At 32.2% G+C, this 60,138-nt stretch overlaps 2 protein-coding genes across 2 annotated transcripts; one reads left to right on the top strand and one right to left on the bottom strand.

The window, feature by feature from the left end:
• Positions 1 to 225: 225 nt before the first annotated feature.
• LOC148301575 (tudor domain-containing protein 7-like) lies at positions 226 to 19,972 on the top strand. Its single transcript, XM_088273050.1, has 19 exons — positions 226 to 311; positions 822 to 917; positions 2,130 to 2,356; positions 2,744 to 2,851; positions 6,947 to 7,156; positions 7,277 to 7,441; positions 8,871 to 9,038; positions 9,993 to 10,213; positions 10,316 to 10,439; positions 11,180 to 11,338; positions 11,436 to 11,687; positions 12,278 to 12,529; positions 13,291 to 13,496; positions 14,336 to 14,480; positions 15,265 to 15,470; positions 16,330 to 16,540; positions 17,321 to 17,466; positions 18,049 to 18,200; positions 18,470 to 19,972. Exons 2-19 carry the CDS (start codon positions 833 to 835, stop codon positions 18,691 to 18,693), a joined length of 3,261 nt encoding a protein of 1,086 aa, XP_088129176.1. The 5' UTR covers positions 226 to 311; positions 822 to 832; the 3' UTR covers positions 18,694 to 19,972.
• Positions 19,973 to 23,989: 4,017 nt separating this feature from the next.
• Positions 23,990 to 38,552, bottom strand: LOC148301574 (pyrethroid hydrolase Ces2a-like). Its single transcript, XM_088273022.1, has 12 exons — positions 38,456 to 38,552; positions 34,298 to 34,488; positions 32,121 to 32,213; positions 31,149 to 31,301; positions 30,054 to 30,292; positions 29,339 to 29,430; positions 29,006 to 29,196; positions 28,764 to 28,926; positions 28,073 to 28,411; positions 27,178 to 27,316; positions 25,805 to 26,019; positions 23,990 to 25,045 (listed from the first exon to the last, which is right to left on the bottom strand). Exons 1-12 carry the CDS (start codon positions 38,508 to 38,510, stop codon positions 24,903 to 24,905), a joined length of 2,013 nt encoding a protein of 670 aa, XP_088129148.1. The 5' UTR covers positions 38,511 to 38,552; the 3' UTR covers positions 23,990 to 24,902.
• Between the last annotated feature and the right edge of the window lie 21,586 nt (positions 38,553 to 60,138).

Raw genomic sequence — 60,138 nt, 5'->3', positions numbered from 1 at the left:
GAAATGTCACTCTCAACCTTTTCATTTTTTTTGCTCGTTATGCGAATTACTCGTTATGGGAGGTTCCACTGTATGTATATGAATCTGAATCAAATTTTCTGAATGCGTAATACATATTTTCCACTTATAAGAAATAAAATAACCGGTAGGTACTTATCGTATACTTTAATTGCCATGCTAAAAATATCTAAATGCCAACTAACAAATCGCCGAATATGCACTAACGTTTACCAGCAGCTGTCAATTCTGAATGCGAAGACAGAAAAACCACGAAAAGTATTACTTCGTCTTCCGATTGTCGTATGATTTCAGTTGAGTAAATTGCTTTTTTTTTTAAATATACTTTGTATACTGCTATTTACACGAGTTAATAATATTTTTTTTTTAAATTTAATATGGGTTGTGTTTTGTGTTGCTAATCTAGAAAGTGTGTCATTGATTGTTCCACTTGTTTTTTGTTGCACTGTATCGGAATTTACTCAAAACAAATAGAAAGATGCAATTATATTTCTTTGAGATACAAAATCTTTTATGTTTTTTTTATTGGGGAAATGTACTCATTACTTACCAAAAATCATTTATAATAATCGAAAGTTACTATTTTTCTTACAATCATTACATAAATATTTCTAACATATAATACATAAGTTGGAATATGTTAATATGTTGGAATACTAAAAGAAAGTGTTATATAGAAGCATTAAAAATAATAATAAACCTTATCATTAATATTGAGATTCCTTCTGAAATATACATATATTATTCTAATAAAAAAAAACTTTTATATTCACTTCTTTAATATGTATTGTTTTTGTTTTCAGTTAATTAAATAATGGCTGACATAAAAAGTGTGATTCCCATACTAAAAGCGACTATCTTATCCACTTCGGGTTTGGTCTCCATTGATCAATGTAATCGTAAGTATTTAAATTTCTTTGAAGTGTTTTTTTTGCAAAGTCGAGTTGATTTTTTTATAAGAATGGCGCTATATAAATTCTTCTTCGTCTTGTTTTAACCCTTATCTATACCCAATGGTACACAGGCCATTGCATCAGATCAAGGCAGTGTGTTATTTTGATAATCAATTACACAAAGGCAAGGTGACCAGTTCTGCGCTTCGGGTACTAGTCAATTTATTTTGACCGCCCTGGTAATTGAACCGGGACTTCCAGTACACTATGGAGGTGGACAAATATACTTCATCCAAATATTATTATTGTTAAATTAATTAAGTGGTTGAAAAATAAGAGATGCCTGTATAAACAAATATGACGCAAGCAAGTCAAAAAACGTAAGTGCTCAGGTTGGCACAATACGACACATGCGCCGTCCATGAACACTGCTCGTTTAAAACCAATGAGTGGTTAATAGTTAACTGACTTTTAGTTTTTAATAAACATTGCAATAACAATGTGATGTATTTTTCACATTTACCTTCCCAATCCTTACTATACTACCTGCAGACAAGCGTCTAAAAATAGAGGCTTTGCGGGTTATTCCTTCTAAAAAAAATTGTTCTATCACCGCATTATATATATATATATATATATATATATATATATATATATATGCACATGCCATATTTTGTTTCGGTTAGTGGTAGATTAACAGTTTGAGCGAAAAGTGTGCAATTAAGCCAAAAAGCTGTCCGTATGATGTTATAATCAAAGGTTGAGAATGATAATGGTTGGCAACGGGAATGTTACCCTCCTAAAAGCTGTCCGTATGATGTTATAATCAAAGGTTGAGAACGATAATGGTTGGCAACGGGAATGTTACCCTCCTAAAAGCTGTCCGTATGATGTTATAATCAAAGGTTGAGAATGATAATGGTTGGCAACGGGAATGTTACCCTCCTAAAAGCTGTCCGTATGATGTTATAATCAAATATTGAGAATGATAATGGTTGGCAACGGGAATGTTACCCTCCTAAAAGCTGTCCGTATGATGTTATAATCAAATATTGAGAATGATAATGGTTGGCAACGGGAATGTTACCCTCCTAAAAGCTGTCCGTATGATGTTATAATCAAAGGTTGAGAATGATAATGGTTGGCAATGGGAATGTTACCCTCCCAAAAGAGTTTTCATAAACCATTTCTGTATTGATGATAGATTTATAATTTCAGGTGATTATAGGGAACTACAAGGCGAACTGATTCCATATAAAAAATTGGGATATAGGTCATTAGAAGATTTATTTGAGAAAATTCCCGATTTTCAGTTGATTAATAAAAATGGAATGTTCTTTGTGGATGCAAGCGCTCCGCGAGAAGTTGCCCACATTACTGAAATGATCTCTCGTCAGAAATCCACTCGTATCAGAAGAACCACTAAAAAATATATTCAACGACCCGTAAGTATTCTATATTTCATTATTCAAACTGCGTGCTCATTTTGTGCCAGTAAATTTACTTATTATAATTATGCTACATTCATTTTGCTTTTTAAAAAAAGTCTATTCAGCTTTATTTTTCTATTCATATCATTTCATGAATGTCAAGTACATACCTGACCCAAATATAAATATTGCATAGTTCTAGCATTATTTATTCAGCAATAACTGTCTATGTAGCATTAGTTTTTCAAATATTTTATTATTTTAAAAATAAATTACACATTATTAAGAAGTTCAATGGGACCATTTTTTATTATAAACTTTGACTTTGTAGTTAATTTCTTTTTGTGGTGTAAGGATTTCTTTGGATCAACATAATTTTATTAATGGTTTATTTTCTTCCAGCCGAGACAATTAAATAACAACACTTCTTGGAAACCCACTCCTGCCTGGAGACCCTATAAATCTCCCTCAAAAGCACCATATGCCTATGACAAACCAAAAGTTAAATTTGTAAGTGTCTATGTATTTAGAATTTTTTCATTCACATACTAAAAATATTAAATCTCCGTAGTGTAGCAGCTAGAGCTGGAGGGTTGGATCCCCAGGAGGGTTGAAGTAAATATAAGCAATTTTTCACTTTTTGTTAATTAAATATCACCCTGGATTGGTACCTGGAGCGCAGGACGGATCACCTTACTTTCATGTAATTGAAGATCAATATAACACTGCGCCGATGCAATGCAGTGCTCTATGGACCATTAGGATAAGGGTCAGAAGAAAAATATAAAAAAGCATTACATATTTCGTGTAGGAATCTCTTCAAAATGAACATTGACATGATAGCTTCCATCTGGGCCCTGACTTGAACCCGTCACCCTATTTCTCTGCTCTTGAATAAAGGTTTTCGTCTTAATCTACTCAGCATATTTTACATCATCTGATATTATTTAACCAGTAAATAGTTACTTAAAAAAGATTATTTTATTACATGGTACATTCTTCTTTTTTAGTTGATTACTATTATGTAATAATATTGTGAGCATATTGATATTCTGTGACATACAAAAACCGACCAAGGAAAATATTAATTATACATATTGCAATTGATATTTAACTCTTACCGTTCTGTAAGCCCGACATTCTGGCCTGTATGATTCTAGTAGGCAGCTCCATGGGCCACAATGTCTGGCCCGGCGCAGGTATAAGTTTAATCATTGATTTCTCTATCACCCAAGTATATTCTACCAAAAAATATTTGAGATAAATGCGGTTAATCATCGCAATATATTGAATTAACCAACATTTCTTCAATAAAACTTTCCATTACTTATATATAATCTAGGAAAAATAGATTATCATTTTGGGTGATAGAATATTTGTCATACGCTAAGATTTTTTGGGACAGTCAGTCGTTATCCTTCATTTATGACGGTTCTCCAAGGACACTCCCACTTTTTGTGACCATATTTTTTCGTTTTGTTGAGCTATTATATTTCAAAATTTTGTGATATTAGTGTTAGTAGTTAAAATAACAGAAATTGCATTTTATGTGTTTATAATAAATATTTTATAGTTAATCCGCCATGGAAAATGATGAAAGTTACACTTTCAAGTTCAGTTATAAAAACGAATGGTCATACGAATTGCCAGACAAAGGCATAAAATTAGGGAACCAAAATATTTATTTTAATGGTAGAAAAACGTCACATTTTTTTGATTAGAGTAGCTGATCAGTTATGAGAAAAAATAGTCTGAGTGGAAAAGGTTAATTAATATGTATAATAATATCAACAAATCGGTTAATATTATTCAACGTTTTAAAAATCCTTAATCTATGATGTCAATATTGTTTTAAACCTTAACCCTTTGAGGTATATTTAATTTTCACTTTTGGTTGCAGCCAGCTCTGAATTATTTTTTTGCAAAAAGAGTACAATAGGAAATAGAATTACAAAAAAATACACAAAATATTCATTTGCCAACGTATTTATTTGAAATAAAAAGCATTTTCTTTCTACTATTATATATTTTTGAAAACTTGCTCCGTATGGTATTTTTTAAAACATAGTCCTGGATGCAGACCAGGTTTTCGTGAACAGGTTTCGCAAAACCACACCGTTTCTTTTCTACCTCCTCTTTTATTTCTGTCACTGCACACTGCACAGTCTTTGGAGCCACTTTTTTCTCTCTTGGCTAAGAAGTCTGGTTTGCCATCTAAGCGTTCTTCCATATCCAGAGTACAAGGTCTTCCTCTTTTCCTTGAATTTCGGCCTTCCCTGATGTCCCCCGTCAGCTGCAAAATTACTGCCTTCCTGTATTGTTTATGTTGAACTGTAGGCAGACCCCTTTCCTTTCTATTTATGTTGAACAGATGGTAACTGTTTACCATTCCTACTTCTAATAACCAGAAAAATAATTTTCTCCACCATTTGAGGGTTTTTTTTGAAAATGGGTAACTGCTAACGAAGTGGTCTGCTCTATCCACAGCTCCCATTTTACTTGTGTAATCAATAATTGCAATAGGCTTTTGAACTGTTTCGCTTACATATGACGTTCCTTTCTTAGTGTACCTCTGTACTGGTTGAGTTTTTGGATTATGGAATGTGCTTAGCATGTGAACAATCCTCTTATCCTTCCACGCCAAAGCCATCATCTTTCTTTCCTTTTGATACGCCAGAGTCTCCAAATACTGTATTTTTATGATTTTCTTTGTCAGGTTTTTTGGGATGTTTTTCCTATTAGACATAATTGTCCCAGTAATATGGACCTTTTTAGCATAAAGTTCTGTTGCCAATTCAACTCCTGTATAAAACCTGTCTGTAAACACATGGTAACCATTTCCATCAGCTACTTCAAGAACCTTTGAAATTAAATGGATTACAATTCGTGATGTGAATGGGAGGTCTGGTCGGATTAAGTTATCAGTTGTTTCCTTTCCATAGTACGGCTCAAATGAAACCACATACCCTGTTGCACTGTCAGCTAAAACATACAATCGGATGCCCCATTTCGTGGGCTTTTGTGGATTGTACATTTTGAATATAACTTTACCTTTGAAGCCTACGGTTGATTCGTCTACAGCTATGTCTTGATTTGGAATAAATAGCTGCTGACATTTGCTATCAAGATAAGCCATAATGTTCTGGACCTTCTGGCCCCGCGTTTTTGGAGCTATTGCTGGGGCAGGAGGATTTACATGCAATGCCCAAAAGATTTGGAAAAATCTATTTCTACTCATCACATCTATAAAATATGCTGATGAGTCCAGCCAATTTGCAGAAAAGTATTCTTTTTCAGTTTTGTTTGCTTGCATACCCATGTTTAGAATAATTGCTAAAAATGTTTTGAATTCGGCCAAAGTTACATCTTTCCATGTTTGCCAAATGGAATGCTTTTGAAGTGGTCGTTTTTTATTTAGTTTTTCCAATGCATATCTATTAGTTTCCGTAACTATTTCTCCTAATAAAACATCCGTAAAAAAAATTGAAAAAACCTAGTTGTTTAGAGGGCCTTTGATCCATAGGTATTCTAAACCCCATATTTGTCACAGTGAATGGAAATCTAGGCAAATCTTCATCCTCAACTGAATACGTCATCCAATTATTACCTCCGAAACTTCCGGATAAACTTGGTTCTGGGATAGATTGCTCATCATTTTCATCACTGGAAGACTCTTCACTACCACTGTCTAAAAATTCATCATCGGAATCGCTGAAACTTTCGAGAAAATCAAAAAGATTACGCGCCGGGTCCGCCATTTTTCAAACATTGAATGACAGTTGTAAAAATTTTATTTATTTTGTTCCGTAATTTCAAATAGAAATCTGTTTTATCGGCTATTTTTTTTTTGTAGGCAAGTTTTATTAATTTTACAGCAGATGGTAGTATAAGTATTGTTTTTTATGAAGAAATAATAAAGTTATCGCGTTTTTCACATGACAGTTAGTTCGGGCGGGTGACACCCGCCATTGGACCTCTAGCGTATTTTTGTTTCGGGCGGGTGGCTCCCGCCAAAGGACCTCAAAGGGTTAAGCTAGAATGTCAGAGCAGTATTAAATTAGAGTTTTCAAACATTCTAATAAGTTTATTCCAAAATGAATGACTTGACCAGTTTTTCCACTTTGCTCATCGAGCTCTCGGAATCAACAGTCAACATCAAGTTTATTTGCTGTTTGTTGCACACAGCACACAGGAAAAATCACCATATATGTGCTAGAAAGAGACCGAAACATGTTAAAAAGTGAAAGAGATCCTGATGCCAACTGTCATCTGCATACACTCTTTGTATTCTCAATTTTGCTTCACTTTTTGTTGAAATTGGTGTATGTGCTACATTTTGTAGCACAATCAAACTCGTTGTTTACAATATATTTCTTCTGATTGTGGATTTTTCCCGGAGATTTTAGGCCATTTATTGTTTATGTAATATCACTTGTATTATCAGCTTGTAAAATTGGGAATGTTTAAAGATGATTCCCAATTTTTAACCTGCCAAGAAGGGTACTGAAATCAGATTAAATATGTATGTAAATAAAATTTATTCCAACAGCTATAACATTGTCAATTCTGTATATATATGAACTTATACTTTGTATTATTTTATAGACTCCTCCTGTTAAACCTTCGGCGGTACAAGCACCGGAAATGAAAAAGGCTCAAGACAGGCTCATTATAGACAAACCAACCTTAAAAGTTGCAAAACCCCTACCTTCTGTAATAAAACCTGCTCAGGAGGTAAAGAAAGCCGCACCGATTTCAAAGTTAAGTGGACTGCGACCGGGGGACATTCTTGCTAGATCTCTGTCATCACCAACCGTGAGTGCTTAGTAAAATATAGTCAGGTTTTCCGTTATGAAAATTTAAACAATATCAGTGGACAGTATGTCTTCAATTGTCTTCTTGTTTATATTAATTTTGGCTGTAATATGATTTCAGACAAGTCAGAATGGGTTAAGCGGTAATCAGCAGGCAGCACCACTTGTTACCACACCGGTTCCCATCTCGACTCCGACTCCGACTCCGACTCCTGTAGCATTGCGCCTAACAGCGGCTGACCGTATGAGCGCATTACAAAACACTTTACACAAATCCGAACCTATGGTATGTTAATTAAAAAAAATTACACTGGGGAAAATATAATGGAATTAACAGTATAATACATACGTAGTTTAATATAGTCCTAGTAGAATATGACATATTTGTAAATGGCTGCAAGTTTAATAGGAATAAGCAAACGACAGTCTGTAGCCTCAATTTGTTCCAAGTTCAAGTCTTGCCTCTAATAATTTTACTGATGAAGATAGCTCTGTACATGTCTAGATACTGTAATATCCTCGGTATAAAGGTGATAATTTTCATGTGCATAACGATAGTCCAGATCTTTAAATTCCAGTGTTATTTTTTTTTAAATAATTGAGAAGAATCAGATTACATATTGAATTTTATTTTAAAAATGAATTCATTATTCTCGTATACAGATAATGTATGCCCCGCACTGCCACAATGACCTTGAATGGGTGCATTCCATTTTTGAACCTCAAATTCTCGATGTTTTATAATTGATTATTCGATTCTCTAAAAAAAATCCTCGGGGTTTATTTCTAAAATCTGTAACAAAAACCTTGTAAATGGAAAAAAAAGTTATAATGTTGAATTGGTAAAATGAGATGTAGGCCATCATGATGAAATTCATCATACATGATGAGTTTTACCTTAGAACCAACGGTATGTAGGAATAAGCTTTTTTCTGTAGTTTTTTTAACATAAGTATTCATTAAATAATTCGGGTTGTGGTCCCGTGGTTAGTGTCGCAGACTCTTAAGTCAAAAGTTTTTCGGTTCAAACCCACTCTACCACAATTTAATACCTATTTCTAATAATGAGCTGTTTACACTCACAGAAATAATATGAAATAGAAATATTTGTGTAAATAATAAAAACATAAATACAGTCGATCTAGGTTATTACGAGCACGGCTATAGCGAGATCTCGGATATAATGAGGAAACATTCGTTGAAATTTTGGTTTCTGGTTTTCTCCATACAGTCGGTCCCTTCATCCTCGTTATAACCGAGTTCAACTGTATTTCTCTTTTTGAAAAAAATAAAATGATTGTTGCCTAACATCTCTAGCTAAAATTTATGTTAATAAATTATAAATTTATATTTTACTTAATGACAAGGTTCCATTGCACCAAACTTGTTATAAAGTGTAAAAAAAAACTCATTTACAACCTCATCTTGATATTATCAATAACGTTGTACGGCTCTTCACTTATATAATTTAGTGTCTCATTCATTCATCAGATTTAACACAGTGTTTTGGTATGTGTATAATAACAGTTGCATTTTCGGCCATTAAGTGAGGGCTGCCTATATATGTATTGTTTAAAGTCATTTGGATGCTATGTATCTTGTATCTTAACTCTTTTTTGATGAATGAGAGAGTTAAAATAAAAATTTGTATATTATAAGCATTGGTATCTTTGTGGCATGGTATAAAATAAGGATGATTATTTTTGCTTTTACAGATACATTACGAATCACCAAAAAAGCAGGAGAAATTAGAATTGAAGGATAACAAATCTAGGTTACTAAGATGTTGTCAGGAAATGGGTTTGCCTGTGCCAGTATACAAAACCCATGAAACTAAGGAAAAAGGGGGGCGTGGGCGATCGCAGCATGATTGCACTGTTAAGGTAAAGTACACTGACTTTTGTTGTAACAAAAAGTATGTAAGTCAAAGCTCGTTCATTTGAACACGATAATTTCATTAATATTACAAAATTATGGTCCCCCTTACACTGTTTTCATACATAATTTCTAATTCAAAATACATAATATGTTGCCAGAAATTCTACTGTTTAAATATAATTTATACTATTTATAAATTAAATTCTAACTTAAGCTGTTAGCATCTGATAATCCTTTCGTTTCAGGTACCCACAGTCGGATATATACCTAACAAATGATTTGATTTTTTCAAAATTACTTCCACGTTTTTAATGCATGTTATCCAAAATTATTTTCTTACTTCCGCCCATACATGCTGTGGATATTTCTATTATCCGCCCAGTTGTTGATATATGCAACCTACGTATGGAGAGTTTGCTAATCACTCGGGTAGATGCTATCATTAGAATCGAATCTGAGCCTTATACAAATGTGACTTTTCCTGTGCATTCGCTTTAAGTGTTACAGTGATATCTTGCGACCCGATGCAGTTTTTGAAATGAATCCACATTTCAAAAATGACCCTAACAAATTATTTATGGCCTATAGGTTTATTAGTAAATATTAAGACAGCCTGCCTTAACACTACTATTGACTTGAATGTGCACTTTGTTTTGTGTCATTTGTACCTTTCAAGTGAAAAACCCACATTCAAAGTTTTCATACATATATTTTTCATAAATCAAAACTTAAAAACATAAAAATTCTTAAGACAGATAAATTCAAATGATCACTTCAGTAGCACTACAAAATAGGTCATTTTATTTTCTGATATTAATCCAATTTATTTGTCTAACATTTTAGCAACATATAATTTTTTTGCGTAATTAATAAAAATTTCCACTGTCCTAATTCCTGGGAGATAATATTAGTACGCAAATTTCCTCATGGCAAATTGACATACTTTGAAATATTTTCAGATCGGGAATACTCATTCCTTTACATCATATCCCGATTCGCAATGTTCCATGGACCAGGCTGTTGAGATTGCAGCGGGGAAGGCTCTTTCTCATCTCCAGAAAGTGATCCAGGAGGATACACAGCCGTGTACCGATCCAAAAATTGCCATCAATAGAATATCAACTGTTGTGTCATTGCATCCCAATGGATTATTCGCCTATACAATACCAGCTATGTACAAGTAAGTTTTTTTAACACAAAATTGTCACTTGTCAGAACAAAAGTTTAAAAAAAAATTCCTTGAACAAATATGGCATTTAACTCTCTCATCATTCTATTTCAGAGAACAATACAAAGAAAAATTACCAAAGGATTGGCTAAATTTAGTGGATTGTTGTTCTTTAATATCCAAAGAAGATGGAGCTAACGGAGTAATGATTTTGTTGCCCGGTGATCCAAATAATATGGTAAAGATTTCTTTTGTTCAATTAAATCTTTCACTATTGTTGGCATGCAGGGATGCAAAATGGAATAAGGCCCATACGTGTTGCCGTCTTCTTATATCTCAGCTGTTTGATTTGATTTTTGGTTCAAAATGACTTGATTTTATCAAAGTTCCCTGCAAACATTGATAAAATATATAATCTTCGATCGACTAGGATTCACAAAATACTTTTTCATTGACAATTGTTATTTTGATGGATTTATGCGTCAAAAATACTGAATGACTTGGTGTCTTTAATGTAACAATTTTATACTAACGATGAAATAATAAATGGTTAGATGGTAATTTAAACTATTGAAATGTTTATATAATAGTAAAAGTAAGGACCTTAAATTCCCACAAGGCGAGTTTCAAGTGCCACAATAGACGCACTGACTGGTATATTGATGATGCAATATGGCGCAGACTGAACTATTGCATAACTTGTATTGTCTAACATTATTTATTAATTTTGATTTGAGTATGAAAAAATAGTTTTGCCAGAATTTCCCAATTTATTAAAAACATCCTTGCATAGAGGTACTGCATGATTATAACAAAAGAAAAGTTTTAAGGTTGTACCTATATTTTATGGCTTTTTTAACAAAAAGAAAAAGTTGGAAGCCTCAGATTTTTTGATACATACTAGATTCTATTTTCCATTTGCAAAATAAATCCCCGCTGTTTGTCAGCATAAATAGTGTAATTGCGTGAACGTTTCAGACTGCCGAGACATCGTCTACCTGTTCAAGTACGAGTGTCGAGCGTGCTGCGAGTCCTGGCCCCCTCCAGTTCCCCGAGGACCACTTGTGGAACGTATTTGTCATGTCAGCCCACTCGACCGTTGAAATTTGGCTGCGAATAATCGGCGATAATCATAGTGTAAGTTAGCCATTTACTATTTTATTTTTGTTACTATTATTAATATTTTATGTTTGACTGGTTTGATTTGAAAGACATCTTAATGTGGAACCTTTAGGAGCTGTTCGAGGCTCTGACAACGGACATGGAGCATTACTTCGCAAGTGATGTACGGGAAAGCAGCAATATAGTGGAGGGTGGCTGGTACGGCGTGAACAGTGAAGATTGCTGGGTGCGCGCTAGAGTGCTGAAGTTGGACCCCATAGCTCGCACGGCTATCTGCTTCTTTGTGGACAGTGGGGACGAGGAGGAGCACCCCTTCGAAGCCTTTTATGATCTACCGCAGGAGTTCCTCATCTTGCCACCGCAGGTGAAATTGCCTATTCTATATTTTGCACAGTACAAGTTGCTCGGTTTCTGGGAGCATCAATCTCGTTTATTATCGAAAGAATCATCTCAAGGGCTCTGAGAATGCTATGATACTAATTTCTCAAAAGTCATATTAAACTATTGTTCCAAGTATTTTTGCTTTGTACATATTAATGAATATTATAAGATTCTCAATATTATTGATATTTAAAGCATTTACTTTGTGGTTAGTCATTTTTACTCATTTATTTTTTTACAAAAATGTTAATAATATTAGTATATAACCACTCACCGAGATTTTTATGTCTACCGGTTTTGAGACGTACCCGTCTCTTCGTCAGACAACGAAGAAGAGACGGGTACGTCTCGAAACCGGTAGACATAAAAATCTCGGTGAGTGGTTATATACTAATATTATTAACATTTTTGTAAAAAAAAAGTAATATTATAAGAGTTAAAAGAAAAATAATCTGGCAATGAGATTATTACGCAGTAAAATAGGTACAAAATTTTAGCAATGTATATTTTTTCTTAAGTGTTTGACATGTTTTTTTTTGTGCTGAAAATTTAAGATTCTTTGTTTCTTTTCAGGCTATATTGTGTAAACTTGCCGGATTAGAAGAATATGCATCGGCTGGTGACATTTGGGGTTTGAATATTCATTTATCCCAAATGGTAACTGGCAAAGTGTTGGTGGCGGAAGTTCTCCAGACCGAAGACAACTCGGATGATGTAACTCTCACCGTGGTGTTGTTCGATACATCCACAGATGCAGATATTAACATTAATAAAGAACTACTTATAAGAATGAGTCAACGAGCTCATTCTCCAAAACTGACATCAGTAAGTTTTTATTTAAATTTTGAATAATTAAATGTATGTTTTAATTTAGAATAATTCCTTACTTTAAAAGGATGTTGACGTGTACCGTGTTATTTTAATATTGCAAATGAAATGAATTACTTCTAATTACATGAAGCTAAAGCATGGATAAAAAAAACGGTTTTGGGTTTGCTTATGCGTAATAATATATTGTGTAAATTAATGTTTAATATTTGGTGCATTACTAATTTATGGGACTAATTATGTCACCAATTAAAAATTGAGATAACCCCAAGAGTAGCGGAATGTATCATCTTAGGTATTATTTCTGGATAAATTTGGAACAGTCCTAGTTGGATGAGTTGGATTGCTACTCAGATACAAATCTACCTATCGGGACGGACATTTTTCAATCACTAATGTTATTGACAAAATAAGATAAATATGGGTGATTTTCACTCTCATATTTATTTAATATCACCCTGGACTGGAACAACAAGCGCAGGGCTTATCACCTTGCCTTCGTGCAATTAAAGATCAACATAACTCTGTGTAACTATGATGCATTGCCCTATGCATCATTGGGTGCGGATAAAAAAAAGTGAAAAGGTGAACTAGAGTTCCCTCTCACATGTTAGTAGCCTCTCTGAAGTACATTTTAATTTATCAAAAATATAACATCTATTAAGGGACCTACCCACAGAATGTCTAATTCTAACACTAAATCTGATTTCGAAACAATTTTGTTGTTAATAATTGAATATGGTGTTCTGATTTGCCAGGAATACAGCGAGGTGTATGTGACGGACATAACATGTGCTGGAAAGGTGTGTGTGCAGATTCACGATGACAGTTGGAGGCTGCTGCAACACATGATGCAGCAGATAGTGTCGGGTCCCTTCCCGAAGGAGGCCCTTCAAGCCTCCTTCGGACCCCTGACACCTACACCCAGTGTGCTCTACCTCGTCAAGTCTACCCATGGAGATTGGTAATTAAATCTCATTGTATTTTCTGTGTACAGTAAAAATTAGTTAAAATTAGTCGGTGATAATTCCAATTTTGCTACAAATTCAAATATTACCTTCCTTCTAAAAATATTATCTTCCTCCTCCATTAACAAACTTTTCTCCATAATTTCTTGCTGTGAAACACGATGCAACTCCATAAACTCTTCAGTAGTCAGCTCTTGGCTGTACCCTTTCACAAGCTCTTCAATATCGATGTTATCCACCTCGAGTCCCATGATATCGACTAATGACACAATCTCGTTGACTCTAGACTCCACAGTTACTGTTTCAAAATCACATTTGACAATGTGAATGTCGTGAAAAGGGGACTTCCCCTTCCTCTGTTACTCATTATGTGAAACATCGCTCGTTAAGGGAACAACTTTTTCACTTTTTTTTTGCTTATTATGCGAATTTCTCGTTATGAGAGGTTCCACTGTAGTTGTGTATGGACTTTTTTATTTTATGAATTTGTCCATTTGAAATAGAAATTTTCGAGCCTTTATTATATGAATAAACAACTCATTAGTGCGAGACCAAATGTGGTCGGATTTTAATTACACAATCATTTTCTAAAAACCTTCTTTCTTCTTCTATTCTTTATTTTTTCTTTCTTTGGAACGTTATGTGTGAGAAATGTAAAAGAATATTTAATAGTAATAAACTATGTAACAGTAATAATAATCCATGCCACTCAAAGAATAAAATGTGTGTGTCCATATGGATACATGTGCTGTTAGTGAGGTATCCATTACAATTATTAAAAATAAGCATCATGTAATTATAATCTCTTTGTGCAACATATGTTATCAAATTTCAGGAAAAGAGCCTTCCTTCGAAGTGGTATTAGCAACGATCACGTATTTGTGAGATACATAGATTATGGTGCTACCGAACGAGTTCCAGTTAAAGATGTTTTGCTTTTAAGAAGGATATCCGAAGCTTTGAATGAATTTCCTGCTCAGGTATTTTAAATTTACCCCCAGTCATTCAAATTAGCGCACCCTTTAGTTCCAACTCTTAGCACATGCGAAGTAGGATTATTATTCAAATAATTATATAGCTCTAGCTTCATATAAATAAATATTCATCCATTTTATTATTGTATAAATGAATTGTGAAACATTTATTTGATAATATGTAAAAAGATCTTCCTTTAGTGTAATTAAGCTTAACTTGCAATAAGAAATAAAAATATATATATTTTTATTTTAAATGAAAAGTATGCTGTATTTGTACAAAAAGCTGAAAGCCATTAAACTCCCATCTGAGTTTTTACAACAAAAAATCATTAAACCCACAAAAATAAGATTTGAGCTTTAGTAGTTTTAACACATTTCTGACAGTATTTTTTACGTCTGCGCACCGCTGGCGACAGGATTTGACCTTAACAAAGAGATCAGTATATAATATTAAAATAAAAACATTGGATAATTCCTACTTTTCTGCCTTTGAAATGAGGCTGGCGCATAAGCTAAAAATACCCTTCCCCTCTTTTAGCATCAATCGACCAAACGGGTAGAAATACCTTTCCCGTCCGAAGTGTGTTAATATTATTATTTTTTAAAGGGCTTTTTGATTTTTTAGCACTTTGTGCTATTAAATTTAACTTTAAGCATAGTTTTATACCATATCCAAACACAACCCAGATTGGCACTGTATTTTAGGATTTGGACTAGCGAGGCTTTACTGTATTTCATAAAGCCGACAGGAATGTATGCAGATAATGAAGGAAGTTCTCTGTTACAGGCTCTGTACCTAACATTGCACAATGTAGGTAACATCAGCCAGGACATGATAAGGAAGATTAACGATCTCATCCCGCCTAATGGCTCAGTGCTGTGCAAGCAGGTTACCCCCGGCACTCCGGTGGTGGAGCTGTATGTGCGTACACAGCCCCAAAATATTCTGTGCAACATCAACAATACCTTGAAGATAGAAAGAGATTTAGCCAAGTATGTTTTTTTTTACAATTGAATTATTTGTACTTTCTATTTATTTTGTATTATTTGTCCGCCTCTGTAGCATAATGGTCAGCACGGTTGGCTCCGTACTGGAGGTCCCGGGTTCAATTCCCAGGGGGCGGTCAAATAAATATGTGTGATATTTTTCACTCTAATATTTATTCAATATTACCCTGGACTGGTACCTGAATCGGAGAGCTGATCACCTTTCCTTCATGTGCTAACCATCAAGATAATACTGCGTTTATATGATGCAGTGCCTTATGTACCATCGGGTGCGGATGAGGGTTTGAAGAAGATTATTTCTACATATATTCTGTTGGTTATTTTCAAATGAGCTATTTTAAGAATAGCCAATTTTATAGGAGTGAAAACAAGATTGACTTACAGAATCACAGTACAAAATTCGCAGCGTACTGTCATTTTAAAATAGACCATAATTTTTCCGCAGTCATAGAAATCATTGGCTAATTACAGCCAATGCTACGACTCTAACTTGAGAACACCCTGATTCTGTTTTGCTGTTATAAAACACACTGAAATGTAAAAGGGGAGAGGGACAGTTTTTTCAGCAATAACAAAATGTGAATCTTTTTTAGTTTGTATTTTTCATTTTTGGTGCATCAATATGTTTTGACAAAATTATCTTACATCTGGATGTGAATTTTTTTTTTATGAAAGATACTCATATTTTTTAAGAAATTAGATGACATACATACATAGCTTGGTTTTAATATCACCCTCGATATGATATGATACATAGCACTTATAATCACTTGTGATTATATTTATTATCCATAAAAGTAATAATGCTTTTAAACTTGTTTGATTTTCTTTTCTTTTTGTCTAGTTTAAATATAAATGAAAGTATGAAAGCGGAATCAGCAGACTCTATTAAAAAGAAGGAACGTCTTTATCCCGGAAAGACAGTAGGAACTGACCTTCCTTCTAGAAGAGGATCAGAATCTCCAACAGACGGCGTGCCTCACTTCACAATTCCCGAAAAAGGAGATTATTTTAATGTCCAGGTCTCCATGTCTGCAAGCCCTTGGAATTTTGTAGTAAGTTTTTAAAATTCGTTTAGATCTTGTATGGAAATTAAAATCAGCGGTGCTGTGTTACTTTTAAGTCAACACTCAAACGTCAAAAGTTAGGATGTGAATTAATAACATAAACAGATCAATTTCTAAATTTCTTATTTTTTCTGTGAATCAAAGCACCATTTTAAATTAGTTACTTGTTTATTTATTCATCTCCGCAGCCAATTTTTACGAATGAAATAAACTGTGAACATTATAGTAAAGGTAACAGTAAATACATAGTACAATAATAAAATTGTAACTTTATAGTTTTTTCCATCTATATACATATGTGAAAAAACTATAAAGTTGTTATTTTATTATATAAAATGCAGTTCCTCCAAGAAATGTCAGTACAAAACTTACATATACACAGGTACTTAAATATAGAGATTGGAAAATTAATGAAAAAGTATATGCACATAGAAAAATAGATATAGAGTAAAGGCAGTAATTAAAGTTAAAAATAGTAAGAAACACGATCAATACAAAGTAATTAAAATAAAAATTAAAATAATTTTCATCATAGTCACAACGAAGAAGGCCTCACAACATACTTGATTTCTGTAAACTTTTAATTCCATCAGCTCACTGTTAAGAGTGGAATATTGTTAAATTATTATTGTTATTTTATAAAATAAATTATTTGAAAAAATCTATAATTTTTTGGTCACTGTTAAAAAAATAGTACCAAAATTTTTCATGGGCCTCAGTCTTTTCTATGTTTTAATTTATAACATCTTGTGGTCTTTTTGCATTTAGGTTCAGCCATTTAATCTTCTGCCAGAATTGACGGAAATGATGTCAGAATTGCAGATTACCTGTGACAAGTTACCAGCCAAAAAAGTAGTACCCGTCATTGGAGGTGTTTATGCAGCTGTACATTCCAAAGATCACTCTTGGTATAGGTTAGTCTAAACTCATCTGACTCAATCCTTACTTCACAGACCTAATTATTAATATTCTTTGTATAACAAGTGTAACTCTAGTTCTATGTTATGTGCACAAATTTATAATTTAGAGTAAAAAATTAGAAAATGTGATCGTTCAAACGTTGATTAAGCTTTGCTACAATGGTTTTGTACCCAAAGAAGTTCAGGATTTTCAAAATTTTATTGGATAAGTGGATTTACAGAAAAATATAATATGTATCTGTGTTACGGGTGTATAGTGTAATTTTGTTTGTTTGAATTGTGACTTTTTGTGTTATGTGTCCGTTCCATTTCATGTTTGGCTATGATGAGTAACACTTATAACAAGCAAATTCAGTTGGTCACATCTTCGTAATAACCGTATTTTGACTGTATTTTTTACAATTGTTGTCCCTTCATTTTTTTTATTGACAAGCAAGTTATTTTTATGTTTATTTAAAAAAAAAAAATTTTTCATTGCCATGTGTTTCTGCACACCAGTTTTCCACCAATTTTTATTTATTTTAATTATGCATTGTATGGCTGATAATAATTGTAATTTTGTTTGCCAATTAATAGAGTACAGTTACAAGGCATCGTATCCCTAAATATGGCCTCCATATACTTTATTGATTTCGGAGACCATTGTATGGTGAATGTGGAGGATTTGAGAGAGTTGTCTTCCAATTTCAAGAAACTTCCTGGAATGGCGATCAAAGCTAAATTGTTTGGTAAGAATTATATCTTTGTAATAAAATTATTTCATTTTATTTGTTGCATCGCTTTGGACATATTTATTTCCTTATCAACATTGCAATAGATGATACGATGTTATCTTGATTTTTACATTTTACAAAAGCTAGAAGATCATCTCATGGTAACATTTATCATAAAATATTTTAATTGAAAAACACTCAAAATCAATTTTGATTTGGAGTGGGTTAATTTTTTTTTTCCATATCAAATAAATAATTTGTTGATAGATCTTTGTTTTTTTTAGGTGTCTCTCCAAAAAATCTGGATTGGTCTGTCGAAGATTGCTTGAGGTTTCAGACATTGGTGGAAAATCAATGTTTTGTATCGGTTGTGGAAAATGTGGAAAAAGATCCCCTGCATAAAGGAGAAGTTCTCCTGTTACTGGACCTTGTGGATACTTCCACCTCCGAGGACCTTTACCTTAATGTGCTTCTGGCTAAAGAGGGCCGCGCCATACTTACCAAATAAGAATACAGAAACACATAGGTCCTGATTCTCAATTTTCTATAGAAATCTATTTATTTATTATCTAGTGACACTTCTAACATTATATGATCCCCCTTTAGCTTGTTTTAGTATTATGTTATTTTGTCATTGTAAACTTGGGGACATTGCATTCAGTATTCGTAAATGGCAATGCGGAAGTCTGGGTATTCACATCTATTGTTGGCTGGATTCAGTTGTCATTTTATATGTTGTGGAACATTTAATATGTATAACGACGATAAGGTTTGTTCACATTCTCTGAAAGGTAAATCTGTGACAGCAGAAGCGTGTCAAAGTGTCCATATTTTTAACCTTTTTGAAATTCACATGTTACCATCCTTCCCGGGTACATATTTAGTTTCACATTGCTGGCCATTATAGATGGATTTTGAGGGAAATAAATGTTATTTTATTTTTATAGCTATAGGAACCCTATGTAATGGACTAAAAATGGAAACATATACATGATAAAATAATTAAAAAGTAATGAGCGATAATTATTCATATTATTTAATAAATAAAAAGCAATCATCAATATTCAGTAAGTAGTTTTTATTGGAATTACAGACATACCTACATAATAATATTGTAATCTGCATGTTACAAACTAACCTAATTTCTATTATTATGTTTAGAAAAATATCTAATAAGATACAGTATCACAATATCATTTTATACATTTCGAGGCCTTCCGTACTATGCAAAGAAATTTGCAAATTCAATCAGGAGCTTTTTGATTGGTTCATGATTTCCTGTGGCAGTGAGCCTGATATGAATGAGTTAGTGCAGAAAATTAAGTTATTATTTTTATCTGTAGATAATGGTGCAGTGTCGTCACATAAACGCTGATTATAACTACAGTTTCCATACTCGCACATAAAGAAAATATATCTTATATCATATCTTCACTGAAAATAACTAGATAACTGAATGACCCGCCATTTACTTTGTGAATTTATACATTTATTTGTAGGGTTAGTTAAGTTCACATTTTTAAAAGTTTTTTTTTCTACACAGTTGTTAAACCTCATAATTCAGTAAAAATAAAATCCAGGCATATTTTCTCATTCAGTATGTAAGACTGTTTTGTGAAAAGATATAGTGAGATATATGTATGCATATGTTTGTAATTACTTTTGATGAATACATTTATGTAGAGTATGTTTTTGGAAGTACCTATTCTTATTATGCCTAAACATTTGTATTTAATAATCTTAAAATGAAACTACTTATTTGCATTACTCCCAAGAAAACAAAAAAATGTATGTTTGTACTTGTACAATTATGTTCATTTTGGTCCACTACATAATTAAATCAATAACCACCCGGCATATAACTCTTAAAAATACACAAACGGAAAATCATACCTGTAGTATTGATTTAAATTAAAAATTATAAAAATGTTATATTGATTGCATTGTAGGCACCTTTGAATAAAAATAAATGCCGAAGGTGCTATATATGTTTAGGGTTATGTTATTATTGGTAAGCTTTATGTGATTTAAAACCTATTCCTACTTTTATTATGTTTTCTAAAGTAAATTATTTTTATTGTTATAAAATAATTTGTATTATTGATGTTTTTATTTCAATACGCACACATGTTTGGAAACCAATGTTTTTTTGTTGAGGATTCAGTTCTTTGTTTTTATTTTATTTTTTATATAAAATATGTCAAAATAACTTAATCTACTTAAATGTTATCAAAATAAATGAAGCATCTTTTTGCCTTCTCGCTGGCACTTCAAGTATTGGCTAATGACGCATAAGGAAAACTCATCTTCAGAATTTAAAAATATGCAAAGTCATAGTATGATGGGTACATCCAATTATTTCAATTAATTTTGGAATAACAAGCGGATAAAGAATATTTTCCACTCTTATAATTTGCCTCTTTGCCTAATATATTATATAATATGTACATTTATATATAATGTATAATATGTACATTTATAAAAATAGCCATATCTGTTTAAGGGATTATTCCCGCTATGGTCAGCATCAAATTTTTGTTTTATGTTATTTATTGCCATAAAAAATCTGCCTAAGTTGTTAATTGTTTTTTTCTTTCTTTTTGTTCTTTATGCTTTAAAAAAGAATCTTACCTATAGTTGTTGGGTTTAAACATTTATTGATATATTTTTGGTATTGCATTTATAATATGAAGTTGTTTTAGGTAGTGTAGAAAACTTATTTATTCAAAATACTAAATATTGTTTTTTCAATAAGTTGCTGTTGATGTTTGTATTTTCATATTTTTAAATACTGAATTAAAGTCCTAAATTTAAACTGACTTTTATTTGCTCTTAACCCTTTATAGTACGTTGTCGCCGTCACGGCGACATAGAAAAGATTCTAACAACTCTGATGGTGCCGCAGCAGTGATATAAGCAGTTCGTTAGATTCATCAAGAAAATCGCTGAAATGGTGGCGTATTTTTTTTGGGGGTTGGAGATATCGCTCACTCCTTTCAAGAACGTCATAAATTAAAAATCGTCAATTTTCAGTTGTGCATGTTTTCGAAATTTTTCCCAGCAAAAGAGGCTTATTTTTAACTTAATATTTACCCGCTACAGGGCAGAAAGTGTTGTTTTGCAGAAAAGGTATTGTTTAATTATTTTTTGAAATATACTAAATATTTTACTAAACCTTCAGGTTTTACCTAAAAACATCTGTTGCGCAGTAAAAAGTTTAATAAGTGGCTTGATATTCATTTTTAATACATTGTATTATATTTTTAAACTTTAAAAACGTTTTGGATTTATGACGTTCTTGAAAGGAGTGAGCGATATGTTCCACTAACTCATACATTGTATATTAATTTATTTAAAAAAATTAACAATCAAAAATCATTGAGCCATTTGAAAATTATTAAAATTTTAGTAGATTAATTAGTGGGTGAGTACATAAACCTTCGAAGTAGACCACCCGCTTCCGTTCCATCGGGGATCATGGAAGCGACTTGATGGTAGATTAGTTTAGAATATGCAAAAAAATTATTATACTAACAAATTGTATTTTAATAAATACATATATTTTTAAACTACAATATCTTTCGATTATAAATCAAACACTTGTTTTTTACCACTTGAGTATTAATGGTTGTTTTATTTATAATTTAATCATGTCTTACGATAAAGTAAATGCCAAAACAATAAATAATATACAACTTTTTATTTACTGCCTTACCAAAAAATATTATATCCTAATTTTCTAAAAATATTGTAATTTTTATTAATAATTTTACACAATACCCAATCAAGTAGCTGGTATTCCGTGTAAAAAAAAAAGAGTACAAAAGGTTAAATCTCATATCACCTTCACCACAATAGCGGTCTCTACTCCAACACACACTGTGTTGCCCAACAGTACTAAGAATGGGATTGATTTTATTCTATTATTGCTATCACTTAAGATAAACTGCATGAAAGGCTGGGGAAAAAGTGCATAAAATTCATAACAAAAAAGTACTACTCGCTTTATTGAAGGTATCCATGACACTTTTAATACTGGATGCTTTGTTATATGTCTGTGTTTATCTAAATGACATTTCAGTGAAATCTCGTAAACTCAAAATTGTTTTTTTCCCTTCCAAATGGTATCTGTTGTCTTGGTTATAATTATAATAAAAATAAAAACTGTAACCGGCGTGGGTTACGTGCGATGACTCTCAAAAATGTACACGCCTGGCCTTCTTCGGAATCTCCCAACTATGCCACCGTTGTAAGGGGTGACGTTCCAGACGGCCCCGCCGTACCGAGTTACCGAGTAAGCTGGATACGGACGGAGGTGAATGGATGTATGAGCCGGGAAGAGCGGGCACTGGACCGACAAGTCAACCTCAATAGCCCTGACAAGGGCTTTCCGAAACTGGTCCGTGAATCGGTATAATGAGGCGAAGCGGTCCAGGCTGGCGGCGCGGCGAGTCGTCCAAGGAGCGGGAGCGGAGAAATGAAACACAGGTTTCAACAGTCACACCAGAACTCGTTTATTATCAAAAAATGCGCCCTCTATATACCCGGCCGTGATCGCGTACCGCCCGACAGTGGGAAAGTACAGCCAATCAGCGGCCGGGGGAGAGAGACAGCCATATCTCTGTCTCTCTCTAATGGGCACCGGACGGGCTACACTTTCATACCGTACCGGTGCCGTTCCAACAGTTCGTTATTACATTACAATTTACAATTTACAAGTTTATTTTATCAGTAATCTATATCAGTAATCTATTTATGTATTAACATCTAGGCGCATTTAATATTAACATTGTCTTATTCTTTCTTATATCTAATACATTCTGTAAATACATGAGAAATCGGTAGAATCCATAGAGGCCCTTCTTCGGGCCGCATTCCGACGGGCGACCGTTTCGCTCGCCGCCAGGCGCCTGGAATTCTTTTTTAGGGCCGCCGCACGGGGTGTGCGATCTGTCCGTAACAAAAACAATAAAACCACATCCGCTCCCTAGGTGGAGCATATGGAATCCACAAACTGTCTCTAGGCTTTTCTGTCGGGTGCCAACTCCCTTGCATCCTCTCAAGTCAGATCCGCGTCCCGAAGTTCTTACGAGAACTGCTGACGAATTGTCAGCAGTGGTCGTCCTGGACAGCGCGAACCTGATGCCTTGTAAAAGAGGCAAGCTTGATTAAGGCTCTTAGGAGGTATGCGGAGTACATGGCCAAGCCAACTGAATCGCCTCTTCTTGACGATAGTTGTGACCAAGATTTGCTGCATTCTACGCCTTGTCTCTTCATTTCTCACAAAGCCAAACCACCACGCCTGAAATTCTCCGCAGACACCTATTCTCAAAGCTCAGTACACGGTTGCTCTGGGCCCTTGTAAGGTGCCATGTTTCACAGCCGTATAAGAGAACAGGAGCAATGCAGGCGTTGTGAAGGCGGCATTTGGTCTTCACCGAGTATAAATTAGATCTCCAGACAGCCTTCATACTATTAAAAATGCGGACCCTGCGAGTCTTAAGCGCACTACCAGTTCCTTCTGAAGGTTGCCATTTTCAGTCACTTACACTCCCAAGTACTTGAAACTCTCAACCCTTTCGATGAGCTGGTTACTCAACGGCAAGGGTTGTTGGGCATCTAGGCATGAGTTGTTGCACAACATATGGGTTTTTGCAACATTTATTGTAAGTCCCGTGTGCGTAGAATACCTATTTACCTTGTCGACGATTAATTGGAGACCCTTGATGGAGTCATCTATTATAACAGCATCATCTGCATACTCTAGGTCGCATAGTTTCTGGGAGGGGGAGATGGTTATACCTCAGTCAGATGGCAATGACTTTCGAAGAATGAAATCCACGAGGATGATAAAGAGAAACGGCGCAAGGACACAGCCTTGTCTGACTCCGGTAATAATTGTATAATAATTATTCCATTTATATAGGAATAATAATTAAAATAATACACGATAATGTTCATCTGTACATTTTTGGTATTCAAGTAAACTATTCCATATGAAATATAATTTAAACCAATTAAAACTAATATTATATTCAAATTGCTATGGATATTAATATCCTTACGTGTATACACTCAGACCTCGCTTTGCGTCGTTTCACTTTGAGTTTTTTCGAAGTTGCGTCGTTACTGAATTAGACTAATTTTCGCTATCTTTAATGTTTATACGATTTCCAATGGAAAATATCAATTCACTTTGTGTTGTTTCAATTTGCGTCGCGATATATTGGAACGTATCTACGACGCAAAGTGAGGTCTTAGTGTAATATGTACATCATCGGACAGCACAAACGGATTTTTTAAATAATATTGACAATAAAAATGAAATATTCTCATGCAACACTCAAATCAATATTCAAATTCAAAATTTCAGTAATTTGCAAGGAAAACAAGAGTTTTAAAATCTTAAAAGTTCATGGTTTGTCCGCAAAAATCAAAAATAATCCTAATCTTGGATAAACTTTTTTTCTTCTTTTGTCAATGAACAATTAAGATTATTCTTTAATCGCTTAAAATATATAAATTTTACACGGATTTGTATTTGAAAAGAGACCCCTATAAAAGTGGACACATACAAATAATATTTATGTGTGGATAAAGACTTGAGATATTTTATTTTTTATTTGTGTCAAGATTTATTAATTTATTAGCTCATAACTTGTTGCTGGTAATGTTATTTTGCCACGATCTTCCCGTGTTTGCGCTGTCCACGTGATGTCAGAATGTCCCGAAGTCCCTGCCGAGTTGGCGCTCCTTGGCAGTCCTCTTCAGCAGAATGACACACACTACAAGTAATACCACAAGAGCTAACACTAACCCCAAAAGTGTGTACATGGCATGTCTGATAGTATCATTTCCATCTGAAAAATGGCAAGGATGAAAAATTAAATCATAGAACATGTAGGTACTTAAAACATTAATATTAATATAGTAATATTTCCGAGGAAATCACTAGAATATTTTCCAAAAAAAATACTCGGTGTAAAACCATTTAACAAATAGCGAGTTTTTAAATTTATGAAATGAATGCTGTTTTAATCATCCAAAAATGATTAATAATGGGATTTTTATGTCGCATGTTTCTCTTTTATTGTCAAACGGTTTGAACCGCATTTCTTCATCCATTATCTAAGCCAGTGTGGATTGTAAACATAGCCGGTGCACACAACATAGATGAGGGAGTTTTCATCGAGAAAGGAATACGGAAGTCTGGGCAATTGTAGGACTTAAAACATGTTATTAGCTGGTTTTAGTGATGAGTTTAAACATTCACGATTCTACATCATAACACTCAATTTTGAAAAGTTGTATTGATGTTTCTATTGATAACACAATTTATATTTTTGGGAAAATGAGAAATTTGGGTGATGTGTTTGTCAATCATGACTAGAATGGTGACTGTTACACAGTGTATAAAGCATCCATATTCTCACTTCCATATTCTCAACTCATTAAAAACTTCTTGTAAGGAATGAAATAAAATTATGATTCTACTGTCGTTTATGGTTTGTCAGGGTCGAACGAGGCACACACCACAAAATGAATAGCTCCTAAGTGGAGCAAAATTCAGCACTTGTATAGACATTTGGACATTATATGTATTTGTGATTGGTGTTTACCATCACTAATCCGGAGATGGTTAGTAGAAGTGCGCCCCTCTCTGTCCTGTGTTGTATTGGCCACAGTCGGCAGCAGCTGGTTCCAGAAGGAGGCTGACTTGGACACCCCTGTTCCCTTCTCTTGTCTCCCTTCTCCGCTCCCCAAGCCCCTCACGTGCCTGTCTCGCGAGGTGTAAGGCTGCCAGGCATCGTACTGCCGAGGTGACATGGGATATCTACGCATATTTAATACTTAATTATATTTTTAAGTGCATACTTACATAAAAAGGGTATTATTGAACATAGATCCAAATGAGCAAAAGCAAACCGGAACACTAATTGTATGAAATTATTTCTTCAAGCATAGTTATGGTTTGGTTCAAGTTTAACTCCGCATAAATGAAACTAGATTTGTATTGAGACTGCTCCGGTCTAAATATTGATGTAGTTAATTTTTTGTACTAAAGTTAAAAGCTACAGTAACGTTTTAACCTATTTTGAGACGTATGCAATTTAGAAATTGCATGTTTTTATTTTTGGCATTTATTTACAAGATCTTAGTAGCACAAAATGGAAGAATAAATACAGAAAATACACAAAATACAGAATCAGCAAAAATCAAAAGTAATTGCTTTTTGATAATAATATTTAATGTCAAGATCTCAATGCTAAGATTATAGTTTCCCTGGCAATATGAAATACTACTATAGTGTAGTGGTTAACACGTTTGGCTACTATGCTTGAGTTCCTTGGTTCAATTACCTAGTGATTTTTCAGTCAAATATTTATTTAATATTACGCTGAAGTGCAGGATAGATAACATTGCCTTCGTGAGATTAATGATTAAGATAACATCGCTTTTATATGTTGTAGTGGCCTACGCACTATTGGGTACGTATAAAGGTAAACAGAAAAAGAAGAATTTAATACACGGACCACATTTGCTACGGATAAGGGAAAGGGAAAGAAGCGTAATATTTCAGTGAATTTTTCATATGAAAATGGATTGATATCTCAATGAATACAATGGAACGCCGGACATCCAAACTAATCGGGGCTGTGGCCTGTTCGAATTTGGAAAAGTAATTAAATATACAGTGTAAAAAATAGAGACATTCGAGTTAGCAGCACCTCGCGAATTATAGTACTTGAGTAGCAATACAGGTGTACTTTATAGTACTGTGTACTTTATGTACTTGTTAATAAATTTGAAACAAAAATAGGTTATACCTGCATATAATAATAATAATAATAATAAATGTGTTCTTCAGTCTCTGAGTGTTTTTTTATAAATGTTTTCCTACAAGTATTTCTCATCAAAATCTTGTTCGGATATTACTGAGAGATAATGAAATAAGATCAAGACAAATTAGTATTGATAAAGCATGATTTACCCAAACTTAATGAATTCCGCCCACATTACTCTCATTCGTTTACTTAGTCTCTCTTCTTGTTGGGTTAGCCTTCTCCGAGTTAACTGCTGGAATAGAGTTGGTCCGAAGAGATACGGGAGATCTGAAGTATGTGCAGCACCTAATATGTTTAAAAACATTGTTTTAAAACTGCCAACAAATGATTTAGGGAGCTGTAGAAAATTGTAGTCCATTTTATAAATCTCCATAGAATTTAAAAATTAGATTTGGCTTGCAATTGAGTCAGTAAAAGAGTTTGTGTCGGGTTATCGTCCCGTGTTTAGTGTCCGGACTTTAATGGGGATTCTTAGGCAACTTAGGAACTTACCTGAAAGTAGTATTAAATTGACATATTTGCACATTTTATCAATAAAACACTGTTTTTCCTAAGAGACATAATAATGTATGCATTGATTACTTAAATATTTCTGTTAAAATGGATTTTAACTGAATTCAGATTTGATTGATAATTATTATGATAATTAAAATGATAATTGATACTGCAGATCGATCAATATATAATAATTAAGAGTGATTTGTGGTCCTGTGGTTAGTATCCCAGATTCTGAGTAAGAGTTTCTGAATTCGAGCCCGCTCTAACACAACTTGATTTCTATTCTTAATAATAGTCTGCCAAGGTATTCATTGATGAATGCAGTATGAAATTGAAATATTAGAGTGTATAATTTTGTTTCTTCTGTTTATTAACAAAATATTTAAAATGGATTTCAAGAAAGAGTGGTATAATAAAATAAAAATTAAATAAAAATGGATAGATATTACCACAAAGGGACTGCCGAATCAATAAATGAAATTTTTGTATATAATAAGAATACAAATGTTTATCTTTAATATGTACGTATGTAATACACCAAACCTGTTATATTTAACTGTTTTCCATTAAGATCAACACCGCCATTCTCTTGATATTGGTAAACATAAAGAGGTTTTGCTGTCTTCACCAGATAAGACAGCAGTTTGTCATGTGGAGCTTCAAACTGACTCTCGGAATACAAGTACAGGAGTTGTTTGAGAAGACCCCATGAATCTCCTTCTTTAGTTTGATCAATGTATTCCCATTTAATTATCTCTCGAATTTGTTTTGCATTGATACTTGATGTTAGTTTGTGTGATGCCATAATATTGGGTATTGCCGTATAGTCAATGTAGTGTCGAAGCTGATGATAACCTTGACGCGCTAAATCTTGCCAATGCTCTGGAATGGGAAATAGTATGAAATTAAAGATATGCGATTGTCTATAATCAAACACCAGATTTAACCCTGAGGTCTATTACATTAATATATCTTGACGTTATCGCAGTCCTTGAGTGCAATCAAATAAAAAATGGTGTTCAAATTAGAAGTTGAAATAATATTTTAAGCCTCTCCCATAGTAAAATAATATAAATTAAAATAAAGTTTAAAGAATTCTCACCTGCAGTCAGAAGAAAAAAGGTACATATTTACTTCACAAAGTTATAGCTTCATATAATGATAATATAATAACTAATACAATTTGCCGATGATTCTTTAATAGGCATATTATTCTTTTAGGCATATTATTTACCTATTGAGTCGGTGGCCTCGAAATTGGTAAGTCCAGTTAGAATAGGTATTTGATGAAAATTTCCTGAAGAAACAGCCAGGGAGGGATTGACTGGAATAAATCTATCTTTTTCCTCTAAAAAACTGTCGACTGTCGGAATCATAACATCTGTCCAGTTACCTGTCTACAAACAACATCAATTTCGTTAAATTACCCAATAGAAATATTTTGATTATTTTCATACAAACAAAGTAAACACTTACTTGATATTGAGTTTTAAAAGCCTTCAAAATATCGTTGCTTGATTTTTCTCTTAGGCATAGAATCATTTCCTTAGGCGAGTCAAAGAAACATCCCAAAATAGATGCAATTATTCTAGAAGGACGTGTCACATCTCTTTCGGTCCAAAATGGTCCCAGATTAGCTGACATTATAATGGCACGTGAGAACAAAGCTGAAATGTAGACATGGGTAATTTTAAATAATGTATGTTATTTCAAATAGTCTATATGGTTTTACGTTGAAACAGATGTATCTTCCAAGTTGTTTACTGCATAATTATTTTGTCAGCAATATGAATGAATTAATGAAATAACCTTTTGTTCTTGGAGAAATCATATGGTAAAGCACGCTCGTACCACCCGCTGAATGTCCCAAAAGAGTAACCTTTTCAGGATCTCCGCCAAATCTTAAAAATAAATTTAAAATGTTTATATTTTAGTATATTACTGATGTTTTCATTCCTTTACAATATTGATGAAGATTTGTGATTGAATTCATGAATAAACTTATGGAAATATTAAATTATACTGTAAATTAAAGTATATGCAGTAGTATTATTATACATAGGTACCGTAGAACGGGGCTACTTGAACTTTAATGTGTTACTAGAGCCCAGTACAATTTTTTTTTTAGATCATGGTATTGATCGAAGTATCGTGACAATAAGTGTCACCTGTCAGGGAAACAATGAATCATGTCGATACATTTATAATTGTAGACCAAATACAGATTTAAATATTTTTTTGTACTGGGCTCAAGTAACACATCAAAGTTCAAGTAGCCCCGTTCTACTGTACTTTTCTACTTTTTAAAAAAAATGGGAGTTACATTTTTCACTTCTTCGTTTTTGTCTCAAGTGTTCAGTGTTCAAAGCAATCAGTCGACCATGGTCGATTAAAAGCGAAATCACTCCAGCCAGTGATAACTGATACTCACTATAAAACTTATCTTAGTTTTTTTTAATGGTATTTAATTTGTGATGGTATGATTTTATGTGTTTTAATGGTATGATTTTAAAATTCAAAAGACCTTTCAATGTTCTCTCGGACCCACAGCATGGCATAGTACTGATCAAGCAGGCCGAGGTTACCGCGCGCCTCCAGAGCTCCCAAACAGAAGAATCCAAAGACGTTCAAGCGGTAACTGGCGCTCACTACCAGCAGACCCTCGGCTGCTAAGTCCTGGCCTGGTAAATCTTGCGGACCAGAGCTGGACCAATCACTGTAGAATACTATCACAACTGGCAGTTTGCCAAATCGCTGTTCATTCTATAATTTAAAAAAAATGTTCCTAATATACATGTACAGTATTGCCCCTCAGTATTTGCAGTTTCATGTAATTTAGCAAACTTGAAAGCAAAGGCAATTACTTCAATCCAGGCATTCCTACTTCTTCTCTTCTGCACCCCAATGATGCATAGGGCACTGCATCATATAAACGCAGTGTTATCTTGATCATTAACACATGAAGGAAAGGAGATCAGACCTTCCCTTTAGGTACCAGTCCAGGGTATTGAAAGCTGTCCCACCGCATGCCTAGATTTGATACAGAAGCATCTAGGCTTCCTGACAGATTTGCTCTTGCAAAGCAATTTTGTTTTAACTTGGGCAATTTATTGAAAATGTGAAACAATATAAAATTGTATCCCAATTTTACTGTGAATTTACATTTAAAAGCTTTCAATATAGCTGTCACTGCCAATCTAAATAAATACAAAATTGTAAATCCGTCACCAAATTTTCTAGAAGTACCAGTCCAGAGTAATATTGAACAAATATTGGAGTGAAATATCACTTATATATTTAAACCCCACCTAGGAATCAAACCCGGGACCTCCAGTACGGTAGCCGAGCGTGCTGACCATTACACTATGGAGGTGGACATTCCACGTTTTTGAAAGGTTAACTCATTGGATTCTCAATATTTACAACCTTTTATAGGAAAGTAACACTTTGCACATACTGAGGGATGCCTGTACAACAAAAAGCACAAAAATATAGCAAATCAGGCACACATCACGTTTTAATGTATTGATACTGATTATATTTAAATTGTTCAATTCATTCATTACTTGATTTATTATGATAAGGTGAGATTTTATTGTGATAAAACAATGTAGCTTACATCTGGAGCCCAAATATTAAGATACAAGCAGTCTTCACTGTGTTTCCGTGATGCCGGAGCCCCTTCGGGTGTAGTCCGCTGGAGCTGGAGACATGGAGGACCAAAGTCCTGAGCAAACAGGGTACGCTGCCATCCTTTGTGCTTTTCTGGAGGCTACATATTCAAAAATATACTTAAGTTAATCTTCCATTACAATATTGTACTAATAAACATAAAGAAAAGAAAGATAAGAGTGCATTGGCTGTTTTATGAGCTAGAGAAATACAAAATAATGCATATTTTATTACAATTGAAAGTAGAAGGTAAATGCAACATACGTAGAAGATGTGCATCCCGGCTTAAAAACCTTGAGATAATGGTTCCTCTGTAGTACTAAGTCATTGTTTAGAGTGGTTGCAGACGAAAATCGCCATGATGATTACTGACTGTCAGCAAGTATGAGTATGCAACCTCGAGTGCCCTACCTATCGCTTCTATTCTCCTTTTAATATCTACATTCCTCTTATCCTTGCTTTTCAATATATAGGTAATTTTCTAATCCCTAAGCATCTTTCACTCTTAGATTCAAGAATCTGGAGCTAATCACTATGCCTTCATATAATTGATCATCAAAGTAGAGTGCGTTGATCTGAAGGTGCCCAATACATCACGGCTGTCTAAACTCAAAAACAGTAAGGGACATTTTTTGAAATCATTTTTGTACTAAGTAGGATTCTACTTAGTCCAAAAACCCAAAAAAACGTACCACAAAAAAATGTCCCTTACTGTGTTTTAAGTTTGGACAGCCGATCACTCAGTGCAGATAGGAATCAGAATAAAAATATTAATTGGGTTCACCACTAAGTATTATAAAACTTTATTTCTTTCTATTTACTATCAATGCAGTATTTGATATCTGGTATGGTAGGTTTTCAGATAAATTTACATACGTGGTAAGATCTACATAATAAATGTATTTAAAATTATTACTACCGCAAATCTCAATCTTCCTGTTGGAGCTGCAGCATAAGGTATACCCAAGAATGCATCTATGGGAATTCTGGAAGATTCGGGATATATCTTAACCTGTCAACAGGTAAAAATCACAATTATTAGATATCCGACCCACTGTGACATTTCAAATTGCATCATAAAACTTCATTAATTATGTTTTCTAAAAGGTCTCTATTTCAATTGGTGATTTAAATATGTACATTTTAATTTTTATTCCTTTTTTATTTATCAGTTTTTTTTTTTAAATTCATGTGTTTATATTCAAAATTCAATTCTGTGTTTCTCAAATTATTAAAGACACAAAATTTTCAAGGTCATTTTCAACAGTCTTTTTCATAAGGACAATTTTTCTAAGATATTGATTTATAAGGTAAAAAAAATAAAATGATCATGTTTGAAGAAAATTACACAAAGTTTTATTTTAAATAATGTAAGATGACGAAAGTAGAATGAATTAAAAAAAAACGTAATAAAAAAAAAATGCTTTCATTCAAAAGCTTACTCTTAACTCTTACCACTCTGTAGGCCAGACATTCTGGCCCGTATGATTCTAGTAGGCAGCTCCGTGGGCCACAATGTCTGGCCCGGCGCAGGTATAATTTTAATCATTGATTTCTCTATCACCCAAGTATATTCTAACAAAAAATATTTGAGATAAATGCGATTAATCATCGCAACATATTGAATTAACCAACATTTCTTCAATAAAACTTTCCTTTACTTAGATATAATCTAGGAAAAATAGATGATCATTTTGGATGATAGAATATTTGTCATACGCTAATATTTTTGGGACAGTCAGTCGTTATCCTTAATTTATGACGGTTCTCCAAGGATACTCTTACTTTTTGTGACCATATTTTTTCGTTTTGTGGAGCTATTATATTTAAAAATTTTGTAAAATAACAGTTAAAATAACAGAAATTGTATTTTATGTGTTTATAATAAATATTTTATAGTTAATCCGCCATGGAAAACGATGAAAGTTACACTTTCAAGTTCGGTTATAAAAACGAATAGTCATATGAATTGCCAGACAGAGTATCCCAAAATAAGGGAACCAAAATATTTATTTTAATGGTAGAAAAACGTCACATTTTTTGATCAGAGTAACTGATAAGTTATGAGAAAAAATGGTCAGAGTGGAAAAGGTTAAAGGTAGGGTTTTCTATAGGAGTGTGCGACAAGTGAGACCACACAGGGCCTCGCACTAAAAGAATATATTAGTGCTAGGAAGTAATCAAATAAATAAAATAAAAAAATATATATATATATAAATATATATATATATATATATATATATATATATATATATATATATTTATATATATATATATATATATATATATATATATATATATATATATATATACATATATATATATATATATATATGTATATATATATAAATATATATATATATATATTATATATATATATATATATACATATATATATATATATATATATATATATATATATATATATATATATATATATTTATATATATATATAAATATATATATATATATATATATATATATATATATATATATATATATATATATATATATATATATATATATATATATATATATATATATATATATATATATATATATATATATATATATATATATATATATATATATATATATATATATATATATATATATATATATATATATATATATATATATATATATATATATATATATATATATATATATATATATATATATATATATATATATATATATATATATATATATATATATATATATATATATATATATATATATATATATATATATATATATATATATATATATATATATATATATATATATATATATATATATATATATATATTTATATATATATATATACATATATATATATATATATATATATATATATATATATATATATATATATATATATATATATATATATATATATATATATATATATATATATATATATATATATAAATGAATCTTATTAAAAAAAATTGGAGACGGTCTTTTTTGGGTAATCGACCTCGCAAAACTTCCCAAAGACCCGATAGCCTTGCTGTCTCTAGAGATGGTGCTACTTAAAAACACTGGTTCTTTACCCCTGATATAATCAAAAGACTCTTTGGCTTAGCTTACCCCCACTATGGCTCCCTGGTTGATGACAACGGTCGGTTCCTGAGCTCCTCTCACTAGCGACAGCAGCAGAGAGCACAGCAGATAGTGAAAGAGGGCGGATAGTACGGGGTAACGCAAGGAGTGCGGCGGGGGGAGGGGGAACGATGACGTCACCAGCCATTTCATCGAGCAGCACATCACGATTTGCTCACCTATGTGATCATTTACAGTTTAACGCTTAAAAATTAAATATGGGTCAGGAGCAATAAAGAAATACATATTTAATTTACAACATTTTGAGTGTGTCCAAATACTTGTTCACAAAATCTGGATTATCTCCAATTACAGGAGTTATTTTCATATTATTTTTTGACATCTCATCAAAGATGAAGAAGAATATGGAAGTCTGGGCATTTACTTTAGAAAGCTTCTTTACATCTCACCAATAGATGTCTCTAGTGAAGTTCTAGTGATTCAAGAACAAGGTTTCTAAATTGGTTCATATATATGGAACTTCCATGAATTTGAGTAGTGATTATAGTAACTTTAAACATAAAGAGTAAATCCACTCACAAGTAGGCATAGGCTATGAAACTTTTAAAGTTGAAGCCTGAGTAGGGACATGATAAACGGTGTTACATAAGCCGTAGCTAGATTTCAGAGTCACTTGGACGTTAGGTAAAAATGAGTAGTGTGGTTGTCAATAATGGGTAGAATTGGTGAATGTTACACGTGTGTAAAGTGATCACTTAAACCAGCCTATGACGGTCGTCAGCCCCGTAAATGCCCAGACTTCCATATTCTTCTTCATCTTTGATGAGATGTCAAAAAATAACATATTTAATTTGATGAACAACAAATATTTTTGCATAATATTGCACCTACATAAAGGTATTTTCTAGGTCTAGGAGAGCGTAGGATAATTAAATATAAAGAGAAGTTAAAACATTTCATTCAGTAGAGAATTGATACCCAGAGCTGGGATTCCATATGAACGTCAACGTTTTTTCTTCGTAGTGAAGATAATTTATTTTTGCTCGTATTCTGTTAAACATTTTTTTTTCTCTTCAGTTTCTTTCTTTTCCTGACTGAACATATTTAAAAATGTCAGTTAAAGCACACTACGAAGTTAAATCAGTAGCTTCAATATAGAATTAAACATATATCTTCTTCAAACCATTATTCACACCCCAATGGTGCATAGGGCACTGTATAATATAAACGCAGTGTTATCTTGATCGTTAACACAAGAAGAAAAGATGATCAGCCCTCCTCTTCAGGTACCAGTCCAGGGTAACATTGAATAATGATTGGAGTGAAAAAATCACTAATATTTATTTCCACCCTCCCCTGGGAATCGAACCCGGGACCTTCAGAACGGTATCCAAGCCTGCTGACCGCTCTACGGAGGCGTACAAATATGTACATTCAGATATTTAAATCGATTATAATATTTTTATTGACATGCAAAACATATTTCAATATTGAGAGTTAACTTGTGTAATTCGAATAATCTAAATAATAATAACAATGTAACGACAATAAATTATGTGGCAGATAATAGCTTCACGCTTCAGGAATTGGGTGTGAAATCCTACTATCCTAGATAATTTATTTTAAAATGTTTACATACTCCTATGAAGTACAGCTTAATTAATTGTAAATATAATATATGTGTAAATGTAATCCCATTTTCGCTGTAACGTATATTTATAGGAGTATATAGTAAGCTAGGAGTGTATGTCAGGACAGACGAGTGTGTCGTTCCATCCTCTCTGCCAACGCCTTCAGAGAAATGGCGTGATGGTAGTAGTAGCAGTAGTAGTAGTTAGATAAAAGTTATGAGTGACTGCCCTATGTGACGTAAATTAACGTTATTTAAAAAGGACTTCTAATGTGTAGGGTGTATATTTTTTCTTAAAATAAAACGCATAAAAAAATACAAATTTCCAATGAATACTACAGTAAGTAATTGATAAAAACATTATACCTATTTAGAATAAGAAAAAGTTATCATGAAAATTTTTCTTTAAGTTGGAATGAGAGAAAATATTTTATTTCATGAATTTTCTACGTGTATATGGAATTCGATTGGCAGAAATTTATTTGTAATGTTATTAAATGAAAAAAGTGGATAGTTTATATTTGAAGCACCAACTTTGTGATTTTCAATTTTATAATTAAAATGTAACTTTGTTTTAAAATCAGCAGTCGTGATAAAGAAGCGGTTAGCTTCGAAACCGGTAGACATTATAATTATGTTATAATAATATATTTTTAGTGATTTTAAAACAAAGTTGCATTTTAATTATGAACAAAGTGTTTTTCGAAATCTGTATTTTTTGTCATACTGAGAAAAAATATGTTATTCTTGATTTATCTACGAGTTTATGGAAATATATCGGCACAAATAATATAAATTTCTAATGTTAGGTCGAATTATTTTTTGACATCTCAACATAGATAAAGAAGAATATGAAAGTCTGTGCGTTTAATAAGGCTTACCACCATCATAGGTTTAAGTGATCACTTTACGCACGAGTAGCATTCACCAATTCTACCCATGATTGACAAATTGATTGTAAAGTGATCTCTCAAACAAGCCTATGACGATCGTAAGCCCCGTAAATGCCCAGAGTATCATATTCCTCTTCATCTATGCTGACATGCCAAAAAATAATATGAAAAATAACTCCTATAATTGGAGATAATCCTGATTTGAGAACAAGTATTTGGGCACACTCAAAATGTTGTTAATAGTCAACAGTGTTTTTCTACATTTCTATTATTTGTCACACTGGCTAAGATGTAACAATGAATTGTAATAAATAAATACAAACAATTTAATGCAATAACTCACTGGTAATTGATCCTTACACAGAAACATGAAAAACAACAGAATGATCACATTATGCTTAGTAACGAAAACACATAGTTTATTTTTCTAAATAATTTTTAAACTGGATAGCATTTCAATAATTAATGTGTTTGCAATAAATTTCGTGTTGAATTTAAAATAAGATGCGTACGGAATTTTTATTTTTGACGCTAGTGGTAATTTTGATTTTCCAGTTAAGTTAAATCGTGTATTATTGATGGCGAAACGGTATTAAACGCGCTTTATGTACGTATCGAAAAAAATAGTCTAATATTAATAAAACGTGCATTATTTACAAAGAACAATGCTACACTGAATGTGTAACAGGTAATGGTAACCTGACTGCGACATTTCAACTTTTCCACCGCTTCTTCAACTATAGATGATATTTTTAAAAGATAAACGTTTATTTTTATCAATTTATCAAGATGTGATTCAAAACAAATACGTATTGTGATTTCATCTCAAATAAAAAATGCATGTATCGCTCACTCCTTTCAAGAACGTCATAAATAAAAAAAAACTTGATTTTTCAGGAGATCGTTTTAAATGTTTAAAAATATAACACAATCTATTTAAACTAAATATCAAGCCACTTTTTGAACTTTTTACTGTGCAACAGATCTTTTTAGGTAAAACCTGAAGGTTTTTTCTCCATTTGAAAAATATTTAGTTTATTTAAAAAAATAATTAAACAATACCTTTTCTTTTCAAAATGCAAAAACAACATTTTTGCCCTGTAGCGGGTAAATATTAAGTTAAAAATATACCTCTTTTGCTGGGATATAATACATTTTCTGGACACTCCGAAAACATGCATAACTGAAAATTAACGATTTTTGATTTATGATGTTCTTGAAAGGAGTAAGCGATATATATATACACACACACACACACATATATATATATATATATATATATATATATATATATATATATATATATATATATATATATATATATATATATATATATATATATATATATATATATATACAGCTTCGTTAAATCTGACTTGAACATCTACCAACGTGATCAATTAAAAAAGCTAAGAGAGGAATAGGCAGATAAAATGGGAAATGGGGAGGCAGATATAACTTAAAAAATATTTAAACAACTGCCCTCAAATTGTCAAATTTATAACGGTTTAAAAATCAAGTACATTAAAATAAGTAATAGATGCATCAGCTTAAATATTTATATTTTCAATAAACCAGCTTCAAATTTTAGTTAAAGATTATGTTACTAAAAATAAAAATAAGCTGTTTTAATTGTTTTCATAATAAATAACGTTTACAAACCACAGCGCGATGATGCAGTAGTTAGCCGCGGAGGGAACTCTTCCGGTCTGGCCATTGTGGTACTTCCGGTCCTACCATGGCCGCTACCGTTGGCTGCTCACTGCTCACTGCTCACTGTCCACTGCCCACTGCCCAGGCTACAGCCACTAGCTTACCGGGATTTGCCGGTCATCATAAATTCTCTGAAAACTATATCTAGTATCTGAGATTTTATGATCATAAAATAATTTTCACCACTACGTAACCTGGTTTTGCTAATATTTTTAGAGGATTTGTTTTACAATTACAGGGAATACTCAAATCCGCGACGCTATTTTCAAAGCTTTTGCGAAGTTTTGAGAACTCAGCTATTCAAACCACGGCGTTGATGGGCGCCTGTCGATAGGCATTTAGGCTAAAAATAACATTTTCAGTAATTGATTCGGCAGTCACGTTGTGGTAAAATCTATCCATTTTTACTTTAAGTTTTACTTGGTAAATACCATTATTTAAAGTGATAAACAACTACCAAGTAGAATTTAAATTTAAAATAAAAATAACATACTTAACTATTAAAAAAAGAATCGTCAACGTGTGTGCTTGGCCGTTTTAAAGAACACATCGGACCAACCAAGAAGTGACTATGTACCATATAACATCGTGATCAACCAACTGATTTAAATAAAATGGATAGTAGTTTTGACCAATTATTCACCGTTGTCGTGGTCACAATTGATTTCAATAAACATAGTTCATGTTAGCTAAAATTTTATGAATTATTCTGGAAAGATCATATCACCGCGTTCTGGCTCAAATACAGCCTTGACTAAATGTTTATGTAATCACCTCGGTGCCCATAATTTGGTGAACACATCGAAAACAAGCATGCCAAAAAAAACATTGGTGTTTGTCACCGCGTTGCCTTATGTGTCATTGTGTTGTCAGTGGTCACGCCTAATTACCACGAGGATGGACGCATTCGGTGACATTTAAATCAGATGTGGTCTTGGATTCATGAACACGTGAATCCAAGACCATCGTCATCGATCGACGCAGTGTTATTTTGATCGTTACTTACATGAAGGCAAAGTGATCACTCCTACGCTCCAGGGTCAAGTCCAGGGTAATATTAAATAAATATTCATTCAAACCCTTATCTGCACCCCAATGGTGCATAGGGCACTGCATAATATAAACGCAGTGTTATCTTGATCGTAAACATACGAAGGAAAGGTGATCAGCCCTCGGCTTCAGGTACCAGTCTAGGGTAATATTTAATAAATAAAACAGTGAAAAAAATACTTATTTGTATTTGACAACCCCCTGGGAATCGAACTCGGGACCTCTAGAACGGTAGCCGAGCGTTCTGACCATTACACTTCGGAGGCGGTAAAATCACTAATATTTATTTTCACTCCCCCCCCCCACTGGGAATCAAACTTGGGACCTCCAGCACAATAGCTAAACACTTTAACACTTATATTTAGCACTTGCAAATAAATTTCTTACAAAGATGTCTTCTTTGGTGCAGTGAAACAATATTCCATCTACAATAGTAGAGGAGATATTGAATTTAGGAAAATACAAATATGTCAAGTATAATTGAATTTGGTTAGGAGTTTATTTGTGACAAACGCAAATTAATTCGTATTACGCTTGTACGTTGGACGGATAAACTATGTAATACACCTGCTGATAAGTATCATGAATTTATTTAAATTATGAGGCGGGTTTTAAATGAAAATGACAAATTTCTACATTACCGTTATAATAATTAACCGCATATTATCGCAGAATATGTCCCATTGTTCGAAGCCGTCGTTATTGCCGTATCAATTATTTTACATCAGGAATGATGTCACAACTTTCCCGACAGATTTTCAAGTGAACAACTACTGTTGATTTATTACATATTACATACACCGACGTATGTAATATGTAATTATTAAAACATTTAAATTTATTAAAGTTTATTGATATATAATTGATATATTCACGAACAAAATAGCTTTTTTCAGTGTTATAAGTTATAATATAAAAAAATATATGATAACATTGTAAACACGAAAAAAAATGATAAAAAAGATATTTGTTATAATAATTTACAATATGTTTAATTGATGGAGTTGTTACAAAGTATTCCGTGAGAAATTCTAATCATATCGACTTTGTATATAATATAATTTTTTAGCATATTCAATTTATGATATGGAAAATGTTACATATTGGATGATTATTTTTCTATTTTATTGTTTATGGCGATATTTCCTTTTTTCAGCGTCGATTCAAAAAGGAAGATAGCGCGTTTACTGCGATAACTGATAACTGATACATTGATAACTGTAATTTTACTTCAGTTCTATTAAGAATATTTTAATCCCAACCTTAGCTTCATGACAATATGGATCGAAATCTGGTTAGATTTTTTTTTAAGTCGTCAGTAAGAAATATTTAGAAGTAATTTTTATGTTAAGTCTACAAAAGTTAGTGGGTGCTCAATTTCCCATTGAATACTAATGACGGATTATTTTTTGTTTTGACAACCGAGAACGCGTGTTATAATTTGGTATTTTCATACCGAAATTTTGTTATGGATGTTATTAATAAAAAGACAAACAGTCAAATTGTTTTTTAATAATTATGTAAGTACTCATATTATTTTTTGATATCTCATCAAAGATGAAGAAGAATATGGAAGTCTGGGCATTTACGGGGCTTGCGACCGTCATAGGCTGGTTTAAGTGATCACTTTACACACGTGTAACATTCACCAATTCTACCCATTATTGACAACCACACTACTCAAATTCTTGGAAGTTCTATATATATGAACCAATTTAGAAACCTTGTTCATGAATCACTAGAACTTCACTAGAGACATCTATTGGTGAGAAGTAAAGAAGCTTTTTACTAAGCAGAAACTCTTATATTGGTATGTGAGATCCGAATCCTGGATTATAATCACACACATGAGAAACGCCGGAAAATACCATTTTCATTTTTATTATTAAGCTTATAATTTGACCAGATAATTTATTTACAACATTTTGAGTGTGTCCAAATACTTGTTCACAAAATAATTAAGAAGTAATTGGAGATAATCCAGATTTTGTGAACAAGTATTTGGACACACTCAAAATGTTGTATGTAAGTACTCAGTAGAAACTCTAGTTAATTTTGAAATAAGCTTATAACAGATCTAAGATTTTATTACCTAAATAAGATTTCATAAAATTAATGAATTTCCGTTCATTTTATAGGGGCAATTACCCCGCTATGTGCAGGATGCTCGTCAATTACGACATCCATTGTCTTTGAGAGATAAAACAATTATCGTCTATGGTCTGAGGAATTCCTTTACCGGAAGCTGAGGTCACTTTTAAGACCATTGTCCAAGGCTTACTGTTAGGTTTACAGATAATCATATATATTGGTCAAGGTAAAAAACAGTAAAGTTTTTTTACATGATGTTTTTTAACAAGATTTCAATATAACACGGTCCACAAAAACAATACAGATTTACATTTGTTTAAATCTGTTTACACACAATCGACAATCTCGATTCGACTCGAAAAAAATGAATAGTAAATATTAATTTCTTTCTGACATCCATTCAAACATTTTTTGTAGTTTTTATTACAAATCTCTATCGATAATAAAAGCTCATTTAAATTGTTAAATAAAATGTAATCACCTATGTTGGCCAACTAGATAAGTTAATTGGCTGACTGGTTAAAAAAATATCATAATAATATTCATAAAAATTGTAAAAACCAAAAGAAATAATTATTTTGATTACACAAGTCTTTGATTTTTCAGTTAAGTTTTTTCCCCCTTTATATAACTAACCCTTTATATTACTGAAAACATAGGTGTCACAATTAAGTCGAGAAGTCGGCAAAGTTAAACCGATTAGTCAGCTGATTAGTATGCTGATTAGTGATATTTATTATACTAGTTCGTGCATATTTATTATTTCTTTTTAACTAAAATAAATAAATAAAAAACTCTTTGTAAAAAAAAGCATTGCTGCATTTGAGCAGTCAAAATGACCGCTTAACCATTTTGGTGTTCAGCATCATCGTCTTAACCGAATAGTCTGGAAATTTTGTATGTTCATAGTCAGACTACCATTTGACAAAGAGCAAACATCAACAAAAAACGAACCTATCAATAATTCATTTTAGGTATAAAATTATTTATAGTCACTTCACATTATGCATAAAGTCGATCATGGCATATCTGATTTCAATGGTCAATTTAAGGTATTTTTAAGCAAACAAAAAGAAATCAGGGAAGCGCAGCTGGCATTGTCTCTTATATCGCATACTTTTCAACAAGGGCTGGCTCCTTGGCTCGACTGAGGTTGTTACTATTTCATAGGCAATTTAAAACAGTAAAAAGGTCGGCAGAAGAATTTGAATGAGAGCGAACTTGCTCACACACGCGGACTATCTATATTAATGGGGGAAGGGGAACGGGAGAGCAGACATCGGGTAGACAGTTCGGAAAATTAGTTTTCCTCACTTATTTGTTCCTTTCAGCGCGACATGCAACCCGCTGTACGCTAGAAGATGCACGCCGCTACAACACGCTGCACGTTGGACATCTAACGCCGAACACCACACGCGACATTAAAAGCTTTTATTTTTAAATTTAATAATTATTTTTATTTCTTAGAATCAAAGTGTTTCGATGTATTCCGTATGATTAATATCAAATTTAAACAAATTGGAATGTATTAACCACAATGTGACTGCTGAATACATTAAAGCCTAATAAACGATAAATCGCAACATAATTTTCTTAAATCCTGGTAACATTTGATGAAACTGTTTTTTTCTTTCTTAAAACATCGTTTTTGTATTGAAAAAATTAAAATTTGTATATGGGTTTGAAAAGAAAAGAATTATTGATAGGAAGGAATATTTTTACTATGTTTTTTTTTCAATATATGTATATTCTAAAAAAATGTGAATTCCGATACATTTTCTAAAAAAAATGAGCGCCGAAAGACGTCTAGCCCTCAGCACGGCCGTTCGCGTAATGTTTTGAACGTTCGAGATCTCGGCCTTAATGGAAGCTTTTATCTAGTTGGCTAACCTATACAAAAATGGTGGCAATTTTAACCCACTTTCTTTCGTTGAATCAATCTTTAATCTCGTGTATATACGTATTTTTAATTAAAATTGCAATTATAAATAAAATAAAATATTGGGAAAAATGGTGTAAAAAACATCGTAATCTGATTTAAAAATGTTATTAAATGTATTAGAAAATGATAAATAAATATGTACAAACAATATGTGAATGATATACATGAATTTTTCAGCAAAACATTTTTAGTGAGATAAACAATTAAAATACATACATGTAAAATGTTCAAATAACCTTGAAATATAACAGACTTGTGAAATATTCAGAACCAACTGTATTACAGTTTTATTAAAATCGTTCGAGTTTTTCAATGGTTCAATGATTTTTATTCAAAATAAGCAATCGCTTTTTCTCAATCCGATCATGTATCATATAATTTCTCACGCTTATATGGTGAAGATCAGTGGCGGATATAACAAAATAAATTTTTTTCTTACAAAACTCAGGGTGTCGATTCCAAATAGGAGATAACAAGTTGACTACGTAGGATAGAAAACATAAAATTGACTTATATTCGAAAAAAAACAAATCATCATTGTGTTTTTCCCTAATTTCCTAACAGAACAGATTGAAAGAAACATAGTCAAAATTATATATTCTGCATTATGCATTTAATGCTCTATTTATCCATCGTAATCGACCAGCACCAGGAATTATTTGTATCTATATCGTAAACAGTATTGATTTTAAGGATAATAAGTAGGAGAGATATAATGGGAAATTAATTAATTTTAGTTAGTTAGTTAAAAATATACCAGAACATCACGTGAAAATATTTTTTATTAGTAATAGACGGGCATAGAACCCTTGACGCCAGTCTTGCAGTGAGGCGCCTATACAGTGGCGCTATACGTCGTTGAATCAAAAACGTTTGACAAATTATTTCAACATATTTCAATCAAAAAATAATAATCATAATAATAAAACTAACCACTTGGAAGAAATTTAATTATAATTGGAAAACATGGTTTGGGAAAAGGAAGTTGAATGTGGAATAAACCAATAAAATTAATATTTTATCTTATAGAGATGTGTTTCAATAGTCATAGCATCGTTATGAAATACGAGTTAATACACTTTCAGGTATACCTACCCCAAACATATAATAGTATTTATAGATTTGGCGTTTAATTTGTACAGCTCCATTTTAATTTTTATATTTAATATTGAAATCAAACACTGATTTTTAGAGTGTACTAAATTGTATTTTATTATTTTAAAAACAACATGAAAATAAAATTTGTGACAATTGTTTCGCCTTGTTAACAAGTCGAAACAATTATAAAAAATTTTATTTTATGCATTTTTAATGAGAAAATACAATTTAGTATATTCTAAAAATCAGTATTTGATTTAAACATTTTATATATGTTTAAATCAAATACCGACGACCGAGGAAAACTTGGCACAATCAGGTATGTCAAATACTTGAAAGCGGCCGGGTCAGGAGTCGTAATAATCGTCGGGTATGTATGAGGAGATGCATGAATGTAGAAGAGGCAAAGAATGTTTGCAAAGACAGAGTGGTGTGGCGTTCGATTCTCTCTGCCTACTCCTGCGGGGAAGCGGCGTGATGGGTAGTTAGTTAGTTAGTTTATATAAATATACATAAAAGTATTACGGAATCATATCCCTACCAAAGTATTGCGGAAAAGCTTTAATCCTGCGCTGGAGAAGATAGATAATGTGTCTGTGCGGCTATATGTCTTTCAATTCCTTTTTCTTGAAATAAAGCCGATTTACACCTCCTCCTTGACGTTACGGTGCGCGGTGTAGTGTGTGTAGATGTCGCGTGTGGCCCGCAGCCCCTGACGCGCCGCGCGCCGCGCGCCGCCCGGCCCCAGTTCCCAGGCCCGGCGTGTGTGTGACACTTTGCAATTGCCTCACGTTTTATCGTCTTCCTAGGCATTATTATTATTTACATTTCAAAGTTCTCCGCATACCTACGCCTCCCAGACAAATGTACCATTTAGGTATTTACATGCTTATTAAACGCTATAAATCACTTGAAAAGCGTACTTATTTATGAATAATAAATACGTTTGTCTTGACGTATTATTAGAAGGAATTTCCTCTCACACAAGTTTAATATAATATTAATACCAAAGCCTGTAGCTCATTCTTCAAATTTTTCTTCAAACCCTTATCTGAACCCGATTGTGGATAGTTGGCACTGCGTCATATAAACGCAGTGTTATCATGATCGTTAACACATGAAGGATAGGCGATCAGCCCTCCGCTTCAGGTACCAGTCCAGGGTAATATTGAATAAATATTACAGTGAAAAAATCACTTTATTTCAAAAATCATTTTATTTGACCCCCCCCCCCCAGGGAATCGAGCCTGGGACCTCCAGAAAGCTAGCCGAGCGTGCTGACCAATACACTACTCTGGTTTTGTTTGAAGGAAAGGTGGTCAGTCCTTCGCTTCAGGGTAATGTTAAATAAATGTTAGAGTGAATATATTTATTTGACCGTTTACCCTGAGAATTGAACCCAGGATCCCAAGTACGGTAGCCGAGCGTGCTGACCATCACACTACGGAGGCGGACTCACTCTTAACGGGATATAAACGCTATCGAAAAATAAATTTGTTCTATCAAATTTTACACACCGGATTTTTTTTTATGGATGTTAAATATTTTTGAAATAAATACAATATTACAATACTGATGACCCGGAAACACGAATTGATGTGGTATTTACTTTTTTATATACTTCCTATATTATCTGATATCATTTACAAAATACGGAAGTGGCATACAGCATTGAATTAATTTGAGCAAGGTACCAGAAATTACGTAAAGGACAATATACATACTTATATAGATATGTATATAAATTGATATTGTATTGTTTATTGTCAAAGATGAAGATGTCGTGTATATACATAATTACAAAGAAAATTCAACTTGTTTATTACGTAGTGGAGACAACTTTTACTACTTACTTTTTAATAGATTTATATTATCCACTGACACTTCGTGATGGAATTGCATTTTTAATATATTATTAGATTAAAACCAATATTTATAGCTTTTCCACTTTTTTTATTTGACCAGCAACCGGGTTTCGTCGTTACCGACATCATCAGACCAGTCTGATGATGTCGGTAACGACGAAACCCGGTCGCTGGTCAAATAAAAAAGTGGAAAAGCTAAAAATATTGGTTTTAATCTAATAATATATTTACTACTTACATTTGGTAAAAATTAATATTCTGAGATTAATTTTCGGTAAAAAAAGCTTTCTGGTAATATTGATCAACAACCCGTATCAAAATGCCAAAGTCGTTAGGAATAAAAGTGAAAAAGTAAAATTAAAGCTACTTACACTGCGTAGTAAACTTTTCGCTGTGATTACAGCCCGGGACATCGATTCCATACAGAAATTAACGTATTACTTAGCTTTACTACTGGACATCTGTTTCTAATGATTTGAGTATTTTGTTTTATAAACCACATATTATTATTAGGGGAAATAATATAATTTATATTTGAAGCACTAACTTCGTGATTTTCCATTTTATAATTAAAATGTAACTTTGTTTTAAAATTACTACAAATATTTTATTATAACTTAATTATAATGTCTACCGGTTTCGAAGCTAACCGTTTCTTTATCAAGACTGATTAATACTAAAACACTATCCTACTAAACAATATTCAAAATATTTTGACGGTTGGGGAAAGAATCTTAGGTAGATCTCAAGTGACTTTATTTTTTTGTGTTAATTGGCAGTCACAGTCAAAAGGGATCAGGGATGATGAGTGATTCTAAGCTTCTAGGATGATGAGTGATTCTTAGATCCAAAGCTTCTTTCCCTAACCGTCAAAATATTTTGAATATTGTTTAGTAGATAGTGTTTTAGTGTTAAACAGTCTTGGTAAAGAAGCGGTAAACTTGGAAACCGGTAGACATTATAATTAAGTTATAATAAAATATTTATATTGATTTTAAAACAAAGTTACATTTTAATTATATTATAATATTTATTTAATTATTATAATTATCATATGGACTACAAGTAAAAGTTAACTACACTACGAAGATGCCCAGATATAAAATTAAACATGTATTATAATACATTTTACACATGTATGCAAATTACAAAATTCGCTGTATCCAAAATGGAAATTATTCCAATTTTGATGTTGCAATCCACGGCGTGTGATATTAATACAATAATATGGGTAGTAAATTAACATAGTTACTCACCCTTTAAAACGTTTTGGGTTAGTTCTGCGCCATAAAATATTTCATAAATTGTAAGATAATGTTATTCATATTGAAACAATATTATCATTAAATTAAATTTCGCGAGTGTGAGGCAAATATGATGTTTGAATTAAATATGAAATATATATATATATATATATATATATATATATATATATATATATATATACATATATATATATATATATATATATATATATATATATATATATATATATATATATATATACATAAATATATATATAATAAAACTTTAAATATTTTTCATAAGAGTGGATATCTTTAGATTCTCGATGGGGCATTGTTTGACGGTAACTAATCCTACCACCTCTAATTTTTATATTCAAAATTTAAATCGAGCGTGCTGCGCAAAAGGTGTCTCATTCACAACTCTCGTCGGTCACCCTCTACATCCGGTCCGGGCCATTTCCGGATAGGAGAGTGTTGTCATATCACGGTACCTGCGTAGGAAGGTAGGTACAGTCTGCTCACAGTTATTTTACCTCTAGTTTTTTTTATTTTATTATGTATACTGCCATATGAATAATTTTAAAAAATGTTCACAGTCAATGTACCTTTAGTTTTTATTTTATTTTTTAAATTGTTTATACTGTCAAATAAAAAAAAATAAAAAAACTAGAGGTAAAATAACTATGAACAGACTGTACTTTATCTGCTTACGTATTTATATACGAGTACATGCATACTCTAAATTAGAAGTTAGAAATATATCATAAATTAATAAAATATTACACCTCACCATACATGTCTCTGATGAAATTCTAGTGAATTCAAGCACTATGTTTCGAGTTTGTAAAATATATATGTATATATAGAAGTTCCAAGAATTTGAGTAGTGTGGTTGTATATCATGGGTAGAATTGGTGAATGTTACAGGTGTGTAAAGTGATCGTAAATGCCCAAATTTCCATATTCTTCTTCATCTATGTTGCGATGTCAAAAAATAATATTAAAAAAATAAGTCCTAATTGGAGACAATCCAGATTCATATTTGGACACACTCAAGATGTTGTGTATATATATGTAAATAATAACATTAATAAAAGCTGCCAAAATAGGCAAAAGAATGAACGCCTGACATAGCAGGATTAAGTTTTTATTTTATTTTATTGTTTTTCATTATGTAAAAATGAATAATCGGTCGCTTTGGTGGAAGAAACCTATGAATTAATTCATGCTTAACCTTTAGCGAGCAGGACCCGTTTAAGTCCTTTTTATATTACACACATTTATGTATATATTTATAGTTACTTTAAAATTTTCTTAATTAACTTTTCTGACCGCCTCCGTAGTGTAATGGTCAGCATGCTCGCCTACCGTTCTGGAGGTCCCGGGTTCGATTCCCAGGGGGGTTTAATAAATATAAGTGATTTTTTCACTCTGATATTTATTCAATATTACACTGGACTGGTACCTGAAGTGGAGGGCTGACCACCTTTCCTTCATGTGTAATCGATCGAGATAACACTGCGTTTATATGAAGCAGTGCCCTATGCACCATTGGGGTGCGGTAAGGGATTTATTATTATTATTAAAATTAATGTCAATGGGCGTTTTAGAGAATATCCCCACACATTATGTTATTATATGTATATTGTGTTGTAAAAATATAAAATAATCACATAAAAATAATTGATTTAAAAAAAAACAGTTTTTCATTGTTTTTTAAGAAATTTAAAAAATTTAATACTTAGTAAATTAAATAGTTTAAAAACTTTATAATGTAAAACTAACTTTGTTTTAACCAAAAACTTCTAAGTTTATGGTATCGTAAGGGAAGGGTAATTAAATATAACCTAACTATGAGTATTTCAATGTTTTAGAATTATAACATAATCCCTGAGGATGACAAGGTTCTTGTCGAAACAGGTTGGAAAATGTGTACCAATAAAAAGTGGTTAAAACAAAGATGTTTTATTTTATAAAGTTTTTAAAGTGTACCGCAAAGTATGTATCTGCGAAAAACATTCAAGAAAAAATAAAGAGTTTAATATTTTTTTGATGCTATGAATTGTACCCTGGTACACTATATATATACACCAGTATGTTCTGTACACTGCTATCACTTCGCATGAGTGATCCCAACTAAAGCTGTCAACGTTTTCAATAAATGGCTAAATATGTTATGTTATAGAGCTGTCCTACATTGTCTACTTTTTACGAACGATGAATATGAAGTGAGCAGTGCGATAAAGCGTATGTGCTATTTTTGTATCATTTTTTGAATAAGAGTTTTTTTGACACTTAATACTGTTGTTGCGAAAATCAATGTTATTTTAGAAATATAATTATCTTAAAGAAAAACGGTTGCAGCACTTATTTCCCAAAGATACATTTCTCAATTTACTTTTCAAAATGTCGTTTCTTAATTTGAGGACTTACAGCTGTATAAATTTGGGTTTTCTCATTTATATTTTGAATAATAAATTATTCTTACCCTTATCCTCATGCTATAGGGCACTACATATAGTTGAAACAGTGTTATCTTGATCGTTAATTACACGATTTCAAAATGACCAGACTTCAGCATTAGGCACTAGTCCTAAATAATGGTCATCAATATTACTTTTACAATCACCAAATAAGCTAATCACTTCACTACAACTAACTAACTAACTAACCATCACGACGCTTCCCAGCGCGGGTAGGCAGAGAGAATAGAACACCATACCTCTTGTCTTTGCGAAATTTCTTCCCTTCTTCAAGGTTCATGCATTTTTTTATACATACCCGCCGATTATTTCGACATCTAACCTGACCGCTTTGTAAACATAGTATACAAGTATTTGGCATACACCTCACTACAAAGGCGGTTCAAAAATAAAAAGGGTGTATTTTATTATTATTATGTAAATATATAATTATTATATACACATACTCGTAGCAAGAAACACGGGAAAAAAGATATTAGAGAAAAAAACATCACAGTTATTCCGTCCTTCAGATTCTTGATTAGAAGATTAGAATATATCCAATCGATGCAAATGATATAAGTGAAGGAGCTCAGGGTGAAAGAAATTGTTGATATCGCGAAAAGAAATGAAGAAGTAATAGTAAGTAGGAAAAATAAAATAGAAGCAATGGTAAGAGCACTCGGAGTTGCAAACTCGCACTCGCACAAACTCGTGTAGGTTGTATATATAGGTACTGCTAATGTATTTGGGTCCCTTGAGGAAAAACTTAAATGATAAAAAGACATGCGGCAATTCCATTTACGTAAAAAGCTGCTTTAAAAAGTAACGATGGCATTTCCAAAAAGATGTAAAATAAAGAAGAAATTTTTAAGTACAAAGAAAAATTACGTTCATAACTGAAGAACCTCGAAGTTAACTCTGGCCCTAACAATAAACCTTGTGGTACTCCGCGGGATTTTACTCGTGGTAATATTTTTTTTAGTTGAAAGTGTGTGTGGGATTCAGTGACGTCACATGGGAAATCTGTCACTTGTTTTACGAGAACTATGTGGATCAAACTTTGTACAAATTATATCTTCTACCGAATTACATTTTTAAGTACATACTGACGTGAGGTGTACTTAATATATTACATATTAATTACTACGTGAATTCAGTATTGATTTAAAATACAAGTACAACACATCAATGTATTTCTTTTAATTAGTGCGAAAAGGGAAGAAGAACATAGAGTAAAATAATAACTTAATAGTTTTTTAAACATAAATTTATGTGGAAAAAACTGAACAGTTGTTTTATTATTTTATAAAATACGGTTCCACCAAAAATGTCAGCACAAAACTTTAATGAGAAGAAAAATACTCAAAAAAGGAAGCTTCACTATTTTTACAAATCACAATATTTTATAGCGTCTTTCGTTATTCTTATGTAAAGAATAAAGTTCTTAATTTCAGGACACTAAAAAATGTATTAAATTTTCCATTTATGCATTATGAGTTTTCATATAACTAGTTAAATTTAACTGTTCATTTAAATCAATTGTGATTGTAATTCGATGCATTCAACATCATTATCTTGAACCATATGATGAAGTTAAAACATGTGATGGTGTTCAAAGACAAAAGAGTTTAACAAATAGTGGTACTTACCAAGTAAAACTTAAATAGGAAATGGATAGATGTTACCACAAAGTGGATGCCAAATTGATAAATGAAATAAATTCAACTGACTAAAAAAATAATACATTCGTTCGCCTCCATAGTGAAATGGTTAGCGCGCTAGGCTACCATACTGGGGGTCCCAGGTTCGATTCCCAAGAGGGAGTCAAAATAAATATTCGTGATTTTTTAGTCTTATATTAATTTGATATCATTCTGGACTGGAACCTGAATTTCAAGGCTGATCACCTTTCCTTCGTGTATTTAACGATCAAGATAACACTGCTTCTATAAGACGCAGTGCCCTGTACACCATTGGGTGCAGATAAGGGTTAGAAGAAGAATAATATATTTTCTTGTCTATTGAGATGTTTAGGATCGTTCGATAAATTTTCCGTTTAAATGGAAGCTGGCATAGACTAGTAACTAAGTTTATCAATATTGAAGGCGTGAGAAATCCCCCTTAATCGATATAATGTTACCTTACACCGCGTTCAGCATACTGTGTGGTATAGATAGAGTGCTCTCTTAATAAGTTTAATTAGTAGTACAAACTTGGGTCGTGTATCTTGTTGGGACTTCTGAAGTGAAGAGCTTTGGCTCAACGCAACGTGAAATAGTAATTCAGAGGATAATCTGCCGTACCTACGGAATGGAAACATAGTTTGGATTTTAAGACCGCGAGAAGGCTTATAGCCTATACCGGGTGCACTTAGGGACGTGAGGAATTCCAATGTAAATAAACCCCATCCTTTGGTTACAATTACAAACAATAGAAAAGAAAAATTATTCAGGCACGACTTAAAGTTTTCGACGAAAATCTGCCCGAAAACTTCACGAGAATCTGTAATGTAGTAAATTAGTCGGAAAGCGCGTTGGATGCGGGAGGACAACTCTTCAAATCGGGGTCAAAACTCATAACAATAATTTTTCAAAACCAATTACCATCAAAATGAAAATGAGAGGAAATATTAAGTATTGTACGGAATATTTAAAAAAAATAAAAAACAAATAAAACATTTCAAAATTTTTAATTATTGAAGAGATCTATGCAAGATTAACTTGTTGATATATTGTAATGTATAAAATGCATATGTATATATATATATATATATATATATATATATATATATATATATATATATATATATATATATATATATATATATATATATATATATCTATATATTTATACATATATTTATATATATATATATATATATATATATATATATATATATATATATATATATATATATATAAATATATAAATATATATAAATATATATATATATATATATATATATATATATATATATATATATATATATATATATATATATATATATATATATATATATATATATATATATATATATATATATATATATATATATATATATATATATATATATATATATATATATATATATATATATATATATATATATTATATAAAGCTTTTCGTGAATGAAAATAATTGAATAAGTATCTAGGCGTTTTTTGACATTTTAAAAATAGATTAAGAAGAATATGGAATAAATTGATTCGGCAATCACTTTGTGGTAAAACCTATCCTTTTTAATAAAAAATTTAACTTAGTAAATACCACTATTAATAGTGGTATTTACCAAGTAAATATTTTAATGAAAAAAGTATATGGAGGTTTGGGTATTTACAACGTTTAATACTTGTAAAAGACTGGTTGAGTGATCACTTTATACACTTGTAACATTCACCATTCTACCTATGATTGACAACCAAATTTGGAAGTCATACATATACCTACGATCAATCTCATGACGTTAATTGAGTTCACAGCTTTTATTATGCAGATACCCTTTTATTTGATGCAATATCGAAATCCGAATTATGCATACAAACAATATTATTACCTATGCGTTATAATGACTCATTAAAATTCAAATTATTTATTTATTTGAAATTGATTTTACCTCGATTTGCGAAATCAAAAAGTTTTTCTTTCAGACAGAAAAAGTATTTCGAAAAGAAGTGCATTCTAGTGTCATAAGTCGGAGCCAATTTTCAGGACTGCTGTTGTTTGAAGACTGGAAATATTCAGCGCAAGTTTTTGTCGTAGTTTACGGGATGAAAAAGTTTTCCCATATCGCCGGTAAGTTGGACCGCGTCCCGGTATCCCGGGTTGCCGGGTTGTCGGGTTGCCGGGATGGCGGGATACACAGATTCCACATCTCAAACTTTATTGGCCTTCTTTATCGTCACGCCGTTTCCCGCCACGCGATCTCCTTACCAGAGCCGAGAGAAAAGTTTGCTCCTGGAAGTTGTTCCAAGATGGAAATCCCCACTTTACTTCCCTCATTAGACCCCATCACGAGGCCGGTTAGGGAGATAATAAGGAAAAATAATTAGCCTTCGTAACACCTTCACATCGAGCTTAATTTTAACACGTGGAAAATTAAAAAAAAAAAAGTGTAATAATCTTCTTCATCCTTAAACCCTCATGCGCACTCGATGGTGCATAATAGGGCACTGCATCAAATAAACGTAGTGTTATCTTGATAGTTAACACATGAAAGAAGGTTGATCAGCCCTCCGCTTCTAGTATCAGTTAAGGGTATTGGATAAATATTAGAGTGAAAAAATATAATAAAGTGTAATTTTAGTTAATTGTACGAGTACGGTAGTCAATTGGTCGCAATGCAGAAGTGTGATATGTAAATATATAAACACTATGAAATTTTAATTAAAAGTATATTAAAGGTTAATAGAAACTCGAACGTTGCTAGTGTAAGGGGGCTTGTGCACTACCCGGAATTTTACCGTCCGGCAGTCTGGTTTTGAAAAATGAAAGCGACTACGACAGTTAAGTGTGATCGAATTTACGCTCAACGTGTTCACGCACCGACCAAGAGCACCGATCCGAAGAAAGATGGACAAAAGCACAAGCTAATCATAGCCGTTTTAAAACGCTGACTGACTTGCCGGACGGTAAAATTCCGTGTAATTCCGTGGAGTGCACGAACGCCCTAAGGATATCAAATATATCCCAATAAAAATATAATTGAAAATCTAAAATGAAAATGTTATCTCATAGTAAATTGTAAATGTTTGATAATATTGTTAGGTGAATAAATAATGTCGTTGCTTTACCTAAATATAGGTAGTTACCTACAAGGGCAAATGTATTAAGTGTATAATTTTATTGGTTTTTATGTCTTTTAGACCCTCTTCGAGACTTAACCGGAGAAAAAAATTCTACCCAGATAAACTACAAAAATGTATACATAAAAACAAAATACCTACATACATAATATATGTAGATCCCAACTTCAGCACCTGTTACACATTTTTACTTATTACAAAATAAAATGAGACAAAACTACCAAGACCACAGTCGACTTTTATTTAATTACTCATAACGATAATTAAAGAAAGAACTTATATATCTAAGCTATTCTCGCTAGTATTCTCATTAATATTAATGAAAAGTAAACAAAGTTTGTGCGAAACTACACCAAGAAGTGATATGCATCACGCGGACAGATTTCCTTAATGGCTAAAGCTTGTTATAATTACATTCTATTTTCTCCAACCGGTCTTGCCTAAGCGTAGATACGGCTTTAGAATTATTAAAGTTTAGGCGGGAATTGGGGCTTTGGTTCATAGTACATATACAGTGGAACCTCTCATAACGAGTAATTCGCATAACGAGCAAAACAGACTATAAAAAAATGCTCCGTTAACGAGAGAAATTTCGCATAGAAAAGCGCGTCATCGTGAATATTGTATCTTTGGCCAATAACATGGGACTAGAGGTGGAAAACAACTTATTGATGATCTAGTGGAAGAAGTGCTGACCTGTTTTATTAGATTTATTCCTAATTAATTTTAATTATCATTGAACACTGCATACACATACATACACACAAACACAAATAAAGCATAACCGCATTAGTTGTGTCACATTTTCGCCAAATTTTGAAGTGTGGGCAAAAACAAATGTTTTCATTGATTGATTCGGCAGTCACTTTGTGGTAAAATGTATCCATTTTTAATTAATGTTTTACTTAGTAAATACCACGATTTCTTAAAATCTACTATGACACGTGTTTCGATGCATTCCGCATCATTTTCAAACACCGAATGATGCATCGAAACACGTGTCACAGTAGATTTTAAGAAATAGTGGTATTTACTAAGTAAAACATTAATTTAAGAAAAAAATATCTCTAGACAGCTTTCTAGTAAAAAATATTTGCCATATGCATATTTCAACATTTCAACCCTATGTTTTTAAATAAACTTTCGTAAAGTTTTCGAAATGGCATTAGGGCCTCTTCGCTTTCATGGCATGTTTGTAACAATATTATATTATACATTGCATTTTACATACTTTGTATGTGACAGTGGTTTTGTAGCTGGGGTGGAAATATAAATCGAGAAACCAATATCGGAATACTTCCAGGAAGTTCATAATAACAGTTTCACGGGGAAAGGTCTTGTTTTATATTGTTTGCTGTTACATCCTCTACATTCCCATAAGGGAAGATCACACAGAAAAGGCAAATCTTAAGTATGATTATAAAATGAACTTTTAAACCTCAACTCATTTTTTTAAATTAAAGATTAGCAGAATTGATATGGTCCATTTTACGAAACGATCTCTAAAATGGGTGATTTTTGTAAAAATAATGTTGTTACTAACTAATAACTCCTGTAATGACGAATTGTAATGAGGATTCGTGATAAGGGTTAGATCTTTGAAAAGCGTACTCGTACATATTGTCGGTTGAATCCGTAAACAAACTTACTTAAATGTAACTCCATTCGGGTAAAGTCTACAGTAGAGATTGAGAGCGTTATGATTCAACCATTAAACAGAATCGATTTCAAAAATACATTATTGTATTCTTGCTTCCATATAGAATTGAAAACGGTCTAGAATCGATAGGTTTCGCGCAAAATAATGTACTTTGTATATTAAAAGCATTGTTAACTTTGTGGTATGGTAATATAACACTCTCGTTATCATTCATCGTTCACTTTGTGTAATACCAAAGTAATACGAATTTTAAGTGGTATCACACAAATTGAACGATAAATGATAAGGAGAGTGTAAACTTATGGTTTCACTCTTTCCAGTTATGAGATGGAGTTAGACGTTGAACGGATTAAGCCGACGGTATTATAATAGTAATAAATATATTTGTTTAATATTTTGTTGCATGTCAGAATTGGATTTCTGTCTACGGTTTTAACTTTTTAGTTTTCATTTCGAGTCTAGATGCTGCTGGAACATGACTAGTTTTGTTGTTATTGATGAGTTCAATTTAATGTTAGAATATATTAACAAATTATATATAAATTTATATATATATATACATATATATATATATATATATATATATATATATATATATATATATATATATATATATATATATATATATATATATATATATATATATATATATATATATATATATATATATATATATATGTATACATGCAATTATTTTTTGTATGACTGTCGATTTTCGTTAGAAATGCCATTTGATTATAAAATGAGAATCATTTATGTAGGGCAACCAATTTTAAACATTTTTTTAATAAAATAATTAAATATGTTCAAAAGAATGAACGAGGAAAGTACGGCAAAACAAATACATATATGAAGGGCATGTGTGTATGTAGTTGGAAATAAAAGCGGAGGAAGTGTGGGGAAAACATTAAGTTTTGATATTAACAAAATTATTGAAAGTGGACAGGTCAGAATAATCGCTGATACGTATGAGTAGATGCATGAATGTGGAAGAGGCAAAGAATACTCGTATTTTCATTTTAAGGTAGAGTGATGTTTCATCCTCTTCACCTAACCCTATAATAAGGAAGCGAGATTTCGATTCGTTAGTTATGTATATATATTATTATAATATGTCAATATTTTTTCTCCTACTTTTTACTTACTTACTTACTTATAGCCCTTATCCGCACCCAATGGTGCATAGGGCGCTGCATCGAATTGACACAGTGTTATCTTGATCATTACTTACATGAAGGCAAGGTGATCACTCTTGCGCTTCAGGAACCAGTCCAGGGTAATATTAAATAAATATTACTGTGTAAAATCACTAATACTTATTTTCACCTCCCCTGGGAATCGAACCCGGGACCTCCAGCACGGTAGATAAATACGCTGACCATTACACCACGGAGGCGGACTTGTCACCTTTTACTCTGAATGAATTTATAATGTAATGCTTTTTTTGGTTATTTGTTACAATACACTGAATTAATGAATATAATTAATTATGTACGAACATTTTCGCCTCAATAAATATCACGTTCAACTTTATATTGCTTTAATTGTTGTAAAATCCTGCATCTTTCGTAGGTTTTTTTCTTACTTCAAAGGTATACTTATTTACGAGCAATATTTTACTACGCGTTAGTGTGGAAATAATCTCTACGCTTCGTGAAAATGCAAGATACTTGTATTGACAGAGAATGTTCTTAAAAATGGATGGAGGACATTATTTTTACAGCGAAAAGAGGATATGTTGTCCTGCTTTATTATAGTACACGGTAGCCCTCGCTGTGCTCGACATAACGCTCCCCTATCCACTACTGAAAGTTCCTCGATATTCATGAATTCATTTTTATAGCCACTCATCTGAATTCATGGAATGTATCGTTCACAGCTCATGGATATAAAAGTAACTACCGGCTCTATGAATACATAAATTGGAAGGAAAACTCTTGTTTAGAGTAAAAATACCCATATGCGTTTATTGCAGCAGCGGGGTATTTAAATCTGTGTTAAAAACAGTCATTTGACAAAATGTGAGAATAGTAAAAATAATAACAAAATATGAAGAGTGACCTTTTTACTGATACAGTGAATAATTCTACCCCGAAAATTCAAGAGTAATTCCAAATTAAATTGCTTTGTGTTAATTTTTAGACGAAAGGCTACAGGTTTAAATGTAATATATTTAAAAAAAAACGTTTGAGAGTATTCGTTGTAAAATTTGAATTCTGTATTAAAAGAGTTTCTGACATATTCTCGAAAAACTACTGAAAATTACATCAAAATACTTTTAACTTTGAATGTCGTTTAACTCCGTTTTTTAGTTATTTAAAGGATGTTTTTAACAGATTTCTTATTTTTAACGTATTTTAGTTTTTAATTAATATTTTACTTAGTAAATACCACTATTTCTTAAAATCTACTGTGACATGTGTTTGGATGCATTCCGCATCATTTTCAAACACCGTATGTGAAGCGAATAGTGGTATTTACTATGTAAAACTTTAATTAAAAATGGATACATTTTACCACAAAGTACTGCCGAATCAATGAATGAAAGTATTTTAGTTTATTTTAGTTTACCTTTGTTTTGGTATCACGAGTCATTTTCTGATATTGATGGATTTTTCTAAATTCTAAACCAGTTGAACTTATCAACATAAATTTATCATTATTATCGTATTTCGTACACTTATACGTTAAGCAAGAAAAACTGACTGTTGAAAACATAGTAAATTAAAAATAACACGGGTTCCCATCACGATTCACAATCAGTTATTTATGACACGTTAGTAAAACTTATAGTATTCTTGTGATCGCATTGTCTATTCCCCCGACAGACAAACTTTCTCGAAGCTATAAAACTTCGATGCATTCGAAATCAATCGTGCGAAATAAAGTGGAGAGAAGATATATAAAATGCCAGCGCAAATTTTCCGGTTGTGAGAAGAGGGTACTTCGACACAACAAGCAGTCGAGTGAGATGAGCATTGTTTCCTGGGATGAAGCTACTCCGGTGAAGACGGAGGTTATGGTAAGCTGGCAGCAGTACACTTGATCACACTATCTAGCCGACTGCATCAAAATACTCGAGTCCCACAAAAGAAATCAGGGCGAGAATTTTAAGGCGGTTTGTGAAATACTTAAGTTAAAGGTTTCCTCTTATTTTGACAAAATATCAATATCTTTAGTTACTATCTACATTAAAAAGTAAAGAGATTTTAACAGTAATCACATAAATACAAATTTTCTTTAGAAATGCTGAATTCTTAATGATTCCATATTCCCTCTGTAAAGAAGTCTGATCATTTACTCCCTTCTTAACTTTTTCATCTATATTGAGATATCACTAAAAATCTCCATTATTTATGACACATTTTTACAGAGGAAACCACATCTGTCGTCTAATTCTTCGTAAATGATT

The sequence above is a fragment of the Brachycentrus maculatus genome, unplaced genomic scaffold (assembly GCF_059751285.1).
Source record: "Brachycentrus maculatus isolate JH-2025_06_01 unplaced genomic scaffold, ASM5975128v1 h1tg000537l, whole genome shotgun sequence".
Lineage (NCBI taxonomy): Eukaryota > Metazoa > Arthropoda > Insecta > Trichoptera > Brachycentridae > Brachycentrus > Brachycentrus maculatus.
Note: the sequence above shows the minus strand (reverse complement) of the source record. Positions and strands in the feature narration are given on the sequence as shown.

Coding starts and splice junctions, on each gene's coding strand:
- LOC148301574 (XM_088273022.1), bottom strand. CDS start 38,510: ATGGCCAGACCGGAAGAGTTCCCTCCGCGGCTAACTACTGCATCATCG. Junction 32,214..34,297: donor ACCAGGGAGCCATAGTGGGG/GTAAGCTAAGCC, acceptor ACCTGTTGACAG/GTTAAGATATATCCCGAATC. Junction 29,431..30,053: donor GTCCGAGAGAACATTGAAAG/GTCTTTTGAATT, acceptor TTTATTTTTAAG/ATTTGGCGGAGATCCTGAAA.
- LOC148301575 (XM_088273050.1), top strand. CDS start 833: ATGGCTGACATAAAAAGTGTGATTCCCATACTAAAAGCGACTATCTTA. Junction 7,157..7,276: donor GATCTCTGTCATCACCAACC/GTGAGTGCTTAG, acceptor ATATGATTTCAG/ACAAGTCAGAATGGGTTAAG. Junction 10,440..11,179: donor CCGGTGATCCAAATAATATG/GTAAAGATTTCT, acceptor TGAACGTTTCAG/ACTGCCGAGACATCGTCTAC.